This window comes from Schistocerca gregaria, chromosome 6, assembly GCF_023897955.1.
Source record: "Schistocerca gregaria isolate iqSchGreg1 chromosome 6, iqSchGreg1.2, whole genome shotgun sequence".
In the NCBI taxonomy this organism is placed as follows: domain Eukaryota; kingdom Metazoa; phylum Arthropoda; class Insecta; order Orthoptera; family Acrididae; genus Schistocerca; species Schistocerca gregaria.
This window is the reverse complement of record NC_064925.1, coordinates 594,787,936-594,860,024: the sequence shown is the minus strand read 5'-3', so window position 1 is coordinate 594,860,024 and position 72,089 is coordinate 594,787,936.

Here is a 72,089-nt window from a genome sequence, read left to right as displayed (position 1 = left end):
TGTGGAGACACTAAAATCACCATAGTAGAACAGAGATGAAGCTTCTAAGTTGATGCAATAGCCAGTAAGAAGTAGTACAATTCAAGTTTTAGGTATCGATTATTGACATTTTAGCTGGCTTAGGTGCCTTGGACATGAGCTAGGACCTTAAGATTCTGCATGAAAGGAGGACTAGCAGCCGAGTTGCACGGGAGAATGTGAAAAGTGTTCATATGTAGTAAAAACCTGAGAAATCCGTCCGTTTGCGTCATTTGTTATCGAATCGACTTAAAGCCAGATCGTCACATTTGCCGCTCTTCTCTCTGAAACCGTTGTACTTATCGTCTGCAAAGCTATGTCGCGTGCTGCGATATGCGGAGACACTAAAAGCACCATAGTAGAACACAGATGAAGCTTCTAAGTTAATGTAATAGCCAGTAAGAAGTAGTACAATTCAAGTTTTAGATATTGATTATTGACTTTTTAGCTGGCTTTGGTGCCTTGGACATGATCTAGGACCTTAAGATTCTGCATGAAAGAAGGACGAGCAGCCGAGTTGCCCGGGAGGATGTGAAAAGTGTTCATATGTAGTAAAAACCTGAGAAATCCGTCCGTTTTCGTCATTTGTTATCGAATCGACTTTTAGCCAGATCGTCATATTGGCCGCTCTTCTCTCTGAAACGGTTGTACTTATCTTCTGCAAAGCTATGTCGCGTGCTGCGGTATGTGAAGACACTAAAAGCACCATAGTAGAACAGAGATGAAGCTTCTAAGTTGATGTAATAGCCAGTAAGAAGTAGTAGAATTCAAGTTTTAGGTATTGATTATTGACTTTTTAGCTGGCTTTGGTGCCTTGGACATGAGCTAGGATCTTAAGATTCTGCATGAAAGGAGGACTAGCAGGCGAGTTGCACGGGAGAATGTGAAAAGTGTTCATATGTAACAAAATCCTGAGAAATCCGTCCGTTTTCGTCATTTGTTATCGAATCGACTTAAAGCCAGATCGTCACATTGGCCGCTCTTCTCTCTGAAACGGTTGTACTTATCGTCTGCACAGCTATGTCGCGTGCTGCTGTATTCTGAGACACTAAAAGCACCATAGTAGAACACAGATGAAGCATCTAAGTTGATGTAATAGCCAGTAAGAAGTAGTCCAATTCAAGTTTTAGGTATCGATTATTGACTTTTTAGCTGGCTTTGGTGACTTGGACATGAGCTAGGACCTTAAGATTCTGCATGAAAGGAGGACTAGCAACCGAGTTGCACGGGAGAATGTGAAAAGTGTTCATATGTAATAAAAACCTGAGAAATCCGTCCGTTTTCGTCATTTGTTATCGAATCGACTTAAAGCCAGATCGTCACATTGGCCGCTCTTCTCTCTGAAACGGTTGTACTTATCGTCTAAAAATCTATGTCGCGTGCTGCGGTATGCGGAGACACTAAAAGCACCATAGTAGAACACAGATGAAGCTTCTAAGTTGATGTAATAGCCAGTAAGAAGTAGTACAATTCTAGTTTTGGATATCGTTATTGACTTTTTAGCTGGCTTTGGTGCCTTGGACATGGGCTATGACCTTAAGATTCTGCATGAAAGGAGGACTAGCAGCCGAGTTGTACGGGAGAAGGTGAAAAGTGTTCATATGTAGTAAAAACCTTAGAAATCCGTCCGTTTTCGTCATTTGTTATCGAATCGACTTTAAGCCAGATCGTCACATTTGCCGCTCTTCTGTCTGAAACCGTTGTACTTATCGTCTGCAAAGCTATGTCGCGTGCTGCGATATGCGGAGACACTAAAAGCACCATAGTAGAACACAGATGAAGCTTCTAAGTTAATGTAATAGCCAGTAAGAAGTAGTACAATTCAAGTTTTAGATATTGATTATTGACTTTTTAGCTGGCTTTGGTGCCTTGGACATGATCTAGGACCTTAAGATTCTGCATGAAAGAAGGACTAGCAGCCGGGTTGCCCGGGAGAAAGTGAAAAGTGTTCATATGTAGTAAAAATCTGAGAAATCCGTCCGTTTTCGTCATTTGTTATCGAATCGACTTTTAGCCAGATCGTCATATTGGCCGCTCTTCTCTCTGAAACGGTTGTACTTATCTTCTGCAAAGCTATGTCGCGTGCTGCGGTATGTGAAGACACTAAAAGCACCATAGTAGAACACAGATGAAGCTTCTAAGTTGATGTAATAGCCAGTAAGATGTAGTAGAATTCAAGTTTTAGGTATTGATTATTGACTTTTTAGCTGGCTTTGGTGCCTTGGACATGAGCTAGGACCTAAAGATTCTGCATAAAAGGAGGACTAGCAGCCCAGTTGCACGGGAGAATGTGAAAAGTGTTCACATGTAGTAAAAACCTGAGACATCCGTCCGTTTTCGTCATTAGTTATCGAATCGACTTAAAGCCAGAACGTCACATTGGCCGCACTTCTCTCTGAAACGGTTGTACTTATCTTCTGCAAAGCTATGTTGCGTGCTGCGTTATGTGGAGACACTAAAAGCACCATAGTAGAACAGAGATGAAGCTTCTAAGTTGATGTAGTAGCCAGTAAGAAGTAGTAGAATTCAAGTTTTAGGTATTGATTATTGACTTTTTAGCTGGCTTTGGTGCCTTGGACATTAGCTAAGACCTTAAGATTCTGCATGAAAGGAGGACTAGCAGCCGAGTTGCACGGGAGAATGTGAAAAGTGTTCATATGTAATAAAAACCTGAGAAATCCGTCCGTTTTCGTCATTTGTTATCGAATCGACTTAAAGCCAGATCGTCACATTGGCCGCTCTTCTCTCTGAAACGGTTGTACTTATCGTCTACAAAGCTATGTCGCGTGCTGCGGTATGCGGAGACACTAAAACCACCATAGTAGAACACAGATGAAGCTTCTAAGTTGATGTAATAGCCAGTAAGAAGTAGTATAATTCAAGTTTTAGGTATCGGTTATTGACTTTTTAGCTGGCTTTGGTGCCTTGGACATGAGCTAGGACCTTAAGATTCTGCATGAAAGGAGGACTAGCTGCCGAGTTGCACGGGAGAATGTGAGAAGTGTTCATATGTAGTAAAAACCTGAGAAATCCGTCCGTTTTCGTCATTTGTTATCGAATCGACTTTTAGCCAGATCGTCATATTGGCCGCTCTTCTCTCTGAAACGGTTGTACTTATCTTCTGCAAAGCTATGTCGCGTGCTGCGGTATGTGAAGACACTAAAAGCACCATAGTAGAACAGAGATGAAGCTTCTAAGTTGATGTAATAGCCAGTAAGAAGTAGTACAATTCAAGTTTTAGGTATTGATTATTGACTTTTTAGCTGGCTTTGGTGCCTTGGACATGAGCTAGGACCTTAAGATTCTGCATGAAAGGAGGACTAGCAGGCGAGTTGCACGGGAGAATGTGAAAAGTGTTCATATGTAACAAAATCCTGAGAAATCCGTCCGTTTTCGTCATTTGTTATCGAATCGACTTAAAGCCAGATCGTCACATTGGCCGCTCTTCTCTCTGAAACGGTTGTACTTATCGTCTGCACAGCTATGTCGCGTGCTGCTGTATTCTGAGACACTAAAAGCACCATAGTAGAACACAGATGAAGCATCTAAGTTGATGTAATAGCCAGTAAGAAGTAGTCCAATTCAAGTTTTAGGTATCGATTATTGACTTTTTAGCTGGCTTTGGTGACTTGGACATGAGCTAGGACCTTAAGATTCTGCATGAAAGGAGGACTAGCAACCGAGTTGCACGGGAGAATGTGAAAAGTGTTCATATGTAATAAAAACCTGAGAAATCCGTCCGTTTTCGTCATTTGTTATCGAATCGACTTAAAGCCAGATCGTCACATTGGCCGCTCTTCTCTCTGAAACGGTTGTACTTATCGTCTAAAAATCTATGTCGCGTGCTGCGGTATGCGGAGACACTAAAAGCACCATAGTAGAACACAGATGAAGCTTCTAAGTTGATGTAATAGCCAGTAAGAAGTAGTACAATTCTAGTTTTGGATATCGTTATTGACTTTTTAGCTGGCTTTGGTGCCTTGGACATGGGCTATGACCTTAAGATTCTGCATGAAAGGAGGACTAGCAGCCGAGTTGCACTGGAGAAGGTGAAAAGTGTTCATATGTAGTAAAAACCTGAGAAATCCGTCCGTTTTCGTCATTTGTTATCGAATCGACTTTAAGCCAGATCGTCACATTTGCCGCTCTTCTCTCTGAAACCGTTGTACTTATCGTCTGCAAAGCTATGTCGCGTGCTGCGATATGCGGAGACACTAAAAGCACCATAGTAGAACACAGATGAAGCTTCTAAGTTAATGTAATAGCCAGTAAGAAGTAGTACAATTCAAGTTTTAGATATTGATTATTGACTTTTTAGCTGGCTTTGGTGCCTTGGACATGATCTAGGACCTTAAGATTCTGCATGAAAGAAGGACTAGCAGCCGGGTTGCCCGGGAGAAAGTGAAAAGTGTTCATATGTAGTAAAAATCTGAGAAATCCGTCCGTTTTCGTCATTTGTTATCGAATCGACTTTTAGCCAGATCGTCATATTGGCCGCTCTTCTCTCTGAAACGGTTGTACTTATCTTCTGCAAAGCTATGTCGCGTGCTGCGGTATGTGAAGACACTAAAAGCACCATAGTAGAACACAGATGAAGCTTCTAAGTTGATGTAATAGCCAGTAAGATGTAGTAGAATTCAAGTTTTAGGTATTGATTATTGACTTTTTAGCTGGCTTTGGTGCCTTGGACATGAGCTAGGACCTAAAGATTCTGCATAAAAGGAGGACTAGCAGCCCAGTTGCACGGGAGAATGTGAAAAGTGTTCACATGTAGTAAAAACCTGAGACATCCGTCCGTTTTCGTCATTAGTTATCGAATCGACTTAAAGCCAGAACGTCACATTGGCCGCACTTCTCTCTGAAACGGTTGTACTTATCTTCTGCAAAGCTATGTTGCGTGCTGCGTTATGTGGAGACACTAAAAGCACCATAGTAGAACAGAGATGAAGCTTCTAAGTTGATGTAGTAGCCAGTAAGAAGTAGTAGAATTCAAGTTTTAGGTATTGATTATTGACTTTTTAGCTGGCTTTGGTGCCTTGGACGTTAGCTAAGACCTTAAGATTCTGCATGAAAGGAGGACTAGCAGCCGAGTTGCACGGGAGAATGTGAAAAGTGTTCATATGTAATAAAAACCTGAGAAATCCGTCCGTTTTCGTCATTTGTTATCGAATCGACTTAAAGCCAGATCGTCACATTGGCCGCTCTTCCCTCTGAAACGGTTGTACTTATCGTCTACAAAGCTATGTCGCGTGCTGCGGTATGCGGAGACACTAAAACCACCATAGTAGAACACAGATGAAGCTTCTAAGTTGATGTAATAGCCAGTAAGAAGTAGTATAATTCAAGTTTTAGGTATCGGTTATTGACTTTTTAGCTGGCTTTGGTGCCTTGGACATGAGCTAGGACCTTAAGATTCTGCATGAAAGGAGGACTAGCTGCCGAGTTGCACGGGAGAATGTGAGAAGTGTTCATATGTAGTAAAAACCTGAGAAATCCGTCCGTTTTCGTCATTTGTTATCGAATCGACTTAAAGCCAGATCGTCACATTGGCCGCTCTTCTCTCTGAAACGGATGTACTTATCGTCTGCAAAGCTATGTCGCGTGCTGCGGTATGTGGAGACACTAAAATCACCATAGTAGAACAGAGATGAAGCTTCTAAGTTGATGCAATAGCCAGTAAGAAGTAGTACAATTCAAGTTTTAGGTATCGATTATTGACATTTTAGCTGGCTTAGGTGCCTTGGACATGAGCTAGGACCTTAAGATTCTGCATGAAAGGAGGACTAGCAGCCGAGTTGCACGGGAGAATGTGAAAAGTGTTCATATGTAGTAAAAACCTGAGAAATCCGTCCGTTTGCGTCATTTGTTATCGAATCGACTTAAAGCCAGATCGTCACATTTGCCGCTCTTCTCTCTGAAACCGTTGTACTTATCGTCTGCAAAGCTATGTCGCGTGCTGCGATATGCGGAGACACTAAAAGCACCATAGTAGAACACAGATGAAGCTTCTAAGTTAATGTAATAGCCAGTAAGAAGTAGTACAATTCAAGTTTTAGATATTGATTATTGACTTTTTAGCTGGCTTTGGTGCCTTGGACATGATCTAGGACCTTAAGATTCTGCATGAAAGAAGGACGAGCAGCCGAGTTGCCCGGGAGAATGTGAAAAGTGTTCATATGTAGTAAAAACCTGAGAAATCCGTCCGTTTTCGTCATTTGTTATCGAATCGACTTTTAGCCAGATCGTCATATTGGCCGCTCTTCTCTCTGAAACGGTTGTACTTATCTTCTGCAAAGCTATGTCGCGTGCTGCGGTATGTGAAGACACTAAAAGCACCATAGTAGAACAGAGATGAAGCTTCTAAGTTGATGTAATAGCCAGTAAGAAGTAGTAGAATTCAAGTTTTAGGTATTGATTATTGACTTTTTAGCTGGCTTTGGTGCCTTGGACATGAGCTAGGACCTTAAGATTCTGCATGAAAGGAGGACTAGCAGGCGAGTTGCACGGGAGAATGTGAAAAGTGTTCATATGTAACAAAATCCTGAGAAATCCGTCCGTTTTCGTCATTTGTTATCGAATCGACTTAATGCCAGATTGTCACATTGGCCGCTCTTCTCTCTGAAACGGTTGTACTTATCGTCTGCAAAGCTATTTCGCGTGCTGCGGTATGCGGAGACACTAAAATCACCATAGTAGAACACAGATGAAGCATCTAAGTTGACGTAATAGCCAGTAAGAAGTAGTCCAATTCAAATTTAGGTATCGATTATTGACTTTTTAGCTGGCTTTGGTGACTTGGACATGAGCTAGGACCTTAAGATTCTGCATGAAAGGAGGACTAGCAACCGAGTTGCACGGGAGAATGTTAAAAGTGTTCATATGTAATAAAAACCTGAGAAATCCGTCCGTTTTCGTCATTTGTTATCGAATCGACTTAAAGCCAGATAGTCACATTGGCCGCCCTTCTCTCTGAAACGGTTGTACTTATCGTCTACAAAGCTATGTCGCGTGCTGCGGTATGCGGAGACACTAAAATCACCATAGTAGAACAGAGATGAAGCTTCTAAGTTGATGCAATAGCCAGTAAGAAGTAGTACAATTCAAGTTTTAGGTATCGATTATTGACTTTTTAGCTGGCTTAGGTGCCTTGGACATGAGCTAGGACCTTAAGATTCTGCATGAAAAGAGGGCTAGCAGCCGAGTTGCACGGGAGAATGTGAAAATTGTTCATATGTAGTAATAACCTGAGAAATCCGTCCGTTTTTGTCATTTGTTATCGAATCGACTTAAAGCCAGATCGTCACATTGGCCGCTCTTCTCTCTGAACGGTTGTACTTATCGTCTGCAAAGCTATGTCGCGTGCTGCGGTATGCTGAGACACTAAAAGCACCATAGTACAACACAGATCAAGCTTCTAAGTTGATGTAATAGCCAGTAAGAAGTAGTACAATTCTAGTTTTGGATATCGTTATTGACTTTTTAGCTGGCTTTGGTGCCTTGGACATGGGCTATGACCTTAAGATTCTGCATGAAAGGAGGACTAGCAGCCGAGTTTTACGGGAGAATGTGAAAAGTGTTCATATGTAGTAAAAACCTGAGAAATCCGTCCGTTTTCGTCATTTGTTATCGAATCGACTTAAAGCCAGATCGTCACATTTGCCGCTCTTCTCTCTGAAACCGTTGTACTTATCGTCTGCAAAGCTATGTCGCGTGCTGCGATATGCGGAGACACTAAAAGCACCATAGTAGAACACAGATGAAGCTTCTAAGTTAATGTAATAGCCAGTAAGAAGTAGTACAATTCAAGTTTTAGGTATCGATTATTGACTTTTTAGCTGGCTTTGGTGCCTTGGACATGAGCTAGGACCTTACGATTCTGCATGAAAGGAGGACTAGCAGCCGAGTTGCACGGGAGAATGTGAAAAGTGTTTATATGTAGTAAAAAACTGAGAAATCCGTCCGTTTTCGTCATTTGTTATCGAATCGACTTTTAGCCAGATCGTCATATTGGCCGCTCTTCTCTCTGAAACGGTTGTACTTATCTTCTGCAAAGCTATGTCGCGTGCTGCGGTATGTGAAGACACTAAAAGCACCATAGTAGAACACAGATGAAGCTTCTAAGTTGATGTAATAGCCAGTAAGATGTAGTAGAATTCAAGTTTTAGGTATTGATTATTGACTTTTTAGCTGGCTTTGGTGCCTTGGACATGAGCTAGGACCTAAAGATTCTGCATAAAAGGAGGACTAGCAGCCCAGTTGCACGGGAGAATGTGAAAAGTGTTCACATGTAGTAAAAACCTGAGACATCCGTCCGTTTTCGTCATTAGTTATCGAATCGACTTAAAGCCAGAACGTCACATTGGCCGCACTTCTCTCTGAAACGGTTGTACTTATCTTCTGCAAAGCTATGTTGCGTGCTGCGTTATGTGGAGACACTAAAAGCACCATAGTAGAACAGAGATGAAGCTTCTAAGTTGATGTAGTAGCCAGTAAGAAGTAGTAGAATTCAAGTTTTAGGTATTGATTATTGACTTTTTAGCTGGCTTTGGTGCCTTGGACGTTAGCTAAGACCTTAAGATTCTGCATGAAAGGAGGACTAGCAGCCGAGTTGCACGGGAGAATGTGAAAAGTGTTCATATGTAATAAAAACCTGAGAAATCCGTCCGTTTTCGTCATTTGTTATCGAATCGACTTAAAGCCAGATCGTCACATTGGCCGCTCTTCTCTCTGAAACGGTTGTACTTATCGTCTACAAAGCTATGTCGCGTGCTGCGGTATGCGGAGACACTAAAACCACCATAGTAGAACACAGATGAAGCTTCTAAGTTGATGTAATAGCCAGTAAGAAGTAGTATAATTCAAGTTTTAGGTATCGGTTATTGACTTTTTAGCTGGCTTTGGTGCCTTGGACATGAGCTAGGACCTTAAGATTCTGCATGAAAGGAGGACTAGCTGCCGAGTTGCACGGGAGAATGTGAGAAGTGTTCATATGTAGTAAAAACCTGAGAAATCCGTCCGTTTTCGTCATTTGTTATCGAATCGACTTAAAGCCAGATCGTCACATTGGCCGCTCTTCTCTCTGAAACGGATGTACTTATCGTCTGCAAAGCTATGTCGCGTGCTGCGGTATGTGGAGACACTAAAATCACCATAGTAGAACAGAGATGAAGCTTCTAAGTTGATGCAATAGCCAGTAAGAAGTAGTACAATTCAAGTTTTAGGTATCGATTATTGACATTTTAGCTGGCTTAGGTGCCTTGGACATGAGCTAGGACCTTAAGATTCTGCATGAAAGGAGGACTAGCAGCCGAGTTGCACGGGAGAATGTGAAAAGTGTTCATATGTAGTAAAAACCTGAGAAATCCGTCCGTTTGCGTCATTTGTTATCGAATCGACTTAAAGCCAGATCGTCACATTTGCCGCTCTTCTCTCTGAAACCGTTGTACTTATCGTCTGCAAAGCTATGTCGCGTGCTGCGATATGCGGAGACACTAAAAGCACCATAGTAGAACACAGATGAAGCTTCTAAGTTAATGTAATAGCCAGTAAGAAGTAGTACAATTCAAGTTTTAGATATTGATTATTGACTTTTTAGCTGGCTTTGGTGCCTTGGACATGATCTAGGACCTTAAGATTCTGCATGAAAGAAGGACGAGCAGCCGAGTTGCCCGGGAGAATGTGAAAAGTGTTCATATGTAGTAAAAACCTGAGAAATCCGTCCGTTTTCGTCATTTGTTATCGAATCGACTTTTAGCCAGATCGTCATATTGGCCGCTCTTCTCTCTGAAACGGTTGTACTTATCTTCTGCAAAGCTATGTCGCGTGCTGCGGTATGTGAAGACACTAAAAGCACCATAGTAGAACAGAGATGAAGCTTCTAAGTTGATGTAATAGCCAGTAAGAAGTAGTAGAATTCAAGTTTTAGGTATTGATTATTGACTTTTTAGCTGGCTTTGGTGCCTTGGACATGAGCTAGGACCTTAAGATTCTGCATGAAAGGAGGACTAGCAGGCGAGTTGCACGGGAGAATGTGAAAAGTGTTCATATGTAACAAAATCCTGAGAAATCCGTCCGTTTTCGTCATTTGTTATCGAATCGACTTAATGCCAGATTGTCACATTGGCCGCTCTTCTCTCTGAAACGGTTGTACTTATCGTCTGCAAAGCTATTTCGCGTGCTGCGGTATGCGGAGACACTAAAATCACCATAGTAGAACACAGATGAAGCATCTAAGTTGACGTAATAGCCAGTAAGAAGTAGTCCAATTCAAATTTAGGTATCGATTATTGACTTTTTAGCTGGCTTTGGTGACTTGGACATGAGCTAGGACCTTAAGATTCTGCATGAAAGGAGGACTAGCAACCGAGTTGCACGGGAGAATGTTAAAAGTGTTCATATGTAATAAAAACCTGAGAAATCCGTCCGTTTTCGTCATTTGTTATCGAATCGACTTAAAGCCAGATAGTCACATTGGCCGCCCTTCTCTCTGAAACGGTTGTACTTATCGTCTACAAAGCTATGTCGCGTGCTGCGGTATGCGGAGACACTAAAATCACCATAGTAGAACAGAGATGAAGCTTCTAAGTTGATGCAATAGCCAGTAAGAAGTAGTACAATTCAAGTTTTAGGTATCGATTATTGACTTTTTAGCTGGCTTAGGTGCCTTGGACATGAGCTAGGACCTTAAGATTCTGCATGAAAAGAGGGCTAGCAGCCGAGTTGCACGGGAGAATGTGAAAATTGTTCATATGTAGTAATAACCTGAGAAATCCGTCCGTTTTTGTCATTTGTTATCGAATCGACTTAAAGCCAGATCGTCACATTGGCCGCTCTTCTCTCTGAACGGTTGTACTTATCGTCTGCAAAGCTATGTCGCGTGCTGCGGTATGCTGAGACACTAAAAGCACCATAGTACAACACAGATCAAGCTTCTAAGTTGATGTAATAGCCAGTAAGAAGTAGTACAATTCTAGTTTTGGATATCGTTATTGACTTTTTAGCTGGCTTTGGTGCCTTGGACATGGGCTATGACCTTAAGATTCTGCATGAAAGGAGGACTAGCAGCCGAGTTTTACGGGAGAATGTGAAAAGTGTTCATATGTAGTAAAAACCTGAGAAATCCGTCCGTTTTCGTCATTTGTTATCGAATCGACTTAAAGCCAGATCGTCACATTTGCCGCTCTTCTCTCTGAAACCGTTGTACTTATCGTCTGCAAAGCTATGTCGCGTGCTGCGATATGCGGAGACACTAAAAGCACCATAGTAGAACACAGATGAAGCTTCTAAGTTAATGTAATAGCCAGTAAGAAGTAGTACAATTCAAGTTTTAGGTATCGATTATTGACTTTTTAGCTGGCTTTGGTGCCTTGGACATGAGCTAGGACCTTACGATTCTGCATGAAAGGAGGACTAGCAGCCGAGTTGCACGGGAGAATGTGAAAAGTGTTTATATGTAGTAAAAAACTGAGAAATCCGTCCGTTTTCGTCATTTGTTATCGAATCGACTTTTAGCCAGATCGTCATATTGGCCGCTCTTCTCTCTGAAACGGTTGTACTTATCTTCTGCAAAGCTATGTCGCGTGCTGCGGTATGTGAAGACACTAAAAGCACCATAGTAGAACAGAGATGAAGCTTCTAAGTTGATGTAATAGCCAGTAAGATGTAGTAGAATTCAAGTTTTAGGTATTGATTATTGACTTTTTAGCTGGCTTTGGTGCCTTGGACATGAGCTAGGACCTTAAGATTCTGCATAAAAGGAGGACTAGCAGACGAGTTGCACGGGAGAATGTGAAAAGTGTTCATAAGTAATAAAATCCTGAGAAATCCTTCCGTTTTCGTCATTTGTTATCGAATCGACTTAAAGCCAGATCGTCACATTGGCCGCTCTTCTCTCTGAAACGGTTGTACTTATCGTCTGCAAAGCTATTTCGCGTGCTGCGGTATGCGGAGACACTAAAATCACCATAGTAGAACACAGATGAAGCATCTAAGTTGACGTAATAGCCAGTAAGAAGTAGTCCAATTCAAATTTAGGTATCGACTATTGAATTTTTAGCTGGCTTTGGTGACTTGGACATGAGCTAGGACCTTAAGATTCTGCATGAAAGGAGGACTAGCAACCGAGTTGCACGGGAGAATGTTAAAAGTGTTCATATGTAATAAAAACCTGAGAAATAAGACCGTTTTCGTCATTTGTTATCGAATCGACTTAAAGCCAGATAGTCACATTGGCCGCTCTTCTCTCTGAAACGGTTGTACTTATCGTCTGCAAAGCTATGTCGCGTGATGCGGTATGCGGAGACACTAAAAGCACCATAGTAGAACACAGATGAAGCTTCTAAGTTGATGTAATAGCCAGTAAGAAGTAGTACAATTCAAGTTTTAGGTATCGGTTATTGACTTTTTAGCTGGCTTTGGTGCCTTGGACATGAGCTAGGACCTTAAGATTCTGCATGAAAGGAGGACTAGCTGCCGAGTTGCACGGGAGAATGTGAAAAGTGTTCATATGTAGTAAAAACCCAAGAAATCCGTCCGTTTTCGTCATTTGTTATCGAATCGTCTTAAAGCCAGATCGTCACATTGACCGCTCTTCTCTCTGAAACGGTTGTACTTATCGTCTGCAAAGCTATGTCGCGTGGTGCGGTATGCGGAGACATTAAAAGCACCATAGCAGAACACAGATGAAGCTTCTAAGTTGATGTAATAGCCAGTAAGAAGTAGTACAATTCAAGTTTTAAGTATTGATTATTGACCTTTTAGCTGCCTTGGTGCCTTGGACATGAGCTAGGACCTTGAGATTCTGCATGAAAGGAGGACTAGCAGCCGAGTTGCACGGGAGAATGTGAAAAGTGTTCGCATGTAGTAAAAACCTAAGAAATCCGTCCGTTTTCGTCATTTGTTATTGAATCGACTTATAGCCAGATCGTCACATTGGCCGCTCTTCTCTCTGAAACGGTTGTACTTATCGTCTGCAAAGCTATGTCGCGTGCTGCGGTATGCGGAGACACTAAAATCACCATAGTAGAACACAGATGAAGCATCTAAGTTGATGTAATAGCCAGTAAGAAGTAGTCCAATTCATGTTTTAGTTATCGATTATTGACTTTTTAGCTGGCTTTGATGCCTTGGACATGAACTAGGACCTTAAGATTCTGCATGAAAGGAGGACTAGCAGAGGAGTTGCATGGGTGAATGTGAGAAGTGTTCATACGTAGTAAAAACCTGAGAAATCCGTCCGTTTTCGTCATTTGTTATCGAATCGACTTAAAGCCAGATCGTCACATTGGCCGCTCTTCTCTCTGAAACCGTTGTACTTATCGTCTGCAAAGCTATGTCGCGTGCTGCGGTATGCGGAGACACTAAAAGCACCATAGTAGAACACAGATGAAGCTTCTAAGTTGATGCAATAGCCAGTAAGAAGTAGTACAATTCAAGTTTTAGGTATCGATTATTGACTTTTTTGCTGACTTTGGTGCCTTGGACATGAGCTAGGACGTTAACATTCTGCATGAAAGGAGGATTAGCTGCCGTGTTGCACGGGAGAATGTGAAAAGTGTTCATATGTAGTAAAAACCTGAGAAATTCGTCCGTTTTCGTCATTTGTTATCGAATCGACTTAAAGCCAGATCGTCACATTGGTCACTCTTCTCTCTGAAACGGTTGTACTTATTGTCTGCAAAGCTATGTCGCGTGCTGCGGTATGCGGAGACACGAAAATCATCATAGTAGAACACAGATAAAGCTTCTAAGTTGATGTAATAGCCAGTAAGAACTAGTACAATTCAAGTTTTAGGTATCGATTATTGACTTTTTAGCTGGCTTTGGTGCCTTGGACATGAGCTAGGACCTTACGATTCTGCATGAAAGGAGGACTAGCAGCCGAGTTGCACGGGAGAATGTGAAAAGTGTTTATATGTAGTAAAAACCTGAGAAATCCGTCCGATTTCGTCATTTGTTATCGAATCGACTTAAAGCCAAATCGTCACATTGGCCGCTCTGCTCTCTGAAACTGTTGTACTTATCGTCTGCAAAGCTATGTCGCGTACTGCGGTATTCGGAGACACTAAACGCACCATAGTAGAACACAGATGAAGCTTCTAAGTTGATGTAATAGCCAGTAAGAAATAGTACAATTCAAGTTTTAGATATCGTTATTGACTTTTTAGCTGTCTTTGGTGCCTTGGACATGGGCTATGACCATAAGATTCTGCATGAAAGGAGGACTAGCAGCCGAGTTGCACGGGAGAATGTGAAAAGTGTTCATATGTAGTAAAAACCTGAGACATCCGTCCGTTTTCGTCATTTGTTATCGAATCGACTTAAAGCCAGATCGTAACATTAGCCGCTCTTCCCTCTAAAACGGTTGTACTTATCGTCTGCAAAGCTGTGTCGCGTGCTGCGGTATGCGGAGAAACTAAAAGCACCGTAGTAGAACATAGATGAAGCATCTAAGTTGATGTAATAGCCAGTAAGAAGTAGTCCAATTCAAGTTTTAGGTATCGATTATTGACTTTTTAGATGGCTTTGGTGACTTGGACATGAGCTAGGACCTTAAGATTCTGCATGAAAGGAGGACTAGCAGCCGAGTTGCACGGGAGAATGTGAAAAGTGTTCATATGTAGTAAAAACCTGAGAAATCCGTCCGTTTTCGTCATTTGTTATCGAATCGACTTAAAGCCAGATCGTCACATTGGCCGCTCTTCTCTCTGAAACGGTTGTACTTATCGCCTGCAAAGCTATGTCACGTACTGCGGTATTCGGAGACACTAAAAACACCATAGTAGAACACAGATAAAGCTTCTAAGTTGATGTAATAGCCAGTAAGAACTAGTACAATTCAAGTTTTAGGTATCGATTATTGACTTTTTAGCTGGCTTTGGTGCCTTGGACAAGAGCTAGGACCTTACGATTCTGCATGAAAGGAGGACTAGCAGCCGAGTTGCACGGGAGAATGTGAAAAGTGTTTATATGTAGTAAAAACCTGAGAAATCCGTCCGTTTTCATCATTTGTTATCGAATCGACTTAAAGCCAAATCGTCACATTGGCCGCTCTGCTCTCTGAAACGGTTGTACTTATCGTCTGCAAAGCTATGTCGCGTACTGCGGTATTCGGAGACACTAAACGCACAATAGTAGAACACAGATGAAGCTTCTAAGTTGATGTAATAGCCAGTAAGAAGTAGTAGAATTCAAGTTTTGGATATTGATTATTGACTTTTTAGCTGGCTTTGGTGCCTTGGACATGATCTAGGACCTTAAGATTCTGCATGAAAGAAGGACTAGCAGCCGAGTTGCCCGGGAGAATGTGAAAAGTGTTCATATGTAGTAAAAACCTTAGAAATCCGTCCGTTTTCGTCATTTGTTATCGAATCGTCTTAAAGCCAGATCGTCACATTGACCGCTCTTCTCTCTGAAACGGTTGTACTTATCGTCTGCAAAGCTATGTCGCGTGCTGCGGTATGCGGAGACATTAAAAGCACCATAGTAGAACACAGATGAAGCTTCTAAGTTGATGTAATAGCCAGTAAGAAGTAGTACAATTCAAGTTTTAAGTATTGATTATTGACCTTTTAGCTGCCTTCGTGCCTTGGACATGAGCTAGGACCTTGAGATTCTGCATGAAAGGAGGACTAGCAGCCGAGTTGCACGGGAGAATGTGAAAAGTGTTCGCATGTAGTAAAAACCTGAGAAATCCGTCCGTTTTCGTCATTTGTTATCGAATCGACTTATAGCCAGATCGTCACATTGGCCGCTCTTCTCTCTCAAACGGTTGTACTTATCGTCTGCAAAGCTATGTCGCGTGCTGCGGTATGCGGAGACACTAAAATCACCATAGTAGAACACAGATGAAGCATGTAAGTTGATGTAATAGCCAGTAAGAAGTAGTCCAACTCAAGTTTTAGGTATCGATTATTGACTTTTTAGCTGGCTTTGGTGACTTGGACATGAGCTAGGACCTTAAGGTTCTATATGAAAGGAGGACTAGCAACCGAGTTGCACGGTAGAATGTGAAAAGTGTTCGCATGTAATAAAAACCTGAGAAATCCGTCCGTTTTCGTCATTTGTTATCGAATCGACTTAAAGCCAGATCGTCACATTGGCCGCTCTCCTCTCTGAAACGGTTGTACTTATCGTCTACAAAGCTATGTCGCGTGCTGCGGTATGCGGAGACACTAAAAACACCATAGTAGAACACAGATGAAGCTTCTAAGTTGATGTAATAGCCAGTAAGAAGTAGTACAATTCAAGTTTTAGGAGTCGGTTACTGACTTTTTAGCTGGCTTTGGTGACTTGGACATGAGCTAGGACCTTAAGATTCAGCATGAAAGGAGGACTAGCTGCCGAGTTGCACGGGAGAATGTGAAAAGTGTTCATATGTAGTAAAAACCCAAGAAATCCGTCCGTTTTCGTCATTTGTTATCGAATCGTCTTAAAGCCAGATCGTCACATTGACCGCTCTTCTCTCTGAAACGGTTGTACTTATCGTCTGCAAAGCTATGTCGCCTGCTGCGGTATGCTGAGACCCTAAAAGCACCATAGTACAACACAGATCAAGCTTCTAAGTTGATGTAATAGCCAGTAAGAAGTAGTACAATTCTAGTTTTAGGTATCGGTTATTGACTTTTTAGCTGGCTTTGGTGCCTTGGACATGAGCTAGGACCTTAAGATTCTACATGAAAGGAGGACTAGCTGCCGAGTTGCACGGGAGAATGTGAAAAGTGTTCATATGTAGTAAAAACCCAAGAAATCCGTCCGTTTTCGTCATTTGTTATCGAATCGTCTTAAAGCCAGATCGTCACATTGACCGCTCTTCTCTCTGAAACGGTTGTACTTATCGTCTGCAAAGCTATGTCGCGTGCTGCGTTATGCGGAGACACTAAAAGCACCATAGTAGAACACAGATGAAGCTTCTAAGATGATGTAATAGCCAGTAAGAAATAGTACAATTCAAGTTTTAGATATCGTTATTGACTTTTTAGCTGGCTTTGGTGCCTTGGACATGGGCTATGACCTTAAGATTCTGCATGAAAGGAGGACTAGCAGCCGAGTTGCACGGGAGAATGTGAAAAGTGTTCATATGTAGTAAAAACCTGAGAAATCCGTCCGTTTGCGTCATTTGTTATCGAATCGACTTAAAGCCAGATCGTCACATTGGCCGCTCTTCTCTCTGAAACCGTTGTACTTATCGTCTGCAAAGCTATGTCGCGTGCTGCGATATGCGGAGACACTAAAAGCACCATAGTAGAACACAGATGAAGCTTCTAAGTTAATGTAATAGCCAGTAAGATGTAGTACAATTCAAGTTTTAGATATTGATTATTGACTTTTTAGCTGGCTTTGGTGCCTTGGACATGATCTAGGACCTTAAGATTCTGCATGAAAGAAGGACTAGCAGCCGAGTTGCCCGGGAGAATGTGAAAAGTGTTCATATGTAGTAAAAACCTGAGAAATCCGTCCGTTTTCGTCATTTGTTATCGAATCGACTTTTAGCCAGATCGTCACATTGGCCGCTCTTCTCTCTGAAACGGTTGTACTTATCTTCTGCAAAGCTATGTCGCGTGCTGCGGTATGTGGAGACACTAAAAGCACCATAGTAGAACAGAGATGAAGCTTCTAAGTTGATGTAATAGCCAGTAAGAAGTAGTAGAATTCAAGTTTTAGGTATTGATTATTGACTTTTTAGCTGGCTTTGGTGCCTTGGACATGAGCTAGGACCTTAAGATTCTGCATGAAAGGAGGACTAGCAGCCGAGTTGCACGGGAGAATGTGAAAAGTGTTCATACGTAATAAAATCCTGTGAAATCCGTCCGTTTTCGTCATTTGTTATCGAATCGACTTAAAGCCAGATCGTCACATTGGCCACTCTTCTCTCTGAAACGGTTGTACTTATCGTCTGCAAAGCTATTTCGCGTGCTGCGGTATGCGGAGACACTAAAATCACCATAGTAGAACACAGATGAAGCATCTAAGTTGATGTAATAGCCAGTAAGAAGTAGTCCAATTCAAATTTAGGTATCGATTATTGTCTTTTTAGCTGGCTTTGGTGACTTGGACATGAGCTAGGACCTTAAGGTTCTATATGAAAGGAGGACTAGCAACCGAGTTGCACGGTAGAATGTGAAACGTGTTCATATGTAGTAAAAACCCAAGAAATCCGTCCGTTTTCGTCATTTGTTATCGAATCGTCTTAAAGCCAGATCGTCACATTTACCGCTCTTCTCTCTGAAACGGTTGTACTTATCGTCTGCAAAGCTATGTCGCCTGCTGCGGTATGCGGAGACACTAAAGGCACCATAGTAGAACACAGATGAAGCTTCTAAGTTGATGTCATAGCCAGTAAGAAGTAGTCCAATTGAAGTTTTTGGTATCGATTATTGACATTTTAGCTGGCTTTGGTGACTTGGACATGAGCTAGGACCTTAAGATTCTGCATGAAAGGAGGACTAGCAGCCGAGTTGCACGGGAGAATATGATAAGTGTTCATATGTAGTAAAAACCTGAGAAATCCGTCCGTTTTCGTCATTTGTTATCGAATCGACTTAAAGCCAGATCGTCACATTGGCCGCTCTTCTCTCTAAGCGGTTGTACATATCGTCTGCAAAGCTATGTCGCGTGCTGCGGTAAGCGGAGACAAGAAAATCTTCATAGTAGAACACAGATGAAGCTTCTAAGTTGATGTAATAGCCAGTAAGAAGTAGTACAATTCAAGTTTTAGTTATCGATTATTGACTTTTTAGCTGGCTTTGATGCCTTGGACATGAGCTAGGACCTTAAGATTCTGCATGAAAGGAGGACTAGCAGAGGAGTTGCACGGGTGAATGTGAGAAGTGTTCATACGTAGTAAAAACCTGAGAAATCCGTCCGTTTTCGTCATTTGTTATCGAATCGACTTAAAGCCAGATCGTCACATTGGCCGCTCTTCTCTCTGAAACCGTTGTACTTATCGTCTGCAAAGCTATGTCGCGTGCTGCGGTATGCGGAGACACTAAAAGCACCATAGTAGAACACAGATGAAGCTTCTAAGTTGATGCAATAGCCAGCAAGAAGTAGTACAATTAAAGTTTTATGTATCGATTATTGACTTTTTAGCTGGCTTCGGTGCCTTGGACATGAGCTAGGACCTTAAGATTCTGCATGAAAGGAGGACTAGCAGCCGAGTTGCACGGGAGAATGTGGAAAGTGATCATATGTAGTAAAAACCTGAGAAATCCGTCCGTTTTCGTCATTTGTTATCGAATCGACTTAAAGCCAGATGGTCACATTGGCCGCTCTTCTCTCTGAAACGGTTGTACTTATCGTCTGCAAAGCTATGTCACGTACTGCGGTATTCGGAGACACTAAAAACACCATAGTAGAACACAGATGAAGCTTCTAAGATGATGTAATAGCCAGTAATAAGTTGTACAATTCAATTTTTTGGTATCGGTTATTGACTTTTTGGCTCGCTTTGGTCCCTTGGACATGAGCTAGGACCTTAAGATTCTGCATGAAAGGAGGACTGGGAGCAGAGTTGCACGGGCGAATGTGAAAAGTGATCATATGTAGTAAAAACCTGAAAAATCCGTCCGTTTTCGTCATTTGTTATCGAATCGACTTAAAGCCAGATCGTCACATTTGCCGCTCTTCTCTCTGAAACGGTTGTACTTATCGTCTGCAAAGCTATGTCGCGTGCTGCGATATGCGGAGACACTAAAAGCACCATAGTAGAACAGAGATGAAGCTTCTAAGTTGATGTAATAGCCAGTAAGATGTAGTAGAATTCAAGTTTTAGGTATTGATTATTGACTTTTTAGCTGGCTTTGGTGCCTTGGACATGAGCTAGGACCTTAAGATTCTGCATGAAAGGAGGACTAGCTGCCGAGTTGCACGGGAGAATGTGAAAAGTGTTCATATGTAGTAAAAACCCAAGAAATCCGTCCGTTTTCGTCATTTGTTATCGAATCGTCTTAAAGCCAGATCGTCACATTCACCGCTCTTCTCTCTGAAACGGTTGTACTTATCGTCTGCAAAGCTATGTCGCGTGCTGCGGTATGCGGAGACATTAAAAGCACCATAGTAGAACACAGATGAAGCTTCTAAGTTGATGTAATAGCCAGTAAGAAGTAGTACAATTCAAGTTTTAAGTATTGATTATTGACCTTTTAGCTGCCTTGGTGCCTTGGACATGAGCTAGGACCTTGAGATTCTGCATGAAAGGAGGACTAGCAGCCGAGTTGCACGGGAGAATGTGAAAAGTGTTCGCATGTAGTAAAAACCTGAGAAATCCGTCCGTTTTCGTCATTTGTTATCGAATCGACTTATAGCCAGATCGTCACATTGGCCGCACTTCTCTCTGAAACGTTTGCACTTATCGTCTGCAAAGCTATGTCGCGTGCTGCGGTATGCGGAGACACTAAAATCACCATAGTAGAACACAGATGAAGCTTGTAAGTTGATGTAATAGCCAGTAAGAAGTAGTCCAATTCAAGTTTTAGGTATCGATTATTGACTTTTTAGCTGGCTTTGGTGACTTGGACATGAGCTAGGACCTTAAGGTTCTATATGAAAGGAGGACTAGCAACCGAGTTGCACGGTAGAATGTGAAAAGTGTTCATATGTAGTAAAAACCCAAGAAATCCGTCCGTTTTCGTCATTTGTTATCGAATCGTCTTAAAGCCAGATCGTCACATTGACCGCTCTTCTCTCTGAAACGGTTGTACTTATCGTCTGCAAAGCTATGTCGCCTGCTGCGGTATGCGGAGACACTAAAGGCACCATAGTAGAACACAGATGAAGCTTCTAAGTTGATGTAATAGCCAGTAAGAAGTAGTACAATTCAAGTTTTATGTATTGATTATTGACCTTTTAGCTGCCTTGGTGCCTTGGACATGAGCTAGGACCTTGAGATTCTGCATGAAAGGAGGACTAGCAGCCGAGTTGCACGGGAGAATGTGAAAAGTGTTCACATGTAGTAAAAACCTGAGAAATCCGTGCGTTTTCGTCATTTGTTATCGAATCGACTTATAGCCAGATCGTCACATTGGCCGCTCTTCTCTCTGAAACGGTTGTACTTATCGTCTGCAAAGCTATGTCGCGTGCTGCGGTATGCGGAGACACTAAAATCACCATAGTAGAACAAAGATGAAGCATCTAAGTTGATGTAATAGCCAGTAAGAAGTAGTCCAATTGAAGTTTTTGGTATCGATTATTGACATTTTAACTGGCTTTGGTGACTTGGACATGAGCCAGGACCTTAAGATTCTGCATGAAAGGAGGACTAGCAGCCGAGTTGCACGGGAGAATATGAAAAGTGTTCATATGTAGTAAAAACCTGAGAAATCCGGCCGTTTTCGTCATTTGTTATCGAATCGATTTAAAGCCAGATCGTCACATTGGCCGCTCTTCTCTCTGAAACCGTTGTACTTATCGTCTGCAAAGCTATGTCGCGTGCTGCGGTATGCGGAGACACTAAAAGCACCATAGTAGAGCACAGATGAAGCTTCTAAGTTGATGCAATAGCCAGCAAGAAGTAGTACAATTCAAGTTTTATGTATCGATTATTGACTTTTTAGCTGGCTTCGGTGCCTTGGACATGAGCTAGGACCTTAAGATTCTGCATGAAAGTAGGACTAGCAGCCGAGTTGCACGGGAGAATGTTCAAAGTGTTCATATGTAGTAAAAACCTGAGAAATCCGTCCGTTTTCGTCATTTGTTATCGAATCGACTTAAAGCCAGATGGTCACATTGGCCGCTCTTCTCTCTGAAACGGTTGTACTTATCGTCTGCAAAGCTATGTCGCGTGCTGCGGTATGCGGAGACACTAAAATCACCATAGTAGAACAAAGATGAAGCATCTAAGTTGATGTAATAGCCAGTAAGAAGTAGTCCAATTGAAGTTTTTGGTATCGATTATTGACATTTTAGCTGGCTTTGGTGACTTGGACATGAGCCAGGACCTTAAGATTCTGCATGAAAGGAGGACTAGCAGCCGAGTTGCACGGGAGAATATGAAAAGTGTTCATACGTAGTAAAAACCTGAGAAATCCGTCCGTTTTCGTCATTTGTTATCGAATCGATTTAAAGCCAGATCGTCACATTGGCCGCTCTTCTCTCTGAAACCGTTGTACTTATCGTCTGCAAAGCTATGTCGCGTGCTGCGGTATGCGGAGACACCAAAATCATCATAGTAGAACACAGATAAAGCTTCTAAGTTGATGTAATAGCCAGTAAGCACTAGTACAATTCAAGTTTTAGGTATCGATTACTGACTTTTTAGCTGGCTTTGGTGCCTTGAACATGAGCTAGGACCTTACGATTCTGCATGAAAGGAGGACTAGCAGCCGAGTTGCACGGGAGAATGTGAAAAGTGTTTATATGTAGTAAAAACCTGAGAAATCCGTCCGTTTTCGTCATTTGTTATCGAATCGACTTAAAGCCAAATCGTCACATTGGCCGCTCTGCTCTCTGAAACGGTTGTACTTATCGTCTGCAAAGCTATGTCGCGTACTGCGGTATTCGGAGACACTAATCGCACCATAGTAGAACACAGATGAAGCTTCTAAGATGATGTAATAGCCAGTAAGAAATAGTACAATTCAAGTTTTAGATATCGTTATTGACTTTTTAGCTTGCTTTGGTGCCTTGGACATGGGCTATGACCTTAAGATTCTGCATGAAAGGAGGACTAGCAGCCGAGTTGCACGGGAGAATGTGAAAAGTGTTCATATGTAGTAAAAACCCAAGAAATCCGTCCGTTTTCGTCATTTGTTATCGAATCGTCTTAAAGCCAGATCGTCACATTGACCGCTCTTCTCTCTGAAACGGTTGTACTTATCGTCTGCAAAGCTATGTCGCGTGCTGCGGTATTCGGAGACACTAATCGCACCATAGTAGAACACAGATGAAGCTTCTAAGATGATGTAATAGCCAGTAAGAAATAGTACAATTCAAGTTTTAGATATTGATTATTGACTTTTTAGCTGGCTTTCGTGCCTTGGACAAGAGCTAGGACCTTACGATTCTGCATGAAAGGAGGACTAGCAGCCGAGTTGCACGGGAGAATGTGAAAAGTGTTTATATGTAGTAAAAACCCAAGAAATCCGTCCGTTTTCGTCATTTGTTATCGAATCGTCTTAAAGCCAGATCGTCACATTGACCGCTCTTCTCTCTGAAACGGTTGTACTTATCGTCTGCAAAGCTATGTCGCGTGCTGCGGTATGCGGAGACATTAAAAGCACCATAGTAGAACACAGATGAAGCTTCTAATTTGATGTAATAGCCAGTAAGAAGTAGTACAATTCAAGTTTTAAGTATTGATTATTGACCTTTTAGCTGCCTTGGTGCCTTGGACATGAGCTAGGACCTTGAGATTCTGCATGAAAGGAGGACTAGCAGCCGAGTTGCACGCGAGAATGTGAAAAGTGTTCGCATGTAGTAAAAACCTGAGAAATCCGTCCGTTTTCGTCATTTGTTATCGAATCGACTTATAGCCAGATCGTCACATTGGCCGCACTTCTCTCTGAAACGTTTGCACTTATCGTCTGCAAAGCTATGTCGCGTGCTGCGGTATGCGGAGACACTAAAATCACCATAGTAGAACACAGATGAAGCTTGTAAGTTGATGTAATAGCCAGTAAGAAGTAGTCCAATTCAAGTTTTAGGTATCGATTATTGACTTTTTAGCTGGCTTTGGTGACTTGGACATGAGCTAGGACCTTAAGGTTCTATATGAAAGGAGGACTAGCAACCGAGTTGCACGGTAGAATGTGAAAAGTGTTCATATGTAGTAAAAACCCAAGAAATCCGTCCGTTTTCGTCATTTGTTATCGAATCGTCTTAAAGCCAGATCGTCACATTGACCGCTCTTCTCTCTGAAACGGTTGTACTTATCGTCTGCAAAGCTATGTCGCCTGCTGCGGTATGCGGAGACACTAAAGGCACCATAGTAGAACACAGATGAAGCTTCTAAGTTGATGTAATAGCCAGTAAGAAGTAGTACAATTCAAGTTTTATGTATTGATTATTGACCTTTTAGCTGCCTTGGTGCCTTGGACATGAGCTAGGACCTTGAGATTCTGCATGAAAGGAGGACTAGCAGCCGAGTTGCACGGGAGAATGTGAAAAGTGTTCGCATGTAGTAAAAACCTGAGAAATCCGTGCGTTTTCGTCATTTGTTATCGAATCGACTTATAGCCAGATCGTCACATTGGCCGCTCTTCTCTCTGAAACGGTTGTACTTATCGTCTGCAAAGCTATGTCGCGTGCTGCGGTATGCGGAGACACTAAAATCACCATAGTAGAACAAAGATGAAGCATCTAAGTTGATGTAATAGCCAGTAAGAAGTAGTCCAATTGAAGTTTTTGGTATCGATTATTGACATTTTAGCTGGCTTTGGTGACTTGGACATGAGCCAGGACCTTAAGATTCTGCATGAAAGGAGGACTAGCAGCCGAGTTGCACGGGAGAATATGAAAAGTGTTCATATGTAGTAAAAACCTGAGAAATCCGTCCGTTTTCGTCATTTGTTATCGAATCGATTTAAAGCCAGATCGTCACATTGGCCGCTCTTCTCTCTGAAACCGTTGTACTTATCGTCTGCAAAGCTATGTCGCGTGCTGCGGTATGCGGAGACACTAAAAGCACCATAGTAGAACACAGATGAAGCTTCTAAGTTGATGCAATAGCCAGCAAGAAGTAGTACAATTCAAGTTTTATGTATCGATTATTGACTTTTTAGCTGGCTTCGGTGCCTTGGACATGAGCTAGGACCTTAAGATTCTGCATGAAAGTAGGACTAGCAGCCGAGTTGCACGGGAGAATGTTCAAAGTGTTCATATGTAGTAAAAACCTGAGAAATCCGTCCGTTTTCGTCATTTGTTATCGAATCGACTTAAAGCCAGATGGTCACATTGGCCGCTCTTCTCTCTGAAACGGTTGTACTTATCGTCTGCAAAGCTATGTCACGTACTGCGGTATTGGGAGACACTAAAAACACCATAGTAGAACACAGATGAAGCTTCTAAGATGATGTAATAGCCAGTAAGAAGTTGTACGATTCAATTTTTAGGTATCGGTTATTGACTTTTTGGCTCGCTTTGGTCCATTGGACATGAGCTAGGACCTTAAGATTCTGCATGAAAGGTGGACTAGGATCAGAGTTGCACGGGAGAATGTAAAAAGTGTTCATATGTAGTAAAAACCTGAGAAATCCGTCCGTTTTCGTCATTTGTTATCGAATCGACTTAAAGCCAGATCGTCACATTGGTCACTCTTGTCTCTGAAACGGTTGTACTTATTGTCTGCAAAGCTATGTCGCGTGCTGCGGTATGCGGAGACACCAAAATCATCATAGTAGAACACAGATAAAGCTTCTAAGTTGATGTAATAGCCAGTAAGCACTAGTACTATTCAAGTTTTAGGTATCGATTATTGACTTTTTAGCTGGCTTTGGTGCCTTGAACATGAGCTAGGACCTTACGATTCTGCATGAAAGGAGGACTAGCAGCCGAGTTGCACGGGAGAATGTGAAAAGTGTTTATATGTAGTAAAAACCTGAGAAATCCGTCCGTTTTCGTCATTTGTTATCGAATCGACTTAAAGCCAAATCGTCACATTGGCCGCTCTGCTCTCTGAAACGGTTGTACTTATCGTCTGCAAAGCTATGTCGCGTACTGCGGTATTCGGAGACACTAATCGCACCATAGTAGAACACAGATGAAGCTTCTAAGATGATGTAATAGCCAGTAAGAAATAGTACAATTCAAGTTTTAGATATCGTTATTGACCTTTTAGCTTGCTTTGGTGCCTTGGACATGGGCTATGACCTTAAGATTCTGCATGAAAGGAGGACTAGCAGCCGAGTTGCACGGGAGAATGTGAAAAGTGTTCATATCTAGTAAAAACCTGAGAAATCCGTCCGTTTGCGTCATTTGTTATCGAATCGACTTAAAGCCAGATCGTCACATTGGCCGCTCTTCTCTCTGAAACCGTTGTACTTATCGTCTGCAAAGCTATGTCGCGTGCTGCGATATGCGGAGACACTAAAAGCACCATAGTAGAACACAGATGAAGCTTCTAAGTTGATGTAATAGCCAGTAAGAAGTAGTACAATTCAAGTTTTAGATATTGATTATTGACTTTTTAGCTGGCTTTCGTGCCTTGGACAAGAGCTAGGACCTTACGATTCTGCATGAAAGGAGGACTAGCAGCCGAGTTGCACGGGAGAATGTGAAAAGTGTTTATATGTAGTAAAAACCTGTGAAATCCGTCCGTTTTCGTCATTTGTTATCGAATCGACTTAAAGCCAAATCGTCACATTGGCCACTCTGCTCTCTGAAACGGTTGTACTTATCTTCTGCAAAACTATGTCGCGTGCTGCGGTATGCGGAGAAACTAAAAGCACCGTAGTAGAACATAGATGAAGGTTCTAAGTTGATGTAATAGCCAGTAAGAAGTAGTCCAATTCAAGTTTTAGGTATCGATTATTGACTTTTTAGCTGGCTTTGGTGCCTTGGACAAGAGCTAGGACCTTACGATTCTGCATGAAAGGAGGACTAGCAGCCGAGTTGCACGGGAGACTTTGAAAAGTGTTTATATGTAGTAAAAACCTGGGAAAACCGTCCGTTTTCGTCATTTGTTATCGAATCGACTTAAAGCCAAATCGTCACATTGGCCGCTCTGCTCTCTGAAACGGTTGTACTTATCGTCTGCAAAGCTATGTCGCGTACTGCGGTATGTGGAGACACTAAAAGCACCATAGTAGAACACAGATGAAGCTTCTAAGTTAATGTAATAGCCAGTAAGAAGTAGTACAATTCAAGTTTTAGATATTGATTATTGACTTTTTAGCTGGCTTTGGTGCCTTGGACATGATCTAGGACCTTAAGATTCTGTATGAAAGAAGGACTAGCAGCCGAGTTGCCCGGGAGAATGTGAAAAGTGTTCATATGTAGTAAAAACTTGAGAAATCCGTCCGTTTTCGTCATTTGTTATCGAATCGACTTTTAGCCAGATCGTCACATTGGCCGCTCTTCTCTCTGAAACGGTTGTACTTATCTTCTGCAAAGCTATGTCGCGTGCTGCGGTATGCGGAGACACTAAAAGCACCATAGTAGAACAGAGATGAAGCTTCTAAGTTGATGTAATAGCCAGTAAGAAGTAGTAGAATTCAAGTTTTAGGTATTGATTATTGACTTTTTAGCTGGCTTTGGTGCCTTGGACATGAGCTAGGACCTTAAGATTCTGCATGAAAGGAGGACTAGCAGCCGAGTTGCACGGGAGAATGTGAAAAGTGTTCATATGTAATAAAATCCTGAGAAATCCGTTCGTTTTCGTCATTTGTTATCGAATCGACTTAAAGCCAGATCGTCACATTGGCCGCTCTTCTCTCTGAAACGGTTGTACTTATCGTCTACAAAGCTATGTCGCGTGCTGCGGTATGCGGAGACACTAAAAGCACCATAGTAGAACACAGATGAAGCTTCTAAGGTGATGTAATAGCCAGTAAGAAGTAGTACAATTCAAGTTTTAGGTATCGGTTATTGACTTCTTAGCTGGCTTTGGTGCCTTGGACATGAGCTAGGACCTTAAGATTCTGCATGAAAGGAGGACTAGCTGCCGAGTTGCACGGGAGAATGTGAAAAGTGTTCATATGTAGTAAAAACCCAAGAAATCCGTCCATTTTCGTCATTTGTTATCCAATCGTCTTAGCCAGATCGTCACATTGACCGCTCTTCTCTCTGAAACGGTTGTACTTATCGTCTGCAAAGCTATGTCGCGTGCTGCGGTATGCGGAGACATTAAAAGCACCATAGTAGAACACAGATGAAGCTTCTAAGTTGATGTAATAGCCAGTAAGAAGTAGTACAATTCAAGTTTTAAGTATTGATTATTGACCTTTTAGCTGCCTTGGTACCTTGGACATGAGCTAGGACCTTGAGATTCTGCATGAAAGCAGGACTAGCAGCCGAGATGCACGGGGGAATGTGAAAAGTGTTCGCATGTAGTAAAAACCTGAGAAATCCGTCCGTTTTCGTCATTTGTTATCGAATCGACTTATAGCCCGATCGTCACATTGGCCGCTCTTCTCTCTGAAACGTTTGTACTTATCGTCTGCAAAGCTATGTCGCGTGCTGCGGTATGCGGAGACACTAAAATCACCATAGTAGAACACAGATGAAGCTTGTAAGTTGATGTAATAGCCAGTAAGAAGTAGTCCAATTCAAGTTTTAGGTATCGATTATTGACTTTTTAGCTGGCTTTGGTGACTTGGACATGAGCTAGGACCTTAAGGTTCTATATGAAAGGAGGACTAGCAACCGAGTTGCACGGTAGAATGTGAAAAGTGTTCATATGTAGTAAAAACCCAAGAAATCCGTCCGTTTTCGTCATTTGTTATCGAATCGTCTTAAAGCCAGATCGTCACATTGACCGCTCTTCTCTCTGAAACGGTTGTACTTATCGTCTGCAAAGCTATGTCGCCTGCTGCGGTATGCGGAGGCACTAAAGGCACCATAGTAGAACACAGATGAAGCTTCTAAGTTGATGTAATAGCCAGTAAGAAGTAGTACAATTCAAGTTTTAAGTATTGATTATTGACCTTTTCGCTGCCTTGGTGCCTTGGACATGAGCTAGGACCTTGAGATTCTGCATGAAAGGAGGACTAGCAGCCGAGTTGCACGGGAGAATGTGAAAAGTGTTCGCATGTAGTAAAAACCTGAGAAATCCGTCCGTTTTCGTCATTTGTTATCGAATCGACTTATAGCCAGATCGTCACATTGGCCGCTCTTCTCTCTGAAACGGTTGTACTTATCGTCTGCAAAGCTATGTCGCGTGCTGCGGTATGCGGAGACACTAAAATCACCATAGTAGAACAAAGATGAAGCATCTAAGTTGATGTAATAGCCAGTAAGAAGTAGTCCAATTGAAGTTTTTGGTATCGATTATTGACATTTTAGCTGGCTTTGGTGACTTGGACATGAGCCAGGACCTTAAGATTCTGCATGAAAGGAGGACTAGCAGCCGAGTTGCACGGGAGAATATGAAAAGTGTTCATATGTAGTAAAAACCTGAGAAATCCGTCCGTTTTCGTCATTTGTTATCGAATCGATTTTAAGCCAGATCGTCACATTGGCCGCTCTTCTCTCTGAAACCGTTGTACTTATCGTCTGCAAAGCTATGTCGCGTGCTGCGGTATGCGGAGACACTAAAAGCACCATAGTAGAACACAGATGAAGCTTCTAAGTTGATGCAATAGCCAGCAAGAAGTAGTACAATTCAAGTTTTATGTATCGATTATTGACTTTTTAGCTGGCTTCGGTGCCTTGGACATGAGCTAGGACCTTAAGATTCTGCATGAAAGTAGGACTAGCAGCCGAGTTGCACGGGAGAATGTTCAAAGTGTTCATATGTAGTAAAAACCTGAGAAATCCGTCCGTTTTCGTCATTTGTTATCGAATCGACTTAAAGCCAGATGGTCACATTGGCCGCTCTTCTCTCTGAAACGGTTGTACTTATCGTCTGCAAAGCTATGTCACGTACTGCGGTATTGGGAGACACTAAAAACACCATAGTAGAACACAGATGAAGCTTCTAAGATGATGTAATAGCCAGTAAGAAGTTGTACGATTCAATTTTTAGGTATCGGTTATTGACTTTTTGGCTCGCTTTGGTCCCTTGGACATGAGCTAGGACATTAAGATTCTGCATGAAAGGAGGACTAGGAGCAGAGTTGCACGGGAGAATGTAAAAAGTGTTCATATGTAGTAAAAACCTGAGAAATCCGTCCGTTTTCGTCATTTGTTATCGAATCGACTTAAAGCCAGATCGTCACATTGGTCACTCTTGTCTCTGAAACGGTTGTACTTATTGTCTGCAAAGCTATGTCGCGTGATGCGGTATGCGGAGACACCAAAATCATCATAGTAGAACACAGATAAAGCTTCTAAGTTAATGTAATAGCCAGTAAGAAGTAGTACAATTCAAGTTTTAGATATTGATTATTGACTTTTTAGCTGGCTTTGGTGCCTTGGACATGATCTAGGACCTTAAGATTCTGTATGAAAGAAGGACTAGCAGCCGAGTTGCCCGGGAGAATGTGAAAAGTGTTCATATGTAGTAAAAACCTGAGAAATCCGTCCGTTTTCGTCATTTGTTATCGAATCGACTTTTAGCCAGATCGTCACATTGGCCGCTCTTCTCTCTGAAACGGTTGTACTTATCTTCTGCAAAGCTATGTCGCGTGCTGCGGTATGCGGAGACACTAAAAGCACCATAGTAGAACAGAGATGAAGCTTCTAAGTTGATGTAATAGCCAGTAAGAAGTAGTAGAATTCAAGTTTTAGGTATTGATTATTGACTTTTTAGCTGGCTTTGGTGCCTTGGACATGAGCTAGGACCTTAAGATTCTGCATGAAAGGAGGACTAGCAGCCGAGTTGCACGGGAGAATGTGAAAAGTGTTCATATGTAATAAAATCCTGAGAAATCCGTCCGTTTTCGTCATTTGTTATCGAATCGACTTAAAGCCAGATCGTCACATTGGCCGCTCTTCTCTCTGAAACGGTTGTACTTATCGTCTACTAAGCTATGTCGCGTGCTGCGGTATGCGGAGACACTAAAAGCACCATAGTAGAACACAGATGAAGCTTCTAAGGTGATGTAATAGCCAGTAAGAAGTAGTACAATTCAAGTTTTAGGTATCGGTTATTGACTTCTTAGCTGGCTTTGGTGCCTTGGACATGAGCTAGGACCTTAAGATTCTGCATGAAAGGAGGACTAGCTGCCGAGTTGCACGGGAGAATGTGAAAAGTGTTCATATGTAGTAAAAACCCAAGAAATCCGTCCGTTTTCGTCATTTGTTATCCAATCGTCTTAAAGCCAGATCGTCACATTGACCGCTCTTCTCTCTGAAACGGTTGTACTTATCGTCTGCAAAGCTATGTCGCGTGCTGCGGTATGCGGAGACATTAAAAGCACCATAGTAGAACACAGATGAAGCTTCTAAGTTGATGTAATAGCCAGTAAGAAGTAGTACAATTCAAGTTTTAAGTATTGATTATTGACCTTTTAGCTGCCTTGGTACCTTGGACATGAGCTAGGACCTTGAGATTCTGCATGAAAGCAGGACTAGCAGCCGAGTTGCACGGGAGAATGTGAAAAGTGTTCGCATGTAGTAAAAACCTGAGAAATCCGTCCGTTTTCGTCATTTGTTATCGAATCGACTTATAGCCAGATAGTCACATTGGCCGCTCTTCTCTCTGAAACGTTTGTACTTATCGTCTGCAAAGCTATGTCGCGTGCTGCGGTATGCGGAGACACTAAAATCACCATAGTAGAACACAGATGAAGCTTGTAAGTTGATGTAATAGCCAGTAAGAAGTAGTCCAATTCAAGTTTTAGGTATCGATTATTGACTTTTTAGCTGGCTTTGGTGACTTGGACATGAGCTAGGACCTTAAGGTTCTATATGAAAGGAGGACTAGCAACCGAGTTGCACGGTAGAATGTGAAAAGTGTTCATATGTAGTAAAAACCCAAGAAATCCGTCCGTTTTCGTCATTTGTTATCGAATCGTCTTAAAGCCAGATCGTCACATTGACCGCTCTTCTCTCTGAAACGGTTGTACTTATCGTCTGCAAAGCTATGTCGCGTGCTGCGGTATGCGGAGGCACTAAAATCTCCATAGTAGAACACAGATGAAGCTTCTAAGTTGATGTAATAGCCAGTAAGAAGTAGTACAATTCAAGTTTTAGGTATCGATTATTGATTTTTTATGTGGCTTTGGTGCCTTGGACATGAGCTAGGACCTTAAGATTCTGCATGAAAGGAGGACTAGCAGCCGAGTTGCACGGGAGAATGTGAAAAGTGTTCAAATAGAGTAAAAACCTGAGAAATCCGTCCGTTTTCGCCATTTTTATCGAATCGACTTAAAGCCAAATCGTCACATTGGCCGCTCTTCTCTCTGAAACGGTTGTACTTATCGTCTGCAGAGCTACGTCGCGTGCTGCGGTATGCAGAGACACTAAACGCACCATAGTAGAACACAGATGACACTTCCAAGTTGATGTAATAGCCAGTAAGAAGTAGTACAATTCAAGTTTTAGTTACTGATTATTGACTTTTTAGCCGGCTTTGGTGCCTTGGACATGAGGAAGGACCTTAAGATTCTGCATGAAAGGTGGAGTAGCAGCCGAGTTGCCCAGGAGAATGTGAAAAGTGTTCATATGTAGTAAAAACCTGAGAAATCCGTCTGTTTTCGTCATTTGTTATCGAATGGAATTAAAGCCAGATCGTCACATTGGCCGCTCTTCTCTCCGAAACGGTTGTACTTATCGTCTGCAAAGCTATGTCGCGTGCTGCGGCATGCGGGGACACTAAAATCACCATAGTGGAACACAGATGAAGCTCCCAAGTTGACGTAATAGCCAGTAAGAAGTAGTACAATTCCAGTTTTAGGTATCGATTATTGACTTTTTAGCTGGCTTTGATGCCTTGGACATGAGCTAGGACCTTATGATTCTGCATGAAAGGAGGACTAGCAGCCGAATTGCACGGAAGAATTTGAAAAGTGTTCATATGTAGTAAAAACCTGAGAAATCCGTCCGTTTTCGTCATTTGTTATCGAATCGACTTAAATCCAGATTGTCTTATTGGCCGCTCTTCTCTCTGAAACGGTTGTACTTATCGTCTGCAATGCTATGTCGCGTGCTGCGCTATGCGGAGACACTAAAAGCACCATAGTAGAACACAGATGAAGCTTCTAAGTTGATGTAATAGCCAGTAAGAAGTAGTACAATTCAAGTTTTAGGTATCGATTATTGACTTTTTAGCTGGTTTTGGTGCCTTGGACATGAGCTATTACCTTAAGATTCTGCATGAAAGGAGGACTAGCAGCCGAGTTGCACGGGAGAATGTGAAAAGTGTTCATATGTAGTAAAAACCTGAGAAATCCGTTCGTTTTCGTCATTTGTTATCGAATCGACTTAAAGCCAGATCGTCACATTGGCCGCTCTCCTCTCTGAAACGGTTGTACTTATCGTCTGCAAAGCTATGTCGCGTGCTGCGGTATGCGGAGACACTAAAAGCACCATAGTGGAACACAGATGAAGCTTCTAAGATGATTTAATAGCCAGTAAGAAGTAGTACAATTCAAGTTTTAGGTACAGATTATTTACTTTTTAGCTGGCTTTGGTGCCTTGGAGATGAGCTAGGGCCTTAAGATTCTGCATTAAAGGAGGACTAGCAGCCGAGTTGCACGGGAGAATGTGAAAAGTGTTAATATGTAGTAAAAACCTGAGAAATCCGTCCGTTTTCGTCATTTGTTATCGAAGCGACTTAAAGCCAAATTGTCACATTGGCCGCTCTTCTCTCAGAAACGGTTGTACTTATCGTCTGCAATGCTATGTCGCGTGCTGCGCTATGCGGAGACACTAAAAGCACCATAGTGGAACACAGATGAAGCTTCTAATTTGATGTAATAGCCAGTAAGAAGTAGTACAATTCAAGTTTTAGGTATAGATTATTGACTTTTTAGCTGGCTTTGATGACTTGGACAAGAGATAGGACCTTAAGATTCTGCATAGAAGGAGGACTAGCAGCCGAGTTGCACGGGAGAATGTGAAAAGTGTTCAAATAGTGTAAAAAACTGAGAAATCCGTCCGTTTTATTCATTTTTATCGAATCGACTTAAAGCCAAATCGTCACATTGGCCGCTCTGCTCTCTGAAACGGTTGTACTTATCGTCTGCAAAGCAATGTCGCGTACGGCGGTATTCGGAGACACTAAAATCCCCATAGTAGAACACAGATGTAGCTTCTAAGATGATGTAATAGCCAGTAAGAAATAGTACAATTCTAGTTTTATTAATCGGTTATTGACTTTTTACCCTTGTTTGGTGCCTTGGACATGAGCTAGGAACTTAAGATTTTACATGCAGGAGGACTAGCAGCCGAGTTGCACGGGAAAATGTGTAAAGTGTTCATATGTAGTAAAAACCTGAGAAATCCGTTCGTTTTCGTCTTTGTTATCGAATCGACTTAAAGCCAGATCGTCACATTGGCTGCTCTTCTCTCTGAAACGGTTGTACTTATCGTCTGCAGAGCTATGTCGCGTGCTGCGGTAAGCAGAGACACTAAAAGCACCATAGTAGAACACAGATGACATTTCCAAGTTGATGTAATAGCCAGTAAGAAGTAGTACAATTCAAGTTTTAGTTACTGATTATTGACTTTTTAGCTGGCTTTGGTGCCTTGTACATGAGCTAGGACCTTAAGATTCTGCATGAAAGGAGGACTAGCAGCCGAGTTGCCCAGGAGAATGTGAAAAGTGTTCATATGTAGTAAAAACCTGAGAAATCCGTCCGTTTTCGTCATGTGTTATAAAAACGACTTAAAGCCAGATCGTCACATTGGCCGCTCTTCCCTCCGAAACGGTAGTACTTATCGTCTGCAAAGCTATGTCGCATGCTGCGGTATGCGGAGACACTAAAAGCACCATAGTAGAACACAGATGAAGCTTCTAAGTTGATGTAATAGCCAGTAAGATGTAGTACAATTCAAGTTTTAGCTACTGATTATTTGCTTTTTAGCTGGCTTTGGAGCCTTGGACATGAGCTAGGACCTTAAGATTCTGCATAAAAGGAGGACTAGCAGCCGAGTTGCACGGGAGAATGTGAAAAGTGTTCATATGTAGTAAAAACCTGAGACATCCGTCCGTTTTCGTCATTTGTTATCGAATCGACTTAAAGCCAGATCGTAACATTGGCCGCTCTTCTCTCTAAAACGGTTGTACTTATCGTCTGCAAAGCTGTGTCGCGTGCTGCGGTATGCGGAGAAACTAAAAGCACCGTAGTAGAACATTGATGAAGGTTCTAAGTTGATGTAATAGCCAGTAAGAAGTAGTCCAATTCAAGTTTTAGGTATCGATTATTGACTTTTTAGCTGGCTTTGGTGCCTTGGACATGAGCTAGGACCTTAAGATTATGCATAAAAGAAGGACAAGCAGCCGAGTTGCACGGGAGAATGTGAAAAGTGTTCATATGTAGTAAAAACCTGAGAAATCCGTCCGTTTTCGTCATTTGTTATCGAATCGACTTAAAGCCAGATCGTAGCATTGGCCGCTCTTCTCTCTAAAACGGTTGTACTTATCGTCTGCAAAGCTATGTCGCGTGCTGCAGTATCTGGAGACACTAAAGTCACCATAGTAGAACACAGATGAAGCATCTAAGTTGATGTAATAGCCAGTAAGAAGTAGTCCAATTCAAGTTTTAGGTATCGATTATTGACCTTTTAGCTGGCTTTGGTGACTTGGACATGAGCTAGGACCTTAAGATTCTGCATGAAAGGAGGACTAGCAGCCGAGTTGCACGGGAGAATGTCAAAAGTGTTCATATCTAGTAAAAACCTGAGAAATCCGTCCGTTTGCGTCATTTGTTATCGAATCGACTTAAAGCCAGATCGTCACATTTGCCGCTCTTCTCTCTGAAACCGTTGTACTTATCGTCTGAAAAGCTATGTCGCATGCTGCGATATGCGGGGACACTAAAAGCACCATAGTAGAACACAGATGAAGCTTCTAAGTTGATGTAATAGCCAGTAAGAAGTAGTACAATTCAAGTTTTAGATATTGATTATTGACTCTTTAGCTGGCTTTGGGGCCTTGGACATGATCTAGGACCTTAAGATTCTGCATGAAAGAAGGACTAGCAGCCGAGTTGCACGGGAGAATGTGAAAAGTGTTCATATGTAGTAAAAACCTCAGAAATCCGTCGGTTTTCGTCATTTGTTATCCAATCGACTTAAAGCTAGATCGTCACATTGGCCGCTCTTCTCTCTGAAACGGTTGTACTTATCGTCTGCAAAACTATGTCGCGTGCTGCGGTATGCGGAGAAACTAAAAGCACCGTAGTAGAACACAGATGAAGGTTCTAAGTTGATGTAATAGTCAGTAAGAAGTAGTCCAATTCAAGTTTTAGGAATCGATTATTGACTTTTTAGCTGGCTTTGGTGCCTTGGACATGAGCTAGGACCTTAAGAATCTGCATAAAAGGAGGACTAGCAGCCGAGTTGTACGGGAGAATGTGAAAAGTGTTCATATGTAGTAAAAACCTGAGACATCCGTCCGTTTTCGTCATTTGTTATCGAATCGACTTAAAGCCAGATCGTAACATTAGCCGCTCTTCTCTCTAAAACGGTTGTACTTATCGTCTGCAAAGCTATGTCGCGTGCTGCGGTATGCGGAGACACTAAAATCACCATAGCAGAACACAGATGAAGCTTTTAAGTTGATGTAATAGCCAGTAAGAAGTAGTAGAATTCAAGTTTTAGGTATCGATTATTGAATTTTATCTGGCTTCGGTGCTTTGAACATGAGCTAGGACCTTAAGATTCTGCATGAAATTAGGACTAGCGGCCGAGTTGCACGGGAGAATGTGAAAGGTGTTCATATGTAGTAAAAACCTGAGAAATCGGTCCGTTTTCGTCATTTGTTATCGAATCGACTTATAGCCAGATCGTCAAATTGGCCGCTCTTCTCTCTGAAACGGTTGTACTTATCGTCTGCAAAGCTATGTCGCGTGCTGCGGTATGCAGGGACGCTAAAATCACCATAGTAGAACACAGATGAAGCCTCTAAGTTGATGCAATAGCCAGTAAGAAGTAGTACAATTCATGTTTTAGGTATCGATTATTGACTTTTTAGCTGGCTTTGGTTCCTTGGACATGAGCTAGGACCTTAAGATTCTGCATGAAAGGAGGACTAGCTGCCGAGTTGCACGGGAGAAAATGAAAAGTGTTCATATGTAGTAAAAACCTGAGAAATCCATCCGTTTTCGTCATTTGTTATCGAATCGACTTAAAGCCAGATCGTCACATTGGCCACTCTTCTCTCAGAAACGTTTGTACTTATCGTCTGCAAAGCTATGTCGCGTACTGCGGTATTCGGAGACACTAAACGCACCATAGTAGAACACAGATGAAGCTTCTAAGATGATGTAATAACCAGTAAGAAATAGTACAATTCAAGTTTTAGATTTCGTTATTGACTTTTTAACTGGCTTTGGTGCCTTGGACATGAGCTATGACCTTAAGATTCTGCATGAAAGGAGGACTAGCACTCGAGTTGCACGGGAGAATGTGAAAAGTGTTCATATGTAGTAAAAACCTCAGAAATCCGTCCGTTTTCGTCATTTGTTATCGAATCGACTTAAAGCCAAATCATCACATTGGCAGCTCTGCTCTCTGAAACGGTGGTTCTTATCGTCTGCAAAGCTATGTCGCGTACTGCGGTATTCGGAGACACTAAACGCACCATAGTAGAACACAGATGAAGCTTCTAAGATGATGTAATAACCAGTAAGAAATAGTACAATTCAAGTTTTAGATTTCGTTATTGACTTTTTAACTGGCTTTGGTGCCTTGGACATGAGCTATGACCTTAAGATTATGCATGAAAGGAGGACTAGTAGCCGAGTTGCACGGGAGAATGTGAAAAGTGTTCATATCTAGTAAAAACCTTAGAAATCCGTCCGTTTTCGTCATTTGTTATAGAATCGACTTAAAGCCAGATCGTCACATTTGCCGCTCTTCTCTCTGAAACCGTTGTACTTATCGTCTGCAAAGCTATGTCGCGTGCTGCGATATGCGGAGACACTAAAAGCACCATAGTAGAACACAGATGAAGCTTCTAAGTTGATGTAATAGCCAGTAAGAAGTAGTACAATTCAAGTTTTAGATATTGATTATTGACTCTTTAACTGGCTTTGGGGCCTTGGACATGATCTGGGACCTTAGGATTCTGCATGAAAGAAGGACTAGCAGCCGAGTTGCACGGGAGAATGTGAAAAGTGTTCAAATGTAGTAAAAACCTGAGAAATCCGTCCGTTTTCGTCATTTGTTATCGAATCGACTTAAAGCTAGATCGTCACATTGGCCGCTCTGCTCTCTGAAACGTTTGTACTTATCGTCTGCAAAGCTATGTCGCGTACTGGGGTATTCGGAGACACTAAACGCATCATAGTAGAACACAGATGAAGCTTCTAAGATGATATAATAGCCAGTAAGAAATAGTACAATTCAAGTTTTAGGTATAGTTATTGACTTTTTAGCTGGCATTGGTGCCTTGGACATGAGCTATGACCTTAAGATTCTGCATGAAAGGAGGACTAGCACTCGAGTTGCACGGGAGAATGTGAAAAGTGTTCATATGTAGTAAAAACCTCAGAAATCCGTCCGTTTTCGTCATTTGTTATCGAATCGACTTAAAGCCAGATCGTCACATTTGCCGTTCTTCTCTCTGAATCCGTTGTACTTATCGTCTGCAAAGCTATGTCGCGTGCTGCGGTATGCGGCGACACTAAAAGCACCATAGTAGAACACAGATGAAACTTCTAAGTTGATGTAATAGCCAGTAAGAAGTAGTACAATTCAAGTTTTAGATATTGATTATTGACTTTTTAGCTGGCTTTGGTGCCTTGGACATGATCTAGGACCTTAAGATTCTGCATGAAAGAAGGACTAGCAGCCGAGTTGCACGGGTGAATGTGAAAAGTGTACATATGTAGTAAAAACCAACCTGAGAAATCCGTCCGTTTTCGTCATTTGTTATCGAATCGACTTAAAGCCAAATCATCACATTGGCAGCTCTGCTCTCTGAAACGGTTGTTCTTATCGTCTGCAAAGCTATGTCGCGTACTGCGGTATTCGGAGACACTAAACGCACCATAGTAGAACACAGATGAAGCTTCTAAGATGATGTAATAACCAGTAAGAAATAGTACAATTCAAGTTTTAGATATCGTTATTGACTTTTTAGCTGGCTTTGGTGCCTTGGACATGAGCTATGACCTTAACATTATGCATGAAAGGAAGACTAGTAGCCGAGTTGCACGGGAGAATGTGAAAAGTGTTCATATCTAGTAAAAACCTGAGAAATCCGTCCGTTTTCGTCATTTGTTATAGAATCGACTTAAAGCCAGATCGTCACATTTGCCGCTCTTCTCTCTGAAACCGTTGTACTTATCGTCTGCAAAGCTATGTCGCGTGCTGCGATATGCGGAGACACTAAAAGCACCATAGTAGAACACAGATGAAGCTTCTAAGTTGATGTAATAGCCAGTAAGAAGTAGTACAATTCAAGTTTTAGATATTGATTATTGACTCTTTAGCTGGCTTTGATGCCTTGGACATGATCTAGGACCTTAGGATTCTGCATGAAAGAAGGACTAGCAGCCGAGTTGCACGGGAGAATGTGAAAAGTGTTCATATGTAGTAAAAACCTCAGAAATCCGTCCGTTTTCGTCATTTGTTATCCAATCGACTTAAAGCCAGATCGTCACATTGGCCGCTCTTCTCTCTGAAACGATTGTACTTATCGTCTGCGAAACTATGTCGCGTGCTGCGGTATGCGGAGAAACTAAAAGCACCGTAGTAGAACACAGAAGAAGGTTCTAAGTTGATGTAATAGCCAGTAAGAAGTAGTCCAATTCAAGTTTTAGGAATCGATTATTGACTTTGTAGCTGGCTTTGGTGCCTTGGACCTGAGCTAGGACCTTAAGATTCTGCATAAAAGGAGGACTAGCTGCCGAGTTGCACGGGAGAATGTGAAAAGTGTTCATATGTAGTAAAAACCTGAGACATCCGTCCGTTTTTGTCATTTGTTATCGAATCGACTTAAAGCCAGATCGTAACATTGGCCGCTCTTCTCTCTACAACGGTTGTACTTATCGTCTGCAAAGCTATGTCGCGTGCTGCGGTATGCGGAGACACTAAAATCACCATAGTAGAACACAGATGAAGCTTTTAAGTTGATGTAATAGCCAGTAAGAAGTAGTAGAATTCAAGTTTTAGGTATCGATTATTGATTTTTAGCTGGCTTCGGTGCCTTGGACATGAGCTAGGACCTTAAGAGTCTGCATGAGAGGAGGACCAGCAGCCGAGTTGCACGGGAGAATGTGAAAAGTGTTCATATGTAGTAAAAACCTGAGAAATCCGTCCGTTTTCGTCATTTGTTATCGAATCGACTTAAAGCCAGATCGTCACATTGGCCGCTCCTCTCTCTGAAACGGTTGTACTTATCGTCTGCAAAGCTATGACGCGTACTGCGATATTCGGAGACACTAAAAACACCATAGTAGAACACAGATGAAGCTTTTAAGATGATGTAATAGCCAGTAAGAAGTAGTACAATTCAATTTTTAGGTATCGGTTATTGACTTTTTAGCTGGCTTTGGTGCCTTGGACATGAGCCAGGACCTTAAGATTCTGCATGAAAGGAGGACTAGCAGCCCAGTTGTACGGGAGAATGTGAAAACTGTTCATATGTAGTAAAAACCTGAGAAATCTGTCCGTTTTCGTCATTTGTTATCGAATCGACTTAAAGCCAGATCGTCACATTGGCCGCTCTTCTCTCTGAAACGGTTGTACTTATCGTCTGCAAAGCTATGTCGCGTGCTGCGGTATGCGGAGGCACTAAAAGCACCATAGTAGAACACATATGAAGCTTCTAAGATGATGTAATAGCCAGTAAGAAGTTGTACAATTCAAGTTTCAGGTATTGATTATTGACTTTTTAGCTGGCTTTGGTGCCTCGGACATGAGCTAGGACCTTAAGATTCTTCATGAAAGGAGGAGTAGCAGCCGAGTGCACGGGAGAATGTGAAAAGTGTTCATATGTAGTAAAAACCTGAGAAATCCGTCCGTTTTCGTCATTTGTTATCGAATCGACTTAAAGCCAGATCGTCACATTGGCTGCTCTTCTCTCTTAAACGGTTGTACTTATCGTCTGCAGAGCTATGTCGCGTGCTGCGGTATGTGGAGACACTAAAATCACCATAGTAGAACACAGATGAAGCTTGTAAGTTGATGTAATAGCCACTAAGAAATAGTACAATTCAAGTTTTAGGTATCGATTATTGACTTCTTAGTTGGCTTTGGTGCCTTGGACATGAGATATTACCTTAAGATTCTGCATGAAAGGAGGACCAGCAGCCGAGTTGCACGGGAGAATGTGAAAAGTGTTCATATGTAGTAAAAACCTGAGAAATCCGTCCGTTTTCGTCATTTGTTATCGAATCGACTTAAAGCCTGATTGTCACATTGGCCGCTCTTCTCTCTGAAACGGTTGTAATTATCGTCTGCAAAGCTGTGTCGCATGCTGCGGTATGCGGAGAAACTAAAAGCACCATAGTACAACACAGATGAAGCTTCTAAGTTAATGTAATAGCCAGTAAGATGTAGTACAATTCAAGTTTTAGGTATCGTTTATTGACTTTTTAGCTGGCTTTGGTGACTTGGACATGAGCTAGGACCTTAAGATTCTGCATGAAAGGAGGACTAGCAGCCGCGTTGTACGGGAGAATGTGAAAAGTGTTCATATGTAGTAAAAACCAACCTGAGAAATCCGTCCGTTTTCGTCATTTGTTATCGAATCGACTTAAAGCCAGATCGTCACATTGTCCGCTCTTCTCTCTGAAACGGTTGTACTTATCGTCTGCAAAGCTATGTCGCGTGCTGCGGTATGCGGAGACACTAAAAGCACCATAGTAGAACACAGATGAAGCTTCTAAGTTGATGTAATAGCCAGTAAGATGTAGTCCAATTCAAATTTTAGGTATCGATTATTGACTTTTTAGCTGGCTTTGGTGCCTTGGACATGAGCTAGGACCTTAAGATTCTGCATAAAAGGAGGACTAGCAGCCCAGTTGCACGGGAGAATATGAAAAGTGTTCATATGTAGTAAAAACATGAGACATCCGTCCTTTTTCGTCATTTGTTATCGAATCGACTTAAAGCCAGATCGTCACATTGGCCGCTCTTCTCTCTGAAACCGTTGTACTTATCGTCTGCAAAGCTATGTCGCGTGCTGCGGTATGCGGAGACACTAAAAGCACCATAGTAGAACACAGATGAAGCTTCTAAGTTGATGTAATAGCCAGTAAGAAATAGTACAATTCAAGTTTTAGGGATCGATTATTGACTTCTTAGTTGGCTTTGGTGCCTTGGACATGAGCTATGACCTTAAGATTCTGCATGAAAGGAGGACTAGCTGCCGAGTTGCACGGGAGAATGTGAAAAGTGTTCATATGTAGTAAAAACCTGAGAAATCCGTCCGTTTTCGTCATTAGTTATCGAATCGACTTAAAGCCAGATCGTCACATTGGCCGCTCTTCTCTCTGAAACGGTTGTACTTATCGTCTGCAAAACTATGTCGCGTGCTGCGGTATGCGGAGACACGAAAATCATCATAGTAGAACACAGATGAAGCTTCTAAGTTGATGTAATAGCCAGTAAGAACTAGTACAATTCAAGTTTTAGGTATCGATTATTGACTTTTTAGCTGGCTTTGGTGCCTTGGACATGAGCTAGGACCTTAAGAATCTGCATGAAAGGAGGACTAGCTGCCTAATTGCACGGGAGATTGTGAAAAGTGTTAATATAGTGTAAAAACCTGAGAAATCCGTTTGTTTTCGTCATTTGTTATCGAATCGACTTAAAGCCAGATGGTCACATTGGCCGCTCTTCTCTCTGAAACGGTTGTACTTACCGTCTGCAGAGCTATGTCGCGTGCTGCGGTATGCGGGGACACTAAAATCACCATACTAGAACACAGATGAAGCTTCTAAGTTGATGTAATAGCCAGTAAGAAGTAATACAATTCAAGTTTTAGGTATCGATTATTGACTTCTTAGTTGGCTTTGGTGCCTTGGACATGAGCTATTACCTTAAGATTCTGCATGAAAGGAGGACTAGCAGCCGAGTTGCACGGGAGAATGTGAAAAGTGTTCATATGTAGTAAAAACCTGAGAAATCCGTCCGTTTTCGTCATTTGTTATCGAATCAACTTAAAGCCCGATCGTCACATTGGCCGCTCTTCTCTCTGAAACGGTTGTACTTATCGTCTGCAATGCTATGTCGCGTGCTGCGGTATGCGGAGACACTAAAATCTCCATAGTAGAACACAGATGAAGCTTCTAAGTTGATGTAATAGCCTGTAACATGTAGTACAATTCAAGTTTTAACTACAGATTATTGACTTTTTAGCTGGCTTTGGAGCCTTGGACACGAGCTAGGAACTTAAGATTCTGCATGAAAGGAGGACTAGCAGCCGAGTTGCACAGGAGAATGTGAAAAGTGTTCATATGTAGTAAAAACCTGAGAAATCCGTCCGTTTTCGTCATTTGTTATCGAATCGACTTAAAGCCAAATCGTCACATTGGCCGCTCTTCTCTCTGAAACGGTTGTACTTATCGTCTGCAAAGTTATGTCGCGTGCTGCGGTATGCTGGGACACTAAAATCACCATACTAGAACACAGATGAAGCTTCTAAGTTAATGTAATAGCCAGTAAGAAGTAGTTCAATTCAAGTTTTAGGTATCGATTATTGACTTCTTATTTGGCTTTGGTGCCTTGGACATGAGCTATTACCTTTAGATTCTGCATGAAAGGAGGACTACCAGCCGAGTTGCACGGGAGAATGTGAAAAGTGTTCATATGTAGTAAAAACCTGAGAAATCCGTCCGTTTTCGTCATTTGTTATCGAATCGACTTAAAGACAAATCGTCACATTGGCCGCTCTTCTCTCTGAAACGGTTGTATTTATCGTCTGCAAAGCTATGTCGCGTACTGCGGTATTCGGAGACTCTAAAAGCACCATAGTAGAACACAGATGAAGCTTCTAAGATGATGTAATAGGCAGTAAGAAATAGTACAATTCAAGTTTTAGGAATCGGTTATTGACTTTTTACCCTTGTTTGGTGTCTTGGACATGAGCTAGCACCTTAAGATTCTGCATGAAAGGAGGACTAGCAGCCGAGTTGCACGGGAGAATGTGTAAAGTGTTCATATGTAGTAAAAACCTGTGAAATCCGTTCGTTTTCGTCATTAGTTATCGAATCGACTTAAAGCCAGATGGTCACATTGGCCGCTCTTCTCTCTGAAACGGTTGTATTTACCGTCTGCAGAGCTATGTCGCGTGCTGCGGTATGCAGAGACACTAAAAGCACCATTGTAGAACACAGATGATACTTCCAAGTTGATGTAATAGCCAGTAAGAAGTAGTAAAATTCAATTTTTATGTACTGATTATTGACTTTTTAGCTGGCTTTGGTGCCTTGGACATGAGCTAGGACCTTAAGATTCTGCATGAAAGGAGGACTAGCAGCCGAGTTGCACGGGAGAATGTGAAAAGTGTTCATATGTAGTAAAAACGTGAGAAATCCGTCCGTTTTTGTCATTTGTTATCGAATCGACTTAAAGCCCAATCGTCACATTGGCCGCTCTTCTCTCTGAAACGGTTGTACTTATCGTCTGCAATGCTATGTCGCGTACTGCGGTATGCGGAGACACTAAAATCTCCATAGTAGAACACAGATGAAGCTTCTAAGTTGATGTAATAGCCAGTAAGAAGTAGTACAATTCAAGTTTTAAGTATCGATTATTGACTTCTTAGTTGGCTTTGGTGCCTTGGACATGAGCTATTACCTTAAGATTCTGCATGAAAGGAGGACTAGCAGCCACGTTGCACGGGATAAAGTGAAAAGTGTTCATATGTAGTAAAAACCTGAGAAATCCGTCCGTTTTCGTCATTTGTTATCGAATCGACTTAAAGCCCGATCGTCACATTGGCCGCTCTTCTCTCTGAAACGGTTGTACTTATCGTCTGCAAAGCTATGTCGCGTGCTGCGGTATGCGGAGACACTAAAATCTCCATAGTAGAACACAGATGAAGCTTCTAAGTTGATGTAATATCCAGTAAGAAGTAGTACAATTCAAGTTTTAGGTATCGTTTATTGACTTCTTAGTTGGCTTTGGTGCCTTGGACATGAGCTATTACCTTAAGATTCTGCATGAAAGGAGGACTAGCAGCCGAGTTGCACGGGAGAATGTGAAAAGTGTTCATATGTAGTAAAAACCTGAGAAATCCGTCCGTTTTCGTCATTTGTTATCGAATCGACTTAAAGTCCAATCGTCACATTGGCCGCTCTTCTCTCTGAAACGGTTGTACTTATCGTCTGCAATGCTATGTCGCGTGCTGCGGTATGCGGAGACACTAAAAGCACCATAGTAGAACACCGATGAAGCTTCTAACTTGATGTAACAGCCAGTAAGGAGTAGTAGAATTCAAGTTTTAGGTATTGATTATTGAATTTTTAGCTGGCTTTGGTGCCTTGGACATGAGCTAGGACCTTAAGATTCTGCATGAAAGGAGGACTAGCAGCCGAGTTGCACGGGAGAATGTGAAAAGTGTTCAAATAGTGTAAAAACCTGAGAAATCCGTCCGTTTTCGTCATTTTTACCGAATCGACTTAAAGCCAAATCGTCACATTGGCTGCTCTTCTCTCTGAAACGGTTGTACTTATCATCTGCAGAGCTACGTCGCGTGCTGCGGAATGCAGAGACACTAAAAGCACCATAGTAGAACACAGATGACACTTCCAAGTTGATGTAATAGCCAGTATGAAGTAGTACAATTCAAGTTTTAGGAACCGGTTATTGACTTTTTACCCTTGTTTGGTGCCTTGGACATGAGCTAGGAACTTAAGATTTTACATGCAGGAGGAATAGCAGCCGAGTTGCACGGGAGAATGTGTAAAGTGTTCATATGTAGTAAAAACCTGAGAAATCCGTTCGTTTTCGTCATTTGTTATCGAATCGACTTAGAGCCAGATCGTCACATTGGCTGCTCTTCTCTCTGAAACGGTTGTACTTATCGTCTGCAGAGCTATGTCGCGTGCTGCGGTATGCAGAGACACTAAAAGCATCATAGTAGAACACAGATGACACTTCCAAGTTGATGTAATAGCCAGTAAGAAGTAGTAGAATTCAAGTTTTAGCTACTGATTATTGACTTTTTTGTTGGCTTTGGTACCTTGGACATGAGCTAGGACCTTAAGATTCTGCATGAAAGGAGGACTAGCAGCCGAGTTGCACAGGAGAATGTGAAATGTGTTCATATGTAGTAAAAACCTGAGAAATCCGTCCGTTTTCGTCATTTGTTATCGAATCGACTTAAAGCCAAATCGTCACATTGGCCGCTCTTCTCTCTGAAACTGTTGTACTTATCGACTGTTAAGCTATGTCGCGTGCTGCGGTATGCGGGGACACTAAAATCACCATAGTAGAACACATATGAAGCTTCTAAGTTGATGTAATAGCCAGTAAGAAGTAGTACAATTCTAGTGTTAGTTACTGATTATTGACTTTTTAGCTGGCTTTGGTGCCTTGGACATGAGGTAGGACCTTAAGATTCTGCATGAAAGGAGGAGTAGCAGCCGAGTTGCCCAGGAGAATGTGAAAAGTGTTCATATGTAGTAAAAACCTAAGAAATCCGTCCGTTTTCGTCATTTGTTATCGAATCGACTTAAAGCCAGATCGTCACATTGGCCGCTCTTCTCTCTAAAACGGTTGTACTTATCGTCTGCAGAGCTATGTCGCGTGCTGCGGCATGCAGAGACACTAAAAGCACCATAGTAGAACAGAGATGACACTTCCAAGTTGATGTAATAGCCAGTAAGAAGTAGTACAATTCAAGTTTTAGTTACTGATTATTGACTCTTTAGCTGGCTTTGGAGCCTTGGACATGAGCTAGGACCTTAAGATTCTGCATGAAAGGAGGACTAGCAGCCGAGTTGCACAGGAGAATGTGAAATGTGTTCATATGTAGTAAAAACCTGAGAAATCCGTCCGTTTTCGTCATTTGTTATCGAATCGACTTAAAGCCAAATCGTCACATTGGCCACTCATCTCTCTGAAACGGTTGTACTTATCGTCTGTTAAGCTACGTCCAGTGCTGCGGTATGCGGGGACACTAAAATCACCATAGTAGAACACATATGAAGCTTCTAAGTTGATGTAATAGCCAGTAAGAAGTAGTACAATTCAAGTTTTAGGTATCGATTATTGACTTCTTAGTTGGCTTTGGTGCCTTGGACATGAGCTATTACCTTAAGATTCTGCATGAAAGGAGGACTAGCAGCCGAGCTGCATGGGAGAATGTGAAAAGTGTTCACATGTAGTAAAAACCTGAGAAATCCGTCCGTTTTCGTCATTTGTTATCGAATCGACTTAAAGCCAGATCGTCACATTGGCCGCTCTTCTCTCTGAAACGGTTGTACTTATCGTCTGCAATGCTATGTCGCGTGCTGCGGTATGCGGAGACACTAAAATCTCCATAGTAGAACACAGATGAAGCTTCTAAGTTGATGTAATAGCCAGTAAGAAGTAGTACAATTCAAGTTTTAGGTATCGATTATTGATTTTTTTTGTGGCTTTGGTGCCTTGGACATGAGCTAGGACCTTAAGATTCTACATGAAAGGAGGACTAGCAGCCGAGTTGCACGGGAGAATGTGAAAAGTGTTCAAATAGAGTAAAAACCTGAGAAATCCGTCCGTTTTCGTCATTTTTATCGAATCGACTTAAAGCCAAATCGTCACATTGGCCGCTCTTCTCTCTGAAACGGTTGTACTTATCGTCTGCAGAGCTACGTCGCGTGCTGCGGTATGCAGAGACACTAAACGCACCATAGTAGAACACAGATGACACTTCCAAGTTGATGTAATAGTCAGTAAGAAGTAGTACAATTCAAGTTTTAGTTACTGATTATTGACTTTTTAGCCGGCTTTGGTGCCTTGGACATGAGGAAGGACCTTAAGATTCTGCATGAAAGGTGGAGTAGCAGCCGAGTTGCACAGGAGAATGTGAAAAGTGTTCATATGTAGTAAAAACCTGAGAAATCCGTCCGTTTTCGTCATTTGTTATCGAATGGACTTAAAGCCAGATCGTCACATTGGCCGCTCTTCTCTCCGAAACGGTTGTACTTATCGTCTGCAAAGCTATGTCGCGTGCTGCGGCAAGCGGGGACACTAAAATCACCATAGTAGAACACAGATGAAGCTTCTAAGTTGACGTAATAGCCAGTAAGAAGTAGTACAATTCCAGTTTTAGGTATCGATTATTGACTTTTTAGCTGGCTTTGATGTCTTGGACATTAGCTAGGACCTTATGATTCTGCATGAAAGGAGGACTAGCAGCCGAATTGCACGGAAGAATTTGAAAAACGTTCATATGTAGTAAAAACCTGAGAAATCCGTCCGTTTTCGTCATTTGTTATCGAATCGACTTAAATCCAGATTGTCTTATTGGCCGCTCTTCTCTCTGAAACGGTTGTACTTATCGTCTGCAATGCTATGTCGCGTGCTGCGCTATGCGGAGACACTAAAAGCACCATAGTAGAACACAGATGAAGCTTCTAAGTTGATGTAATAGCCAGTAAGAAGTAGTACAATTCAAGTTTTAGGTATCGATTATTGACTTTTTAGCTGGCTTTGGTGCCTTGGACATGAGCTAGGACCTTAAGATTCTGCATGAAAGGAGGACTAGCAGCCGAGTTGCACGGGAGAATGTGAAAAGTGTTCATATGTAGTAAAAACCTGAGAAATCCGTTCGTTTTCGTCATTTGTTATCGAATCGACTTAAAGCCAGATCGTCACATTGGCCGCTCTCCTCTCTGAAACGGTTGTACTTATCGTCTGCAAAGCTATGTCGCGTGCTGCGCTATGCGGAGACACTAAAAGCACCATAGTGGAACACAGATGAAGCTTCTAAGATGATTTAATAGCCAGTAAGAAGTAGTACAATTCAAGTTTTAGGTACCGATTATTTACTTTTTAGCTGGCTTTGGTGCCTTGGAGATGAGCTAGGGCCTTAAGATTCTGCATTAAAGGAGGACTAGCAGCCGAGTTGCACGGGAGAATGTGAAAAGTGTTAATATGTAGTAAAAACCTGAGAAATCCGTCCGTTTTCGTCATTTGTTATCGAAGCGACTTAAAGCCAGATTGTCACATTGGCCGCTCTTCTCTCAGAAACGGTTGTACTTATCGTCTGCAATGCTATGTCGCGTGCTGCGCTATGCGGAGACACTAAAAGCACCATAGTGGAACACAGATGAAGCTTCTAAGTTGATGTAATAGCCAGTAAGAAGTAGTACAATTCAAGTTTTAGATATCGATTATTGACTTTTTAGCTGGCTTTGACGCCTTGGACATCAGCTAGGACCTTAAGATTCTGCATGAAAGGAGGACTAGCATCCGAGTTGCACGGGAGGATTTGAAAAGTGTTCATATGTAGTAAAAACCTGAGAAATCCGTCCGTTTTCGTCATTTGTTATCGAATCGACTTAAAGCCAGATCGTCACATTGGCCGCTCTTCTCTCTGAAACGGTTGTACTTATCGTCTGCAAAGCTATGTCGTATGCTGCGGTAGGCGGAGACACTAAAACCACCACAGTAGAACACAGATGAAGCTTCTAATTTGATGTAATAGCCAGTAAGAAGTAGTACAATTCAAGTTTTAGGTATTGATTATTGACTTTTTAGCTGGCTTTGATGCCTTGGACATGAGATAGGACCTTAAGATTCTGCATAGAAGGAGGACTAGCAGCCGAGTTGCACGGGAGAATGTGAAAAGTGTTCAAATAGTGTAAAAAACTGAGAAATCCGTCCGTTTTATTCATTTTTATCGAATCGAAGTAAAGCCAAATCGTCACATTGGCCGCTCTGCTCTCTGAAACGGTTGTACTTATCGTCTGCAAAGCAATGTCGCGTACGGCGGTATTCGGAGACACTAAAATCCCCATAGTAGAACACAGATGTAGCTTCTAAGATGATGTAATAGCCAGTAAGAAATAGTACAATTCTAGTTTTATTAATCGGTTATTGACTTTTTACCCTTGTTTGGTGCCTTGGACATGAGCTAGGAACTTAAGATTTTACATGCAGGAGGACTAGCAGCCGAGTTGCACGGGAAAATGTGTAAAGTGTTCATATGTAGTAAAAACCTGAGAAATCCGTTCGTTTTCGTCTTTGTTATCGAATCGACTTAAAGCCAGATCGTCACATTGGCTGCTCTTCTCTCTGAAACGGTTGTACTTATCGTCTGCAGAGCTATGTCGCGTGCTGCGGTATGCAGAGACACTAAAAGCACCATAGTAGATCACAGATGACACTTCCAAGTTGATGTAATAGCCAGTAAGAAGTAGTACAATTCAAGTTTTAGTTACTGATTATTGACTTTTTAGCTGGCTTTGGTGCCTTGGACATGAGCTAGGACCTTAAGATTCTGCATGAAAGGAGGACTAGCAGCCGAGTTGCCCAGGAGAATGTGAAAAGTGTTCATATGTAGTAAAAACCTGAGAAATCCGTCCGTTTTCGTCATGTGTTATAAAAACGACTTAAAGCCAGATCGTCACATTGGCCGCTCTTCCCTCCGAAACGGTTGTACTTATCGTCTGCAAAGCTATGTCGCATGCTGCGGTATGCGGAGACACTAAAAGCACCATAGTAGAACACAGATGAAGCTTCTAAGTTGATGTAATAGCCAGTAAGATGTAGTACAATTCAAGTTTTAGCTACTGATTATTTGCTTTTTAGCTGGCTTTGGAGCCTTGGACATGAGCTAGGACCTTAAGATTCTGCATGAAAGGAGGACTAGCAGCCGAGTTACACAGGAGAATGTGAAAAGTGTTTATATGTAGTAAAAACCTGAGAAATCCGTCCGTTTTCGTCATTTGTTATCGAATCGACTTAAAGCCAGATCGTCACATTGTTCGCTCTTCTCTCTGAAACAGTTGTACTGATCGTCTGCAAAGCTATGTCGCGTGCTGCGGCATGCGGGGACACTAAAATCACCATAGTGGAACAGAGATGAAGCTTCTAAGTTGATGTAATAGCCAGTAAGAAGTAGTATAATTCAAGTTTTAGGTATCGATTATTGACCTTTTTGCTGGCTTTGATGCCTTGGACATGAGCTAGGACCTTAAGATTCTCCATGAAAGGAGGACTAGCAGCCGAGTTGCACAGGAGAATTTGAAAAGTGTTCATATGTAGTAAAAACCTGAGAAATCCGTCCGTTTTCGTCATTTGTTATCGATATCGACTTAAAGCCAGATTGTCACATTGGCCGCTCTTCTCTCTGAAACGGTCGTACTTATCGTCTGCAATGCTATGTCGCGTGCTGCGGTATTCGGAGACACTAAAAGCACCATAGTAGAACACAGATGTAGCTTCTAAGATGATGTAATAGCCAGTAAGAAATAGTACCATTCAAGTTTTAGGAATCGGTTATTGACTTTTTACCCTTGTTTGGTGCCTTGGACATGAGCTAGGAACTTTAGATTTTACATGCAGGAGGACTAGCAGACGAGTTGCACGGGAGAATGTGTAAAGTGTTCATATGTAGTAAAAACATGAGAAATCCGTTCGTTTTCGTCATTTGTTATCGAATCGACTTAAAGCCAGATCGTCACATTGGCCGCTCTTCTCTCTGAAACGGTTGTACTTATCGTCTGCAAAGCTATGTCGCGTGCTGCGGCATGCGGGGACACTAAAATCACCATAGTGGAACACAGATGAAGCTTCTAAGTTGATGTAATAGCCAGTAAGAAGTAGTACAATTCAAGTTTTAGTTATCGATAATCGACTTCTTAGCTGGTTTTGATGCCTTGGACATGAGCTAGGACCTTAATATTCTGCATGAAAGGAGGACTAGCATCCGAGTTGCACGGGAGAATTTGAAAAGTGTTCATATGTAGTAAAAACCTGAGAAATCCGTCCGTTTACGTCATTTGTTATCGAATCGTCTTAAAGCCTGATTGTCACATTGGCCGCTCTTCTCTCTGAAACGGTTGTACTTATCGTCTGCAAAGCTGTGTCGCGTGCTGCGGTATGCGGAGACACTAAAAGCACCATAGCAGAACATAGATGAAGCTTCTAAGTTGATGTAATAGCCAGTAAGAAGTAGTACAATTCACGTTTTAGGTATCGATTATTGACTTTTTAGCTGGCTTTGGTGTCTTGGACATGAGCTAGGACCTTAAGATTCTGCATGAAAGGAGGACTAACAGCCGAGTTGCACGGGAGAATGTGAAGAGTGTTCATATGTAGTAAAAACGTGAGAAATCCGTCCGTTTTTGTCATTTGTTATCGTATCGACTTAAAGCCAGATCGTGACACTGGCCACTCTTCTCTCTGAAACGGTTGTACTTATCGTCTGCAAAGCTATGTCGCATGATGCGGTATGCGGAGACACTAAAAGCACCATAGTAGAACACCGATGAAGCTTCTAAGTTGATGTAATAGCCAGTAAGATGTAGTACAATTCAAGCTTTAGCATCTGATTATTGACTTTTTAGCTGGCTTTGGTGCCTTGGACATGAGCTATTACCTTAAGATTCTGCATGAAAAGAGGACTAGCAGCCGAGTTGTACCGGAGAATGTGAAAAGTGTTCATATGTAGTAAAAACCTGAGAAATCCGTCCGTTTTCGTCATTTGTTATCGAATCGACTTAAAGCCAGATCGTCACATTGGCCGCTCTCCTCTCTGAAACGGTTGTACTTATCGTCTGCAAAGCTATGTCGCGTGCTGCGGTATGCGGAGACACTAAAAGCACCATATTGGAACACAGATGAAGCTTCTAAGTAGATGTAATAGCCAGTAAGAACTAGTACAATTCAAGTTTTAGGTATCGATTATTGACTTCTTAGATGGATTTGGTGCCTTAGACATGAGCTAGGACCTTAAGATTGTGCATGAAAGGAGGACTAGCAGCCGAGTTGCACGGGAGAATGTGAAAAGTGTACATATGTAGTAAAAACCTGAGAAATCCGTCCGTTTTCGTCATTTGTTATCGAATGGACTTAAAGCCAGATCGTCACATTGGCCGCTCTTCTCTCCGAAACGGTTGTACTTATCGTCTGCAAAGCTATGTCGCGTGCTGCGGCATGCGGGGACACTAAAATCACCATAGTGGAACACAGATGAAGCTTCCAAGTTGACGTAATAGCCAGTAAGAAGTAGTACAATTCCAGTTTTAGGTATCGATTATTGACTTTTTAGCTGGCTTTGATGCCTTGGACATGAGCTAGGACCTTATGATTCTGCATGAAAGGAGGACTAGCAGCCGAATTGCACGGAAGAATTTGAAAAGTGTTCATATGTAGTAAAAACCTGAGAAATCCGTCCGTTTTCGTCATTTGTTATCGAATCGACTTAAATCCAGATTGGCTTATTGGCCGCTCTTCTCTCTGAAACGGTTGTACTTATCGTCTGCAATGCTATGTCGCGTGCTGCGCTATGCGGAGACACTAAAAGCACCATAGTAGAACACAGATGAAGCTTCTAAGTTGATGTAATAGCCAGTAAGAAGTAGTACAATTCAAGTTTTAGGTATCGATTATTGACTTTTTAGCTGGCTTTGGTGCCTTGGACATGAGCTATTACCTTAAGATTCTGCATGAAATTAGGACTAGCAGCCGAGTTGCACGGGAGAATGTGAAAAGTGTTCATATGTAGTAAAAACCTGAGAAATCCGTTCGTTTTCGTCATTTGTTATCGAATCGACTTAAAGCCAGATCGTCACATTGGCCGCTCTCCTCTCTGAAACGGTTGTACTTATCGTCTGCAAAGCTATGTCGCGTGCTGCGGTATGCGGAGACACTAAAAGCACCATAGTGGAACACAGATGAAGCTTCTAAGATGATTTAATAGCCAGTAAGAAATAGTACAATTCAAGTTTTAGGTACCGATTATTTACTTTTTAGCTGGCTTTGGTGCCTTGGAGATGAGCTAGGGCCTTAAGATTCTGCATTAAAGGAGGACTAGCAGCCGAGTTGCACGGGAGAATGTGAAAAGTGTTAATATGTAGTAAAAACCTGAGAAATCCGTCCGTTTTCGTCATTTGTTATCGAAGCGACTTAAAGCCAGATTGTCACATTGGCCGCTCTTCTCTCTGAAACGGTTGTACTTATCGTCTGCAATGCTATGTCGCGTGCTGCGCTATGCGGAGACACTAAAACCACCATAGTGGAACACAGATGAAGCTTCTAAGTTGATGTAATAGCCAGTAAGAAGTAGTACAATTCAAGTTTTAGATATCGATTATTGACTTTTTAGCTGGCTTTGACGCCTTGGACATCAGCTAGGACCTTAAGATTCTGCATGAAAGGAGGACTAGCATCCGAGTTGCACGGGAGAATTTGAAAAGTGTTCATATGTAGTAAAAACCTGAGAAATCCGTCCATTTTCGTCATTTGTTATCGAATCGACTTAAAGCCAGATCGTCACATTGGCCGCTCTTCTCTCTGAAACGGTTGTACTTATGGTCTGCAAAGCTATGTCGTATGCTGCGGTAGGCGGAGACACTAAAACCACCACAGTAGAACACAGATGAAGCTTCTAATTTGATGTAATAGCCAGTAAGAAGTAGTACAATTCAAGTTTTAGGTATTGTTTATTGACTTTTTAGCTGGCTTTGATGCCTTGGACATGAGATAGGACCTTAAGATTCTGCATAGAAGGAGGACTAGCAGCCGAGTTGCACGGGAGAATGTGAAAAGTGTTCAAATGGTGTAAAAAACTGAGAAATCCGTCCGTTTTCGTCAATTGTTATCGAATCGACTTAAAGCCAGATCGTCACATTGGCCGCTCTTCTCTCTGAAACGGTTCTACTTATCGTCTGCAAAGCTATGTCGCGTGCTGCGGTATGCGGAGACACTAAAAGCACCATAGTAGAACACAGATGAAGCTTCTAAGTTGATATAATAGCCAGTAAGAAGTAGTACACTTCAAGTTTTAGGTATCGATTATTGACTTTTTAGCTGGCTTTGGTGCCTTGGACATGAGCTAGGACCTTAAGATTCTGCATCAAAAGGAGGACTAGCAGCCGAGTTGCATGGGAGAATGTGAAAAGTGTTCATATGTAGTAAAAACCTGAGAAATCCGTCCGTTTTCGTCATTTGTTATCGGATCGACTTAATGCCAGATCGTCACATTGGCCGCTCTTCTCTCTGAAACGGTTGTACTTATCGTCTGGAAAGCTATGTCGCGTGCTGCGGTATGCGGAGACACTAAAAGCACCATAGTAGAACACAGATGAAGCTCCTAAGATGATGTAATAGCCAGTAAGAAATAGTACAATTCTAGTTTTATTAATCGGTTATTGACTTTTTACCCTTGTTTGGTGCCTTGGACATGAGCTAGGAACTTAAGATTTTACATGCAGGAGGACTAGCAGCCGAGTTGCACGGGAAAATGTGTAAAGTGTTCATATGTAGTAAAAACCTGAGAAATCCGTTCGTTTTCGTCTTTGTTATCGTATCGACTTAAAGCCAGATCGTCACATTGGCTGCTCTTCTCTCTGAAACGGTTGTACTTATCGTCTGCAGAGCTATGTCGCGTGCTGCGGTATGCAGAGACACTAAAAGCACCATGGTAGAACACAGATGACACTTCCAAGTTGATGTAATAGCCAGTAAGAAGTAGTACAATTCAAGTTTTAGTTACTGATTATTGACTTTTTAGCTGGCTTTGGTGCCTTGGACATGAGCTAGGACCTTAAGATTCTGCATGAAAGGAGGACTAGCAGCCGAGTTGCCCAGGAGAATGTGAAAAGTGTTCATATGTAGTAAAAACCTGAGAAATCCGTCCGTTTTCGTCATGTGTTATAAAAACGACTTAAAGCCAGATCGTCACATTGGCCGCTCTTCCCTCCGAAACGGTTGTACTTATCGTCTGCAAAGCTATGTCGCATGCTGCGGTATGCGGAGACACTAAAAGCACCATAGTAGAACACAGATGAAGCTTCTAAGTTGATGTAATAGCCAGTAAGATGTAGTACAATTCAAGTTTTAGCTACTGATTATTTGCTTTTTAGCTGGCTTTGGAGCCTTGGACATGAGCTAGGACCTTAAGATTCTGCATGAAAGGAGGACTAGCAGCCGAGTTACACAGGAGAATGTGAAAAGTGTTTATATGTAGTAAAAACCTGAGAAATCCGTCCGTTTTCGTCATTTGTTATCGAATCGACTTAAAGCCAGATCGTCACATTGTTCGCTCTTCTCTCTGAAACAGTTGTACTGATCGTCTGCAAAGCTATGTCGCGTGCTGCGGCATGCGGGGACACTAAAATCACCATAGTGGAACACAGATGAAGCTTCTAAGTTGATGTAATAGCCAGTAAGAAGTAGTAATAATTCAAGTTTTAGGTATCGATTATTGACTTTTTTGCTGGCTTTGATGCCTTGGACATGAGCTAGGACCTTAAGATTCTCCATAAAAGGAGGACTAGCAGCCGAGTTGCACGGGAGAATTTGAAAAGTGTTCATAAGTAGTAAAAACCTGAGAAATCCGTCCGTTTTCGTCATTTGTTATCGATATCGTCTTAAAGCCAGATTGTCACATTGGCCGCTCTTCTCTCTGAAACGGTTGTACTTATCGTCTGCAATGCTATGCCGCGTGCTGCGGTATTCGGAGACACTAAAAGCACCATAGTAGAACACAGATGTAGCTTCTAAGATGATGTAATAGCCAGTAAGAAATAGTACCATTCAAGTTTTAGGAATCGGTTATTGACTTTTTACCCTTGTTTGGTGCCTTGGACATGAGCTAGGAACTTTAGATTTTACATGCAGGAGGACTAGCAGACGAGTTGCACGGGAGAATGTGTAAAGTGTTCACATGAAGTAAAAACCTGAGAAATCCGTTCATTTTCGTCATTTGTTATCGAATCGACTTAAAGCCAGATCGTCACATTGGCCGCTCTTCTCTCTAAAACGGTTGTACTTATCGTCTGCAAAGCTATGTCGCGTGCTGCGGCATGCGGGGACACTAAAATCACCATAGTGGAACACAGATGAAGCTTCTAAGTTGATGTAATAGCCAGTAAGAAGTAGTACAATTCAAGTTTTAGTTATCGATAATTGACTTTTTAGCTGGTTTTGATGCCTTGGACATGAGCTAGGACCTTAATATTCTGCATGAAAGGAGGACTAGCATCCGAGTTGCACGGGAGAATTTGAAAAGTGTTCATATGTAGTAAAAACCTGAGATATCCGTCCGTTTACGTCATTTGTTATCGAATCGTCTTAAAGCCTGATTGTCACATTGGCCGCTCTTCTCTCTGAAACGGTTGTACTTATCGTCTGCAAAGCTGTGTCGCGTGCTGCGGTATGCGGAGACACTAAAAGCACCATAGTAGAACATAGATGAAGCTTCTAAGTTGATGTAATAGCCAGTATGAAGTAGTACAATTCACGTTTTAGGTATCGATTATTGACTTTTTAGCTGGCTTTGGTGTCTTGGACATGAGCTAGGACCTTAAGATTCTGCATGAAAGGAGGACTAACAGCCGAGTTGCACGGGAGAATGTGAAGAGTGTTCATATGTAGTAAAAACGTGAGAAATCCGTCCGTTTTTGTCATTTGTTATCGTATCGACTTAAAGCCAGATCGTGACACTGGCCACTCTTCTCTCTGAAACGGTTGTACTTATCGTCTGCAAAGCTATGTCGCATGCTGCGGTATGCGGAGACACTAAAAGCACCATAGTAGAACACAGATGAAGCTTCTAAGTTGATGTAATAGCCAGTAAGATTTATTACAATTCAAGTTTTAGCATCTGATTATTGACTTTTTAGCTGGCTTTGGTGCCTTGGACATGAGCTATTACCTTAAGATTCTGCATGAAAGGAGGACTAGCAGCCGAGTTGCACCGGAGAATGTGAAAAGTGTTCATATGTAGTAAAAACCTGAGAAATCCGTCCGTTTTCGTCATTTGTTATCGAATCGACTTAAAGCCAGATCGTCACATTGGCCGCTCTCCTCTCTGAAACGGTTGTACTTATCGTCTGCAAAGCTATGTCGCGTGCTGCGGTATGCGGAGACACTAAAAGCACCATATTGGAACACAGATGAAGCTTCTAAGTAGATGTAATAGCCAGTAAGAACTAGTAAAATTCAAGTTTTAGGTATCGATTATTGACTTTTTAGCTGGCTTTGATGCCTTGGACATGAGCTAGGACCTTAAGATTCTGCATGAAAGGAGGACTAGCAGCCGAGTTGCACGGGAGAATTTGAAAAGTGTTCATATGTAGTAAAAACCTGAGAAATAAGTCCGTTTTCGTCATTTGTTATCGACTCGACTTAAAGCCAGATCATCACATTGGCCGCTCTTCTCTCTGAAATGTGTCCTAATTATCGTCTGCAAAGCTATGTCTCTTGCTCCGGTATGCGGAGACACTAAAAGCACCATAGTAGAACACAGATGAAGCTTCTAAGTTGATGTAATAGCCAGTAAGAAGTAGTACACTTCAAGTTTAAGGTATCGATTATTGACTTCTTAGATGGATTTGGTGCCTTAGACATGAGCTAGGACCTTAAGATTGTGCATGAAAGGAGGACTAGCAGCCGAGTTGCCCAGGAGAATGTGAAAAGTGTTCATATGTAGTAAAAACCTGAGAAATCCGTCCGTTTTCGTCATTTGTTATCGAATCGACCTAAAGCCATATCGTCACATTGGCCGCTCTTCCCTCCGAAACGGTTGTACTTACCGTCTGCAAAGCTATGTCGTATGCTGCGGTATGCGGAGACACTAAAAGCACCATAGTAGAACACAGATGAAGCTTCTAAGTTGATGTAATAGCCAGTAAGATGTAGTACAATTCAAGTTTTAGCTACTCATTATTGACTTTTTAGCTGGCTTTGGAGCCTTGGACATGAGCTAGGACCTTAAGATTCTGCATGAAAGGAGGACTAGCAGCCGAGTTACACAGGAGAATGTGAAAAGTGTTTATATGTAGTAAAAACCTGAGAAATCCGTCCGTTTTCGTCATTTGTTATCGAATCGACTTAAAGCCCGATCGTCACATTGGCCGCTCTTCTCTCTGAAACGGTTGTACTTATCGTCTGCAAAGCTATGTCGCGTGCTGCGGTATGCGGAGACACTAAAAGCACCATAGTAGAACACATATTAAGCTTCTAAGAAGATGTAATAGCCAGTAAGAAGTAGTACAATTCAAGTTTTAGGTATCGATTATTAACTTTTTAGCTGGCTTTGGTGCCTTGGAGATGAGCTTGTACCATAAGATTCTGCTTGAAAGGAGCAGTAGCAGCCGAGTTGCACGGGAAAATGTGAAAAGTGTTCATATGTAGTACAAACTTGAGAAATCCGTCCGTTTTCGTCATTTGTTATCGAATCGACTTAAAGCCAGATCGTCACATTGGACGCTCTTCTCTCGGAAACGGTTGTACTTATCGTCTTCAAAGCTATGTCGCGTGCTGCGGTATGCGGAGACACTAAAAGCACCATAGTAGAACACAGATGAAGCTTCTAAGTTGATGTAATAGCCAGTAAGAAGTAGTACAATTCAAGTTTAAGGTATCGATTATTGACTTCTTAGATGGATTTGGTGCCTTGGACATGAGCTAGGACCTTAAGATTCTGCATGAAAGGAGGACTAGCAGCCGAGTTGCACGGGAGAATGTGAAAAGTGTTCATATGTAGTAAAAACCTGAAAAATACGTCCGTTTTCGTCATTTGTTATCGACTCGCCAGATCGTCACATTGGCCGCTCTTCTCTCTGAAACGGTTGTACTTATCGTCTGCAAAGCTATGTCGAGTGCTGTGGTATGCGGAGACACTAAAAGCACCATAGTCGAACACAGATGAAGCTTCTATGATGATATAATAGCCAGTAAGAAGTAGTACAATTCAAGTTTTAGGTATCGATTATTGACTTTTTAGCTGGCTTTGGTGCCTTGGACATGAGCTGTTACCTTAAGATTCTGCATGAAGGGAGGACTAATAGCCGAGTTGCACGGGAGAATGTGAAAAGTGTTCATATGTAGTAAAAACCTGAGAAATCCGTCAATTTTCGTCATTTGTTATCGAATCGACTTAAAGCCAGATTGTCTCATTGGCTGCTCTTCTGTCTGAAACGGTTGTACTTATCGTCTGCAAAGCTATGTCGTGTGATGCGGTATGCGGAGACACTAAAAGCACCATAGTAGAACACAGATGAAGCTTCTAAGTTGATGTAATAGCCAGTAAGAAGTAGTACAATTCAAGTTTTAGGTATCGATTATTGACTTTTTAGCTGGCTTTGGTGCCTTGGACATGAGCTAGGACCTTAAGATTCTGCATGAAAGGAGGACTAGCAGTCGAGTTGCCCAGGAGAATGTGAAAAGTGTTCATATGTAGTAAAAACCTGAGAAATCCGTCCGTTTTCGTCATTTGTTATATAATCGACTTAAAGCCAGATCGTCAAATTGGCCGCTGTTCCCTCCGAAACGGTTGTACTTATCGTCTGCAAAGCTATGTCGCATGCTGCGGTATGCGGAGACACTAAAAGCACCATAGTAGAACACAGATGAAGCTTCTAAGTTGATGTAATAGCCAGTAAGATGTAGTACAATTCAAGTTTTAGGTTCTGATTATTTGCTTTTTAGCTGGCTTTGGAGCCTTGGACATGAGCTAGGACCTTAAGATTCTGCATGAAAGGAGGACTAGCAGCCGAGTTACACAGGAGAATGTGAAAAGTGTTTATATGTAGTAAAAACGTGAGAAATCCGTCCGTTTTCGTCATTTGTTATCGAATCGACTTAAAGCCAGATCGTCACATTGGCTGCTCTTCTGTCTGAAACGGTTGTACTTATCGTCTGCAAAGCTATGTCGCGTGATGCGGTATGCGGAGACACTAAAATCACCATTGTGGAACACAGATGAGGCTTCTAAGTTGATGTAATAGCCAGTAAGAAGTAGTATAATTCAAGTTTTAGGTATCGATTATTGACTTTTTAGCTGGCTTTGATGCCTTGGACATGAGCTAGGACCTTAAGATTCTGCATGAAAGGAGGACTAGCAGCCGAGTTGCACGGGAGAATTTGAAAAGTGTTCATATGTAGTAAAAACCTGAGAAATCGGTATGTTTTCGTCATTTGTTATCGACTCGACTTAAAGACAGATCATCACATTGGCCGCTCTTCTCTCTGAAATGGTCCTAATTATCGTCTGCAAAGCTATGTCTCTTGCTCCGGTATGCGGAGACACTAAAAGCACAATAGTAGAACACAGATGAAGCTTCTAAGTTGATGTAATAGCCAGTAAGAAGTAGTACACTTCAAGTTTAAGGTATCGATTATTGACTTCTTAGATGGATTTGGTGCCTTAGACATGAGCTAGGACCTTAAGATTGTGCATGAAAGGAGGACTAGCAGCCGAGTTGCCCAGGAGAATGTGAAAAGTGTTCATATGTAGTAAAAAGCTGAGAAATCCGTCCGTTTTCGTCATTTGTTATCGAATCGACCTAAAGCCATATCGTCACATTGGCCGCTCTTCCCTCCGAAACGGTTGTACTTACCGTCTGCAAAGCTATGTCGTATGCTGCGGTATGCGGAGACACTAAAAGCACCATAGTAGAACACAGATGAAGCTTCTAAGTTGATGTAATAGCCAGTAAGATGTAGTACAATTCAAGTTTTAGCTAGTGATTATTGACTTTTTAGCTGGCTTGTGGAGCCTTGGACATGAGCTAGGACCTTAAGAATCTGCATGAAAGGAGGACTAGCAGCCGAGTTACACAGGAGAATGTGAAAAGTGTTTATATGTAGTAAAAACCTGAGAAATCTGTCCGTTTTCGTCATTTGTTATCGAATCGACTTAAAGCCCGATCGTCACATTGGCCGCTCTTCTCTCGGAAACGGTTGTACTTATCGTCTTCAAAGCTATGTCGCGTGCTGCGGTATGCGGAGACACTAAAAGCACCATAGTAGAACACAGATGAAGCTTCTAAGTTGATGTAATAGCCAGTAAGAAGTAGTACAATTCAAGTTTAAGGTATCGATTATTGACTTCTTAGATGGATTTGGTGCCTTGGACATGAGCTAGGACCTTAAGATTCTGCATGAAAGGAGGACTAGCAGCCGAGTTGCCCAGGAGAATGTGAAAAGTGTTCATATGTAGTAAAAACCTGAGAAATCCGTCCGTTTTCGTCATTTGTTATCGAATCGACTTAAAGCCAGATCGTCACATTGGCCGCTGTTCCCTCCGAAACGGTTGTACTTATCATCTGCAAAGCTATGTCGCATGCTGCGGTATTCGGAGACACTAAAAGCACCATAGTAGAACACAGATGAAGCTTCTAAGTTGATGTAACAGCCAGTAAGATGTAGTACAATTCAAGTTTTAGCTTCTGATTATTTGCTTTTTAGCTGGCTTTGGAGCCTTGGACATGAGCTAGGACCTTAAGATTCTGCATGAAAGGAGGACTAGCAGCCGAGTTGCACGGGAGAATGTGAAGAGTGTTCATATGTAGTAAAAACCTGAGAAATCCGTCCGTTTTGGTCATTTGTTATCGAATCGACTTAAAGCCAAATCGTCACATTGGCCGCTCTTCTCTCTGAAACGGTTGTACTTATCGTCTGCAAAGCTATGTCGCGTGCTGCGGTATGCGGGGACACTAAAATCACCATACTAGAACACAGATGAAGCTTCTAATTTGATGTAATAGCCAGTAAGAAGTAGTACAATTCAAGTTTTAGGTATCGATTATTGACTTCTTAGTTGGCTTTGGTGCCTTGGACATGAGCTCTTACCTTAAGATTCTGCATGAAAGGAGGACTAGCAGCCGAGTTGCAGGGGAGAATGTGAAAAGTGTTCATATGTAGTAAAAACCTGAGAAATCCGTCCATTTTCGTCATTTGTTATCGAATCGACTTAAAGCCTGATTGTCCCATTGGCCGCTCTTCTCTCTGAAACGGTTGTACTTATCGTCTGCAAAGCTATGTCGCATGCTGCGGTAGGCGGAGACACTAAAAGCACCATAGTAGAACACAGATGAAGCTTCTAAGTTGATGTAATATCCAGGAAGATGTAGTACAATTCAAGTTTTAGCTACTGATTATTGACTTTTTAGCTGGCTTTGGAGACTTGGACATGAGCTAGGACCTTAAGATTCTGCATGAAAGGAGGACTAGCAGCCGAGTTACACAGGAGAATGTGAAAAGTGTTTATATGTAGTAAAAACCTGACAAATCCGTCCGTTTTCGTCATTTGTTATCGAATCAACTTAAAGCCAGATAGTCACATTGGCCGCTCTTCTCTCTGAAACGGCTGTACTTATCGTCTGCAAAGCTATGTCGCGTGCTGCGGTATGCGGAGACACTAAAAGCACCATAGTAGAACACAGATGAAGCTTCTAAGAAGATGTAATAGCCAGTAAGAAGTAGTACAATTCAAGTTTTAGGTATCGATTATTGACCTTTTAGCTGGCTTTGGTGCTTTGGAGATGAGCTTGTACCATAAGATTCTGCATGAAAGGAGGAGTAGCAGCCGAGTTGCCCAGGAGAATGTGAAAAGTGTTCATACGTAGTACAAACTTGAGAAATCCGTCCGTTTTCGTCATTTGTTATCGAATCGACTTAAAGCCAGATCGTCACATTGGCCGCTCTTCTCTCTGAAACGGTTGTACTTATCGTCTGCAAAGCTATGTCGCGTGCTGCGGTATGCGGAGACACTAAAAGCACCATAGTAGAACACAGATGAAGCTTCTATGATGATGTAATAGCCAGTAAGAAGTAGTACAATTCAAGTATTAGGTATCGATTATTGACTTTTTAGCTGGCTTTGGTGCCTTGGACATGAGGTAGGACCTTAAGAATCTGCATGAAAGGAAGACTAGCAGCCGAGTTGCACGGGAGAATGTGAAAAGTGTTCACATGTAGTAAAAACCTGAGAAATCCGTCCGTTTTCGTCGTTTGTTATCGAATCGACTTAAAGCCAGATCGTCACATTGGCCGCTCTTCTCTCTGAAAAGGTTGTACTTATGGTCTGCAAAGCTATGTCGCGTGCTGCGGTATGCGAAGACTCTAAAAGCACCATAGTAGAACACAGATGAAGCTTCTAAGTCGATGTAATAGCCAGTAAGAAGTAGTACAATTCAAGTTTTAGGTACTGATTATTTACTTTTTAGCTGGCTTTGGAGCCTTGGACATGAACTAGGACCTTAAGATTCTGCATGTAAGAAGGACTAGCAGCCGCGTTGCACGGGAGAATGTGAAATGTGTTCATATGTAGTAAAAACCTGAGAAATCCGTCCGTTTTCGTCGTTCGTTATCGAATCGACTTAAAGCCCGATCGTCACATTGGCCGCTCTTATCTCTGAAACGGTTGTACTTATCGCCTGCAAAGCTATGTCGCGTGATGCGGTATGCGGAGACACTAAAAGCACCATAGTAGAACACAGATGAAGCTTCTAAGTTGATGTAATAGCCAGTAAGAAGTAGTACAATTCAAGTTTTAGGTATCGATTATTGACTTTTTAGCTGGCTTTGGTGCCTTGGACATGAGCTAGGACCTTAAGATTCTGCATGAAAGGAGGGCTAGCGGCCGCGTTGTACGGGAGAATGTGAAATGTGTTCATATGTAGTAAAATCCTGAGAAATCCGTCCGTTTTCGTCATTTGTTATCGAATCGACTTAAAGCCAATCGCCACATTGGCTGCTCTTCTCTCTGAAACGGTTGTACTTATCGTCTGGAAAGCTTTGTCGCGTGCTGCGGTATGCGGAGACACTGAAAGCACCATAGTAGAACACACATGAAGCTTCTAAGATGATGTAATAGCCAGTAAGAAGTAGTACAATTCAAGTTTTAGGTATCGATTATTGACTTTTTAGCTGGCTTTGGTGCCTTGGACATGAGCTAGGACCTTAAGATTCTGCATGAAAGGAGGACTAGCAGCCGAGTTGCACGGGAGAATGTGAAAAGTGTTCATATGTTGTAAAAACCTGAGAAATCCGTCCGTTTTCGTCATTTGTTATCGAATCGACTTAAAGCCAGATCGTCACATTGGCCCCTCTTTTCTCTGAAACGGTTGTACTTATCGTCTGCAAAGCTATGTCGCGTACTGCGGTGTGCGGAGACACTAAAAGCACCATGGTAGAACACAGATGAAGCTTCTAAGTTGATGTAATAGCCAGTAAGAAGTAGTACAATTCAAGTTTTAGGTATCGATTATTGACTTTTTAGCTGGCTTTGGTGCCTTGGACATGAGCTAGGACCTTAAGATTCTGCATTAAAGGAGGACTAGCAGCCGCGTTGCACGGGAGAAGGTGAAATGTGTTCATATGTAGTAGAAACCTGAGAAATCCGTCCGTTTTCGTCATTTGTTATCGAATCGACTTAAAGCCCGATCGTCACATTGGCCGCTCTTCTCTCTGAAACGTTTGTACTTATCGTCTGCAAAGCTATGTCGCGTGCTGCGGTATGCGGGGACACTAAAATCACCATACTAGAACACAGATGAAGCTTCTAATTTGATGTAATAGCCAGTAAGAAGTAGTACAATTCAAGTTTTAGGTATCGATTATTGACTTCTTAGTTGGCTTTGGTGCCTTGGACATGAGCTCTTACCTTAAGATTCTGCATAAAAAGGAGGACTAGCAGCCGAGTTGCAGGGGAGAATGTGAAAAGTGTTCATATGTAGTAAAAACCTGAGAAATCCGTCCATTTTCGTCATTTGTTATCGAATCGACTTAAAGCCTGATTGTCCCATTGGCCGCTCTTCTCTCTGAAACGGTTGTACTTATCGTCTGCAAAGCTGTGTCGCGTGCTGCGGTATGCGGAGAAACTAAAAGCACCATAGTAGAACACAGATGAAGCTTCTAAGTTGATGTAATAGCCAGTAAGAAGTAGTACAATTCAAGTTTTAGGTATCGATTATTGACTTTTTAGCTGGCTTTGATGCCTTGGACATGAGCTAGGACCTTAAGATTCTGCATGAGAGGAGGACTAGCAGCCGAGTTGCACGGGAGAATTTGAAAAGTGTTCATATGTAGTAAAAACCTGAGAAATCCGTCCGTTTTCGTCATTTGTTATCGAATCGACTTAAAGCCAGATCGTCACATTGGCCGCTCTTCTCTCTGAAACGGTTGTACTTATCGTCTGCAAAGCTATGTCGTATGCTGCGGTAGGCGGAGACACTAAAGCCACCACAGTAGAACACAGATGAAGCTTCTAATTTGATGTAATAGCCAGTAAGAAGTAGTACAATTCAAGTTTTAGGTATTGATTATTGACTTTTTAGCTGGCTTTGGTGCCTTGGACATGAGCTAGGACCTTAAGATTTTACATGCATGAGGACTAGCAGCCGAGTTGCAAGGGAGAATGTGTAAAGTGTTCATATGTAGTAAAAACCTGAGAAATCCGTTCGTTTTCGTCATTTGTTATCGAATCGACTTAAAGCCTGTTTGTCACATTGGCCGCTCTTCTCTCTGAAACGGTTGTACTTATCGTCTGCAAAGCTATATCGCGTGCTGCGGTATGCAGAGACACTAAAAGCACCATATTGGAACACAGATGAAGCTTCTAAGTTGATGTAATAGCCAGTAAGAAGTAGTACACTTCAAGTTTAAGGTATCGATTATTGACTTCTTAGATGGATTTGGTGCCTTGGACATGAGCTAGGACCTTAAGATTCTGCATGAAAGGAGGACTAGCAGCCGAGTTGCCCAGGAGAATGTGAAAAGTGTTCATATGTAGTAAAAAGCTGAGAAATCCGTCCGTTTTCGTCATTTGTTATCGAATCGACTTAAAGCCAGATCGTCACATTGGCCGCTCTTCTCTCTGAAACGGTTGTACTTATCGTCTGCAAAGCTATGTCGCATGCTGCGGTAGGCGGAGACACTAAAAGCACCATAGTAGAACACAGATGAAGCTTCTAAGTTGATGTAATAGCCAGTTAGATGTAGTACAATTCAAGTTTTAGCTACTGATTATTGACTTTTTAGCTGGCTTTGGAGCCTTGGACATGAGCTAGGACCTTAAGATTCTGCATGAAAGGAGGACTAGCAGCCGAGTTACACAGGAGAATGTGAAAAGTGTTTATATGTAGTAAAAACCTGACAAATCCGTCCGTTTTCGTCATTTGTTATCGAATCAACTTAAAGCCAGATAGTCACATTGGCCGCTCTTCTCTCTGAAACGGCTGTACTTATCGTCTGCAAAGCTATGTCGCGTGCTGCGGTATGGGGAGACACTAAAAGCACCATAGTAGAACACAGATGAAGCTTCTAAGAAGATGTAATAGCCAGTAAGAAGTAGTACAATTCAAGTTTTAGGTATCGATTATTGACTTTTTAGCTGGCTTTGGTGCTTTGGAGATGAGCTTGTACCATAAGATTCTGCATGAAAGGAGGAGTAGCAGCCGAGTTGCACGGGAGAATGTGAAAAGTGTTCATACGTAGTACAAACTTGAGAAATCCGTCCGCTTTCGTCATTTGTTATCGAATCGACTTAAAGCCAGATCGTCACATTGGCCGCTCTTCTCTCTGAAACGGTTGTACTTATCGTCTGCAAAGCTATGTCGCGTGCTGCGGTATGCGGAGACACTAAAAGCACCATAGTAGAACACAGATGAAGCTTCTATGATGATGTAATAGCCAGTAAGAAGTAGTACAATTCAAGTATTAGGTATCGATTATTGACTTTTTAGCTGGCTTTGGTGCCTTGGAAATGAGGTAGGACCTTAAGATTCTGCGTGAAAGGAGGACTAGCAGCCGCGTTGGATGGGAGAATGTGAATAGTGTTCATATGTAGTAAAAACCTGAGAAATCCGTCCGTTTTCGTCATTTGTTATCGAATCGACTTAAAGCCAGATCGTCACATTGGCCGCTCTTCTCTCTGAAACGGTTGTACTTATCGTCTGCAAAGCTATGTCGTATGCTGCGGTAGGCGGAGACACTGAAACCACCACAGTAGAACACAGATGAAGCTTCTAATTTGATGTAATAACCAGTTAGAAGTAGTACAATTCAAGTTTTAGGTATCGATTATTGACTTTTTAGCTGGCTTTGATGCCTTGGACATGAGCTAGGACCTTAAGAATCTGCATGAAAGGAGGACTAGCAGCCGAGTTGCAGGGAAGAATGTGAAAAGTGTTCATATGTAGTAAAAACCTGAGAAATCCGTCCGTTTTCGTCATTTGTTATCGAATCGAATTAAAGCCCGATCGTCACATTGGCCGCTCTTATCTCTGAAACGGTTGTACTTATCGCCTGCAAAGCTATGTCGCGTGATGCGGTATGCGGAGACACTAAAAGCACCATAGTAGAACACAGATGAAGCTTCTAAGTTGATGTAATAGCCAGTAAGAAGTAGTACAATTCAAGTTTTAGGTATCGATTATTGACTTTTTAGCTGGCTTTGGTGCCTTGGACATGAGCTAGGACCTTAAGATTCTGCATGAAAGGAGGACTAGCGGCCGCGTTGTACGGGAGAATGTGAAATGTGTTCATATGTAGTAAAATCCTGAGAAATCCGTCCGTTTTCGTCATTTGTTATCGAATCGACTTAAAGCCAATCGTCACATTGGCTGCTCTTCTCTCTGAAACGGTTGTACTTATCGTCTGGAAAGCTTTGTCGCGTGCTGCGGTATGCGGAGACACTGAAAGCACCATAGTAGAACACACATGAAGCTTCTAAGATGATGTAATAGCCAGTAAGAAGTAGTACAATTCAAGTTTTAGGTATCGATTATTGACTTTTTAGCTGGCTTTGGTGCCTTGGACATGAGCTAGGACCTTAAGATTCTGCATGAAAGGAGGACTAGCAGCCGAGTTGCACGGGAGAATGTGAAAAGTGTTCATATGTTGTAAAAACCTGAGAAATCCGTCCGTTTTCGTCATTTGTTATCGAATCGACTTAAAGCCCGATCGTCACATTGGCCGCTCTTATCTCTGAAACGGTTGTACTTATCGCCTGCAAAGCTATGTCGCGTGATGCGGTATGCGGAGACACTAAAAGCACCATAGTAGAACACAGATGAAGCTTCTAAGTTGATGTAATAGCCAGTAAGAAGTAGTACAATTCAAGTTTTAGGTATCGATTATTGACTTTTTAGCTGGCTTTGGTGCCTTGGACATGAGCTAGGACCTTAAGATTCTGCATGAAAGGAGGGCTAGCGGCCGCGTTGTACGGGAGAATGTGAAATGTGTTCATATGTAGTAAAATCCTGAGAAATCCGTCCGTTTTCGTCATTTGTTATCGAATCGACTTAAAGCCAATCGTCACATTGGCTGCTCTTCTCTCTGAAACGGTTGTACTTATCGTCTGGAAAGCTTTGTCGCGTGCTGCGGTATGCGGAGACACTGAAAGCACCATAGTAGAACACACATGAAGCTTCTAAGATGATGTAATAGCCAGTAAGAAGTAGTACAATTCAAGTTTTAGGTATCGATTATTGACTTTTTAGCTGGCTTTGGTGCCTTGGACATGAGCTAGGACCTTAAGATTCTGCATGAAAGGAGGACTAGCAGCCGAGTTGCACGGGAGAATGTGAAAAGTGTTCATATGTTGTAAAAACCTGAGAAATCCGTCCGTTTTCGTCATTTGTTATCGAATCGACTTAAAGCCAGATCGTCACATTGGCCCCTCTTTTCTCTGAAACGGTTGTACTTATCGTCTGCAAAGCTATGTCGCGTACTGCGGTGTGCGGAGACACTAAAAGCACCATGGTAGAACACAGATGAAGCTTCTAAGTTGATGTAATAGCCAGTAAGAAGTAGTACAATTCAAGTTTTAGGTATCGATTATTGACTTTTTAGCTGGCTTTGGTGCCTTGGACATGAGCTAGGACCTTAAGATTCTGCATTAAAGGAGGACTAGCAGCCGCGTTGCACGGGAGAAGGTGAAATGTGTTCATATGTAGTAGAAACCTGAGAAATCCGTCCGTTTTCGTCATTTGTTATCGAATCGACTTAAAGCCCGATCGTCACATTGGCCGCTCTTCTCTCTGAAACGTTTGTACTTATCGTCTGCAAAGCTATGTCGCGTGCTGCGGTATGCGGGGACACTAAAATCACCATACTAGAACACAGATGAAGCTTCTAATTTGATGTAATAGCCAGTAAGAAGTAGTACAATTCAAGTTTTAGGTATCGATTATTGACTTCTTAGTTGGCTTTGGTGCCTTGGACATGAGCTCTTACCTTAAGATTCTGCATAAAAAGGAGGACTAGCAGCCGAGTTGCAGGGGAGAATGTGAAAAGTGTTCATATGTAGTAAAAACCTGAGAAATCCGTCCATTTTCGTCATTTGTTATCGAATCGACTTAAAGCCTGATTGTCCCATTGGCCGCTCTTCTCTCTGAAACGGTTGTACTTATCGTCTGCAAAGCTGTGTCGCGTGCTGCGGTATGCGGAGAAACTAAAAGCACCATAGTAGAACACAGATGAAGCTTCTAAGTTGATGTAATAGCCAGTAAGAAGTAGTACAATTCAAGTTTTAGGTATCGATTATTGACTTTTTAGCTGGCTTTGATGCCTTGGACATGAGCTAGGACCTTAAGATTCTGCATGAGAGGAGGACTAGCAGCCGAGTTGCACGGGAGAATTTGAAAAGTGTTCATATGTAGTAAAAACCTGAGAAATCCGTCCGTTTTCGTCATTTGTTATCGAATCGACTTAAAGCCTGATTGTCACATTGGCCGCTCTTCTCTCTGAAACGGTTGTACTTATCGTCTGCAAAGCTGTGTCGCGTGCTGCGGTATGCGGAGAAACTAAAAGCACCATAGTAGAACACAGATGAAGCTTCTAAGTTGATGTAATAGCCAGTAAGAAGTAGTACACTTCAAGTTTAAGGTATCGATTATTGATTTCTTAGATGGATTTGGTGCCTTGGACATGAGCTAGGACCTTAAGATTCTGCATGAAAGGAGGACTAGCAGCCGAGTTGCACGGGAGAATGTGAAAAGTGTTCATATGTAGTAAAAACCTGAGAAATCCGTCCATTTTCGTCATTTGTTATCGAATCGACTTAAAGCCAGATCGTCACATTGGCCGCTCTTCTCTCTGAAACGGTTGTACTTATCGTCTGCAAAGCTATGTCGTATGCTGCGGTAGGCGGAGACACTAAAGCCACCACAGTAGAACACAGATGAAGCTTCTAATTTGATGTAATAGCCAGTAAGAAGTAGTACAATTCAAGTTTTAGGTATTGATTATTGACTTTTTAGCTGGCTTTGGTGCCTTGGACATGAGCTAGGACCTTAAGATTTTACATGCATGAGGACTAGCAGCCGAGTTGCAAGGGAGAATGTGTAAAGTGTTCATATGTAGTAAAAACCTGAGAAATCCGTTCGTTTTCGTCATTTGTTATCGAATCGACTTAAAGCCTGTTTGTCACATTGGCCGCTCTTCTCTCTGAAACGGTTGTACTTATCGTCTGCAAAGCTATATCGCGTGCTGCGGTATGCAGAGACACTAAAAGCACCATATTGGAACACAGATGAAGCTTCTAAGTTGATGTAATAGCCAGTAAGAAGTAGTACACTTCAAGTTTAAGGTATCGATTATTGACTTCTTAGATGGATTTGGTGCCTTGGACATGAGCTAGGACCTTAAGATTCTGCATGAAAGGAGGACTAGCAGCCGAGTTGCCCAGGAGAATGTGAAAAGTGTTCATATGTAGTAAAAAGCTGAGAAATCCGTCCGTTTTCGTCATTTGTTATCGAATCGACTTAAAGCCAGATCGTCACATTGGCCGCTCTTCTCTCTGAAACGGTTGTACTTATCGTCTGCAAAGCTATGTCGCATGCTGCGGTAGGCGGAGACACTAAAAGCACCATAGTAGAACACAGATGAAGCTTCTAAGTTGATGTAATAGATAGTAAGATGTAGTACAATTCAAGTTTTAGCTACTGATTATTGACTTTTTAGCTGGCTTTGGTGCCTTGGACATGAGCTAGGACCTTAAGATTCTGCATGAAAGGAGGACTAGCAGCCGAGTTACACAGGAGAATGTGAAAAGTGTTTATATGTAGTAAAAACCTGACAAATCCGTCCGTTTTCGTCATTTGTTATCGAATCAACTTAAAGCCAGATAGTCACATTGGCCGCTCTTCTCTCTGAAACGGCTGTACTTATCGTCTGCAAAGCTATGTCGCGTGCTGCGGTATGCGGAGACACTAAAAGCACCATAGTAGAACACAGATGAAGCTTCTATGATGATGTAATAGCCAGTAAGAAGTAGTACAATTCAAGTATTAGGTATCGATTATTGACTTTTTAGCTGGCTTTGGTGCCTTGGAAATGAGGTAGGACCTTAAGATTCTGCGTGAAAGGAGGACTAGCAGCCGCGTTGGATGGGAGAATGTGAATAGTGTTCATATGTAGTAAAAACCTGAGAAATCCGTCCGTTTTCGTCATTTGTTATCGAATCGACTTAAAGCCAGATCGTCACATTGGCCGCTCTTCTCTCTGAAACGGTTGTACTTATCGTC